At 54.0% G+C, this 69,682-nt stretch overlaps 4 long non-coding RNA genes across 6 annotated transcripts in view; 1 reads left to right on the top strand and 3 right to left on the bottom strand.

Moving 5' to 3' along the window:
- Positions 1-11,193: 11,193 nt before the first annotated feature.
- On the bottom strand, positions 11,194-19,188 carry LOC132522738 (uncharacterized). Its single transcript, XR_009541314.1, has 3 exons — positions 17,478-19,188; positions 12,786-14,079; positions 11,194-11,871 (listed from the first exon to the last, which is right to left on the bottom strand). It is a non-coding gene; the product is annotated as an uncharacterized LOC132522738 (long non-coding RNA).
- A 9,379-nt stretch (positions 19,189-28,567) lies between these two features.
- LOC132523289 (uncharacterized) lies at positions 28,568-32,232 on the bottom strand. Of its 2 annotated transcripts, none has more exons than XR_009541465.1 (3): positions 32,054-32,232; positions 30,344-30,491; positions 28,568-28,864 (listed from the first exon to the last, which is right to left on the bottom strand). It is a non-coding gene; the product is annotated as an uncharacterized LOC132523289 (long non-coding RNA). The 2 variants fall into 2 exon arrangements; XR_009541464.1 differs by having other exon boundaries at positions 32,166-32,230.
- Positions 30,811-66,098, top strand: LOC132523290 (uncharacterized). Of its 2 annotated transcripts, XR_009541467.1 has the most exons (4): positions 30,811-30,944; positions 53,915-54,032; positions 57,758-57,954; positions 65,845-66,098. It is a non-coding gene; the product is annotated as an uncharacterized LOC132523290 (long non-coding RNA). The 2 variants fall into 2 exon arrangements; XR_009541466.1 differs by lacking the exon at positions 65,845-66,098 and having other exon boundaries at positions 57,758-58,029.
- Positions 66,099-68,669: 2,571 nt separating this feature from the next.
- The window catches only part of LOC132523291 (uncharacterized), a 2,978-nt gene continuing 1,965 nt past the window's right edge, over positions 68,670-69,682 (bottom strand). Inside the window, exons 2-3 of the long non-coding RNA XR_009541468.1 lie at positions 69,132-69,278; positions 68,670-68,758 (exon numbers count right to left, since the gene is read on the bottom strand). This is a non-coding gene — a long non-coding RNA (uncharacterized LOC132523291). The remainder of the gene's footprint in view (positions 68,759-69,131; positions 69,279-69,682) is intronic.

Below are 69,682 nucleotides of genomic sequence, written 5' to 3'. Positions count from 1 at the left end.
CCCAGGGCCCACCCTCTCCCCCCCAGGAGTCCTCCCTAACCACCCACTTCTGCCCCTTGCCCTTGCCACCTCCCACATCCCATCTAGTTGCTTGTTTGTTTCATTTTGTCTATATCATCTATCCCACAGGAACGTGAGCCCTGGGGGAACCTAGGACCCCCACGCAGGCCAGGCTCCTTTTTCCAGGCTCAGACCCTCCCTCTCAACCGGTCTCATTCACCCTGAGGCTCACCCTCCGTGTCTGTGGATCCCAACCAGACGCTGACCCCACGTCCCAAGTCCTCCCCCACTCGTCTATATTTTGGGACAGTCCGCCGCCCTTCTTCCAGGCCTCAAGGTGTCATCTTCCCTGAGCTGCCCCAACCACAATCACAGCACCAGTGGTACTAACGGTGATTGTTGCCTGTAGCCTATTTGCATCACCGCATCAAGAAAGTTCTTTCATGGAGAACCATTTGAATGGACCTCAGCGCTGCCCCTCTCTGAATACCACCTCCCCTGGGGCCCTCTGAAGCATCCTGTACAGCATCCCATGGCCTGGGGAAAGGGTGAGCCCTGGGCCTCACTAGGGCCTCCCCCAAACCAGTTGGAGTAGACGGTAGCCGCTGGGCTGTTGAAATAGACAAGGGAGAAGATGCAGGAACCAACGAATGCACGGGCTTTGGCAACACGTCTTACCGGGCGTCCTGCCCCGCGTTCCCCTGGGGGTCCGCACCTTCACTCCCCAACTGGTTGGGGGGCTGCTGTGTGTGGACCGGCTGAGTCAGGCCCTAACCCCGGGCAAGGGGCCACATTGGCTTTCGCTGATCTTGCTGACTGGGCTGAATGTGCGTCTGCATCTCCCTCAGCAACCCGCCATTACTCATGGTTGGCATTTATCCCCAGGCAAGGGGTGACACTTGGAGCAGCCCGCAGCCTCCTGCGTGTTCTGAGGAAGGGGTGGCCGGAGGCTGGGCTGCGAGGAGGCACAGCAGGAACTGTGGGCAGCTGCTCTGAGTTCAGTGACCACGAGCTGAAAAATTAGGGCACAGGATGAAGCTGAGGGTTTTCCCAGATTTGTTCGTGTAATGAGTGGAAAAGTCTTACAAAGGTATGAACGTTAAAGCCTATTTCGTTATGTAGGTAATGGATTGTCTTTGCTGAAAAGAATCTGAGTTTCCCAAGTCAAGGAGATTCTGGAAATTAATAATTCGATTTGATGAACATTTGGGGGGCCCCTGGGTCAACCCTGTCCTTGGTGCTTGCACGATAATGGGGAGCGATTCTGGCCTCACAGAGCTCACTTGGGGAGGCTGACATTCCTCAAATAATTTCACATTTCAGTACTGTGAAGCACTATGCAGGGGTGGGGGGTGGGTACAGAGCTGTGAAGGCCAAGGGTTCCCATGTGGACAAGGGGTGGGGATGTCCAGGAAGGCTTCTTGGAAGAGGTAATGTTTGAAGTGAGACAGAGCCTTTAGGAGTTAACCGTGGGAGGGATGGGCGTGGAGTGGAGTGAAGAAAGCACATTTCAGGCAGGAGGAAAAGCATGTGCAAAGGGCCAGTGGCAGAAAGGAGTGCTGGGTGGTTGAGGGACAGGAGGCAGCCCAGGTGACTGCATTGTGATGAGTGAGGGGAAGAGGAGTTTAGAGATGTCAGCAGGGACCAGTCCAGGCAGTGCCCACCAGTCCGTGAGGGCGTGGTGGATTTTCTCCTGCCGGCAATAGGGAGCCATGGACTGTTTGACACAGGTGGGACCCGATCGTACCTCTGGATGTGGATGACAGTGAGGATGATGATAATGCTGGTCATTAAGGGAAGTGGTTAGTCAGTGCTTACTCTGTGCCAAGCACCGTTTCAGCCATTTTACAGATGAGAAAAGTGAGGGCTGGGAAGGGAAGCGGCTTATCCAAGGTCACATGGCTGGCACACGGCAGAGATGGAACTCAGACTGAGTCTGTCTGGCTCCAAAGTCCCCGACCTTGTCCCACACACAAAGCTGCACTAGACTAGACGTGGAAGGACAAGGGACCTGCAGATGACCACCCCCTCTCCCCCCCTCACCTCCCTGTAATGCTGCCTCCTCTGTGCTCTGTGTCCCCGGCCTGGGTGGGGACTCTAGGTCACAGGATCAGGTGGGGCTGGAAAGGCCGAGCTCAGTTCCTGCTCAGGCCCAGTAGGGGAAGTAGGGGGTTGCAACGCCAGAGGCTGAGGTTCTGGAGAAGTTGGGACCCCAGCTGGGGTGGGCACAGGTCATCAGGGCACACAGTCACACTGTGCCCCAGGAGCACGGCACCACGCACCTGTTTGGGGTTCGAGGACTTTGAGATGTGGCTACGATGTCCCCAGGACTGGAGCAGCACCCCGGCCCCCTGCTTCCTCCTCTGGAAGCAGGTCCAGGGGACCGCACCAGTGGCATTAAAAAAAATCCCATTCCCTCAGTGACCATCAGGAAGTGCAAATCAAAACCACAATAAGATACCACCTAAGACCTGTGAGGATGGCTACTACCAAAACTCAGAAAATAAGTGTTGGTGAGGATGTAGAGAAATTGGAAGCTTGTACACTCTTGGTGGGAATGTAAAATGGTCCAGCCGCCGTGGAAAACAGTATGGTGGGTCCTCAAAAAATTAAAAATAGAATTACCATATGATCTAGCAATTCCACTTTGGGATATATACCTCAAAGAATTGGAAGCAGGGTCTCCAACAGATACATGTACACCCACGTTCCCTGCAGCGTTATCCACAGTAGCCAAAAGGCGGGAACAACCCAAGTGTCCATCAACAGACGAATGGATAAACAAAATGTGGTACATACATATAATGGAATGTCATTCAGCCTTAAAAAGGAAGGACATTCTGACACATGCTTCAATTTGGATGAACCTAGAGGACATTATGCTAACTGAAATAAGCCAGACACTAAAGGACAAATATTGTATGATTGCACGTATATTAGGTATCTAGAATGGGTAAATTCATAGAGAACGGTGGGTGCCAAGGCCTGGGGGGAGGGGTAAATAAGGAGTTCGTGTTTAATAGGTACAAAGTTTCGCAGGATAAAAAGGGTTCTGGGTCTTCCCTTCTGGGTCTTCTGGGTCTTCCCTTCTGGGTCTTCTGGGTGGTCCAGTGGTTAAGACTCCACGCTTCCACTTCAGGGGACAGGGTTCGATCCCTGGTGGGGGAAGTAAGATCCTGCATGCTGCAAGGTGTGGCCAAAAAGAAAGAGTTCTGGAGATGGATGGTGGTGGGGGTTGCACAAGAATGTGAATGGACTTAATGCCACTGAACCGTACACTTAAAAATGGTTAAGGTGCCGCAAGAGGGAAGAGATATGGGAACATATGTATATGTATAACTGATTCACTTTGTTATACAGCAGAAACGAACACACCATTGTAAAGCAATTATACCCCAATAAAGATGTTAAAAAAAAATGGTTAAGGTCGTGAATTTAAAAAAAAAAATCCTTATTCTAAGCTCTCCCAAGTTGTCAACAGTGGGCTTTCTTTTAAGTTGTGTTTATAAGAGAGAAAGTAAAATACCAGGTGGCAGTTGTCGTTAGAGCAGTTAAGAATCACACACGCTGGGGCTTCCGGGCCAGTGACCTTACCTTCTTGAGCCTCAGTTTCCTGCTGGGGAAATGGGGATAATGATAGTGCCTCCCTCCTGGGGCCACTGTGAGGATTCCGTGATATCCCCAAGGTGGCCCAGCCAGCGGCCAGTGTCCAGCAAGCACTCCACATCAGCAGCCCTTAGTATTGGCAGATACTCCTCAGGCCTTTAGGGTTTGGGTACATTAGCAGCACAGGCCCTAGTAAGAGGAGAAAAGCCCCCTCGCCTCACCACACACATGGGGAAACTGAGGCCTGGTGGAGTCAAGGGACCTGTCCAAGCTCTCTGGTACCCCTTGAACAAGAACGTGGTTTTCCAAATGTGTATCAGTTAGCAAGGCTAGGTTGTTCTGCAGTAACAAATAAGCCCCATATTGAACCGTCTCAACACAACAAAAGTCTGCTGTGAGTCCAGGTGATTCTCCAGGGCAACTGTCCTCCATGTGAAAGCTCAGGGGTCCACGCTGCCTCTGTCCTGTGTCACCTCCGTCTCTGGGTCACTGAGACAGGGAAAAGAACAACACATCACTTCTTCCCACAATCCACTGGCCAGCACTGGTCTCATGACCCCACGGCAAGGGTGATGGGTCCTGAGAAGGAGAGGAGAACTGAGGGTGGGTGAGCACCAAAAGTTTCTACTCAGCGTCCTAGTGGGAGGAAGGCCAGCGGATGGCTTTCCTAGGGAGCACGTGCTCACGGTGAAGTGAATCAGAGAAAAGGGTTTAAGGGTAGAACTATTCTCCCTCCTACCCAAGCCCCCAGCTCCCTTCCCAGGGCAACCACAGCTACGTTGACAAGCAAGGTGTGAACCAGGTGTCCTTCCTGAAATACCGACTCGCTCTTTTCACTCCTTGAAGGAGCAGGTATTTGTTACAGCTCTTTGCTCTCCACTGGGCAGTGCCTTCCCATTATGTAATCAGTCCCCCTGGATGGGTGTCTAGGCGCTTTCCAAAGTCCTCCTGTTATAAACAGTGATGCAGTGAATTTCCTGTGCATTTTCCCTTTGTCTCCCATGTGAGGCTTTCTGTGGTCTAAATTCCTAAAAATGGAATCTGTTGGTCAAAGGGCAGGTGCATGGGACCATCTGACAGCTCTTTGGTGACAGGTGCTGCCTCCAGGGTCAGGAGGGGCTTTTAAGAACAGTTGCTAACGGAGCTGAGTTTTCCATCCCAGGGCGTTTCCAAAGAGGACCGCCACCTGGGGTTGGCTTACCTTCCATCTTGCCAGAGAGGCCCCGACAGGTAGAACCACCCCACCCCCCACCCCCCCGCCCCAAGGTGGGGCCTGCTCTGAGCTTAGGAAGAGTCAGTGTTGCCCATGGTGGGTGGGGGATGGGGAGGGAGGCAGGAAGAGGGGATGCCCTTCCCAACTCGGCTCTGCGATGCCAGTCCTAATACTGGCGCTCTTGCCATGCCCATCTTACAGAGAGCAAACACTGCCCGTGGTGCCCAGAGAGCGGCCTCTGAGTCACAGTCCCAGCCTGAGCCGAGTCCTCTTGGGTTCCAGCTCTTTGCTGGAGACCTCATGGATCCGCTCCTTACTGGCTCCTCTCAAAGGCACTCGTGTTCCCCCAAGAGCTTTCTTTCCGCGAGTTTCTGAAACTCGTCTTCTCTTCTTCGGGGCTCAGCGGGTCTGGTTCTTTGGTTCCTCGGGTTGCGGAACAATGAGCCTCTGACGTTTTCCCTTCGTTGTTTTCATATCTGCTGCATCTTTTTGGAAGAGTGTCTTGGTATTTACAGAGTTTAGTCTTGTTGACTTTAAAAATTTTTTTTCTCTTTTGGGGTAACATCACTGTTGTTTCTGGAAAAAAAAAACACCCTTCTTGTAAAATAAATAAATAAATTCAAGCAACACCGAAAGCGACAAACAAGAAGGGAAAAGTCATCAATACCCCTCACCCAGAGATCCAGAGATGACTAACTATGGTTAACGTGTGTGCATGAACGATCTCCCTCTTTCATAGATTCTAAGCGTTTCTAACCACCCCCTTTAATGATAATGATGGTTAAAATCTCTAACTTTCTCGCTAAAGGTGGGGTGTATGAGTCACTGGAGTGGGACTGAAAGTCGGTATTAGTTTCCCCTCCCCTCCCAGTTCCCCCATCCTTCATCCACAGCCATGCCTGGGCCTCCCCTCCCCCCTCTGCTTCCAGTTTGAAGCGGTGGGTCCAGCTCCAGGGAGCAGATCCCACAGGGTTTGGTACCAACTGGGCAGGGGCTGACGACTTCCCCACCTGCAAGGAGAGTTCCATTCACTCCACACACAGGAGCCGGGATTTCATTCCTTTGCTTCCCAGACACCCAGAGGCTGAGACCCGCCCCAATTTGCCCAGTTGTGCCTTCAGCTGGTGGAAAAGTGAGTTTGACCCTCTGCTCTGTTGTTGTCTCCCATCCCCCACCCACCATCGGCAACACTGACTCTTCCTAAGCTCAGAGCAGTCCCCACCTTGGGCCCGGGAGGTTCTACCTGTTGGGGTCTCTCTGGCAAGGTGGAAGGTAGGCCAATCCCAGGCTGTTTCTGTCTCACCTCCCTCCCGAGGGGACCTCCATCTCTAGGGAAGAAGGGAATGCCGCTCAGGACTAACCAGGGCCTGGCCTGATTGGGGGCAGCGTGGTGGCAGCCCCAGAACCTGGTCCAATACAGACGTGAGGGATGCATGGAAAACAGGCTCCTGGAAGACTCGCAGCCCTGCTTTGGGGCCTCTGGGAGGCACAAGGGCTCTGGAACTTTAGGGACAACTCCATCGGGGAGTGGCAAACATGGCTGTCACCTGCAGCGGGGATAGAGGCGCCCTGGCTGAGGGGTGGGTACGTGGAGGGCATGGCAGTGCCCACAGCAGGACCAGCTCTGTCCGGGGCCGTGGCTGTTTTCTTTCCTGAATATATTTGAACAGCTCCTCAGATCTGTTCCTGAGAATCTGTGATTCCTCCTGGGGCCCAAAGAAACGCCTGGGGATGGCTTGACACTGACTGGAGCAGGACGGGGGCAGGAGCCAATGACACGCGCTGGGTGACCGTGCTGCTTCCTCAGGGCACGGCAGTCAGTGTCAGAAGCCCGAGTGGCCTAGTTGAGCCTCGTGCTGGCTGTGTGACCTTGGGCAAATTACTGCAGGTCTGTGAGCCCCAGTTTGCGCGTTCACACCGTGGGTATGACGGCACCCACTGGGTGGGCCTGTCTGAGTGACTGAATGCAGTGACCTCATAAAGGATTCTGGGCCAGAGAGTCCTGGGAGAAGCCTCTTTAGCTGCAGTTTTGTTTGTCTGCTCACCCTTGGGGTGGCAGCCGGGGGAGAGCCAAGTTACGTAAGTGGGGGCTTCAGGAAGCCGCAATTCTCCATCCCAAACGTCTATTCATTATTTACAACAGTGGGTTTCAAACTGGTTCTTCACATGCACCTTCCCACCTCAACCTTGGGCCTTGTTCCTTCTCAAGACAGATCCTGCCCAAGTGATTCATACTGAATGAAGCAGGAGCCCACCCTGGCTATCTTTGCCCCCTTTTCCCAATGCCCCTTAGGGTCTATCAGAGGCTTGAAAGCCACTGTTTTAGGCCAGCAAATGTGTCACCGGTCACAGGATGTGGGATAATTATCCAGAGGGGGATCACTTTCCCAATGCATTTCTCACTGTGCTTATGGAAAAGACGAAGAGAAGTCTTCAGATCAGAGACCGGTGTTTCTGAAGGTCCTGTCGGGCCTGAGGTCACTAGGCTGGGGCAGGCTGGACAACTCTGATCCCAAGGGCCACCTTCCCTCTGGGCAGCACTGACCTGACCTAAGATGTCCCTGGGGGCAGCACAGGGAGCTGGGTGAGGACACCCTTCTGTGTCGCCAAAGCGAGAGCACCCGTCGGCCGCTGTCCAGCCTCTTGATCTGAGGCAAGTCCCCGCTCTGAGCTTCAGCGTCCTCATCTGTAAAATGGGGCAGTAGTCACTGGGCCCTAGATGAGAAGGGTGGGGGAGGCTGAAAGGAGCTGCGAGGCTCCGAGCACTGCTCCTGGCACCTAGTGAGTCATGGACCAGTGGCGCTCATCACTGTCAACAGTAGTAATAAGAATCCTAAACAGGGCTTCCCTGGTGGCGCAGTGGTGGAGAGTCCGCCTGCCGATGCAGGGGACACGGGTTCGTGCCCCGGTCCTGGAAGATCCCACATGCCGCGGAGCGGCTGGGCCCGTGAGCCATGGCCGCTGAGCCTGCGCATCCGGAGCCTGTGCTCCGCAACGGGAGAGGCCACAACAGTGAGAGGCCCGCGTACCGCAAAAAAAAGAAAACAGAATCCTAAACAGGCAGGGGCTGGAAGGAACCTTGGAACTCTTTGCCCCAGAGGGAAAGGTCAAAGGCTAAGGTCAAACAGCAGGGTCACGAATCAAACTCAGGACCTGACACCCGGGCCTCCTGGCCCAGAAAGGGAAGGCCGCCTTCCACCTGCAGCATCACACGGAGGAAAAGGATGCAGATCTCTGAAGAATCCCCAAAGGTTTGCTCCTGACTTCTAGGCTGGTGTCGGTAGCAGGGAAGGCTCTGATCTGCCACCTACCTTGGTTTCTCTGGTGCTGACTGCTCCTTGCTGGGAGAGAAGAGGTTCCAGCCCTCTTTCCTGTTGCTGTTTAGTGCAGGTGACCTGGAGGCTGGGCGGGGAGGGGGATGGCTGGGCACAGGACAACTGCCACTTAGCCGCTGACGTGTGCAGCAGTTCGCAGGGGGAGGGCCCTCGTCCTCTGTCAAGGGGAGGGAGGCATCACGGCTCAGTTTGCAGGTGAGGAAACGGAGCCTGTGCTCCAGGCCACAGACTGAGAGTGATGTGGCCCACTGTGACCGGGTGCTGGGCGGGCTTTTCCCCACTCCTTGCCTGGCTTTAGGAACTCACATCATACCCTGAAGACTCATTCCCCTGTTCCTCCTTTCTGCCTGATCAGCTGTGGGGATTGATCAGAGGGGCCTTGAAAACTTCTAGACTCACAAACAGATTTGAGAGCTGGTGTGGCCCTAGAGAACAGGAAGTTAGTCTTTGGCCCCATCCCACAGAGCAGAAAACTGAGGCTCAGCAAGGTCCCCTGGAAGCAGTGTGGCCTCTGGCTCCAGCCGGGGCCCTCCTGGGACGGCAGCCCCCTCCTGGCCCAGCTTCCACCTTCCCCCCAACTCCAGCGTCCCCAGTCCTCTGGAGGAAGATTTCCGTGGTCCCGGTTGGGGGTGCCAGACTGCCAGCGACGAGTGTTTTTTTAATCCCAGCCCCGCTGACTTAGACGATTATTCTTATTTAAGGCGGGGAGGAAACGTGAGAGCGTGGCAGCCGGTCACCTCCGGGCGGCGGCCCCTCCCCGCCAGCCTCCGGTGCTCAGCTCCAACCGGAGCAGGAAGGGGAGGGGGAGACGGGAAGCGGGAGGAGGGAAGTGGGGAGGAGGGGAGGCGGGAGACGGGAGAGGGGTTAGAGGGGATAGGAAACGGAGTGGGGAGAAGAGGGAGGAGGAGGGAAGGAAGGGGCAGGAAGGAGAGGATTAGGGAGGGGGGAAGGGGATAGACGGAGAGAGGTGGGGGAGGGGGAGGAAGAGGGTGGGGAAGACGGGGCGGGGCGGGGGGGGGACACAGAAGCCACACCCCCCTTGACAGCTCCCTAAGCAGTTAGGAGAGAGGGAGATACACAGATGAATAACTTACTACGGAAATGCAAAAAGAATTTAGAAACTCTCATTTTATAAATATTTATTTTCACAAGTTCGCCCCCTCCCGACTCTCTCCCCCTGGCTGGCCCTAGTCTTTTCTCTTTGGGGGGCCCCGTCCACCGCCCCCCACCCCCCATCTCTATGCTGACCCTGCCTCTCCCAAGATCTCTCTCCCTGTCTCTGTACACGGCTCTGACTGTCTCTCTCCATCTCTCTGCCTCTGTTGCTGTGGCAGGGGCGGGGGTGCGTTTTATTGTCACGGTCTCTTTTTTCTCCGCCTCCATTCTCTCTGCGGCCTGTGTCTCTCCCTGCCAGGGTGCGTCTCTGTCTCTGTCTCCCTGTCTCTCCCTCTCGCTGCGCTGTCTCTCCATCTCTGGGTATCCCTCACCCGTCTCTGTCTCCCCAGTCTCTCATCCAAGGACCCCAGCTCCCGCCCGCAGGAGTGGGAGGAGCCCTTTGAAGGTTCAGAGGGGAGAGGTCGTTTCCCTGACAACCGGCGGGCGACAGGCAGAGCCACAAGGGCTGCAGATTAAGAAGCCGGCTGCTGGCGGGCGGGGGCGGGAAGCCGCGGGAGCCCCGCCCAGGCCCCGCCCCCTTCCACACTGCTTGTTGGGGGCGCACCTGGGGTGCGTGGTCGGAGGAACGTGAGCTGGGCAGTGGGGGTCAGAGGGGGCTCCCTGGAAGGCCCGTCAGGAGGAGGGGCCGTGGCAGGTCATCAGTCAATCAGTTAATCAATCAGTTAATCAGTTGGTGGGGCAATCAGTTACAGGCACGCACAAAGGGAGAGTTTAAAGAGCTCGGGTGTGGAATGAGACGGAGTTGAGTTCTAATCCCTCCTGGGCTTTGTCCTGGCAGTGTGGTCCCGAGGGCTGTAAGTCCCTGCACACCTGGCCGGCCTCGGTCTCCTACCTGTGCAACGGGGCCACAGCAGCCCCTGCCAGCAGGGCAGACGCTCCAATGCCGGTCATCGTTGCCTTTGTCTATCCTTTAATTCACAGATGGAAAAGGGAGGCCCTGAGAGGTGAAGTGCCTGGTGGGCATGGAAGGGACCTGGGGGCGGGGTTACCAGCCATTTAACTAGCTCAACAAAATTGACTTCCGCGGACTCGCTTTTTGTGAGCTGGGACCTAGGCTCAGAGGTGATCCGACCCTTCACAGCACTTGCCTCGGTGCCTGACCCAGAACGGGTCCTCGGTTTGCACTGCCTGCTCCCTCTGTCTCTCCTCCCTGCCTGTCTCTTCTCCTCCAGGAGTGGGGAAACTGAATTCCAGCGAGGCCAGATGGATGGCATGGTTGCCTAGACCCCGGAGTTGAATGCCAGCCCCTCCCCTTAAGCCATTTCTGAGCCTGACACAGACGTGCAAAAGAGCTGGGGAGAGGGAGCATATTCCTTAATAACGGAGGAATCCTCAGGCAGCATCCTCAGGGTCACCAGCTGGGTCTCTTGGCAGACGCTCCCTGCTCCCTGCAACTTCAAACCAGTGTGTCCTTTACTATAGGAACTCTTGTTTGTTTTTTTTTGAGCACAACCCTTCTGACAGGCGCCAGCTCCTCCTTGCCCCACCCGCCCTCCCTGAAGCTGGCTGGCGGCTGGACTGGAAGATGGTGAAGGGGCTGGTGGAACATTCCCCCCGCCCCGGAAGGACTGGGGAGTCACTGGGAAGGTGGCTGTTTATAATTTCAGCGGCCCCTTTAAGCCCGGCCTCCAGGCCTGTCGTCAGGAGGACTCTGTTTGAAGCTCTCAGCTCTAATCCGGCTGCAGCAATGGGCAGTAGCAATGCTCTCAAATCAGGGTCCTGGGGTTGCCCCAGAGGCAGGGACAGGCCTGGCTTGTGGAGCTCTCCTGGGACTGAAGGCAGCTGCAGGACCACCCCCTCCCTGTCCCCAGCTCCCCCGCACCGGGCAGATACCACACACGTGCACACACACACACACACACACACACACACACACACACCCCTCTCTGTGAAACAAACACACAAACTCATCCCCACAAACCCTGGGAGAGAGAATCCCATGGCTCCCACACGGACTGGCATTGGTGTCTGAGGCCTGTGGGACCCTAGCCCGAGGCCTGCCCTGCCCATGCCAGCCACCTTTCCTCTGCAGGAAGGATTTCTCTAGGACCCTATGATCCTCCCCGAAGGTTGTAGACTCTATTCTCCTTGAGCCCCAGGACACCCCAAGTGGGTTTAGAACCGGAACCCACCTAGGAACTGACAGGAAGAAAGGGCGGAGAGGTGGTGGGAGGGGCTGTCAGATCTTGAAGGAGGGGCGTTGGTCTAGATGCCCAACATGGTCCCCCGCTCTCCAAAATGGAGCTCATCCCTGGTGGAAGGGTTCTTATTCCCCCAGTTTACAGATGGGGAAGGTGAGGCTTGGAGCAGTAGCACACCCAAGATCCCCCAGCTAGTGAGAGGAGCGGCTGGGATTTGGGCCACGTGTCAGGCTCTCACACACTGCTGTACTTGCAGGCCGGGGTAGTTGATAGCATCCCCACATCTTTCCGCGAATGCAGGTTTGGGGTTTCCCCATGGCCGTCTGTGGTTGGCAGGACAGCTTGCATCTCTGCCTGGCACGTTATGGGTGCCCAGTTCACATTCCCTGGCTGATCGCATCTATGGAGAGAACAGAGAAAAGGGAGAGTGAGGAGGACCCTCGGTCAGGCTGTGCCCTCCGCAGCCAGTGGGTCTCACCATGGAGCCAGCAATCAGGCTGTGGGGTAACTTGCACCTCAGGAGGCTCCAGGGGCAGGGAGGACACAAGAGGGACTAGAGGAGTCAAAGAGGCCAGTGCCTGAGACTTGGGGACCACCATGTCAGACAAGGCATGGGATGGCATGCTGAGGCCTGGGGTCCAGTTCCAGAACCAGCTGTGTGACCTTGGGTCAGGCCCACTATCTCTCTGGGCCTCAGTAAAAATAAGGGAGCTGTGCTCCCTAATCTCCAAGGATCCTCCCAGGAGGACAGGTCGAGGAGTCTGAGCCTTTCATCCTCCACCAAACCTCCCTTGAGCGCCAGCAGCTTCACGAGGCCGTGCTTGGGTGAGCTACAGACCTGCCCTGCGGAGAGTGAATGCCTGGTCCCGGGGAGCCAGAGTGCAAACGCCCCTCTCCCAGTGTTGGGCCATATGCCAACGGAGGAACTGAGCAGCTAGTAATGGCCACATTTATACAGCACCTACCATAGGCTTTACCCCTGCTGCCTTGTTAAATCTACACAACAGCCTCATGCGGTAATTACCATTATTATCCCCATTTTACAGTTGAAGAAACTGAGGCCCAAACCTGTCCCAGTTCATACGGCTGGCAAGTGCGAGCCCAGGCAGATCCCAGCCTTGGGTTGCTGCAGCTGCCTTGATGGTTGTTAGAAAAGTCTTCCAAGTGGAGGCTTCCTAAGAGCTCCGTCTAGAAAGATCTTCCCAAATAGAAAAGGAGGCAGAGGGCGTGCCCTGAACAAAGGCGTGGTGCAAGGACTGAGGGGTCTGGCATGGTATGATGGACAAGGAGGATGGGGTGAAGGCCTGTCATCACCTGAGGGGGTCTGTAGGGCGCTGTTCCAGTTATCCACTGCTGTGTGATAAACCCCCAGTGCAGTGGTTTCAAGCTTTAGTTTATTAGTCTTCCTGGTGATGCCGGAGTTGATGGGGCTTAGCTGGGCAGGTTCTTGCTTGGAGTCTCTCATGCAGTTGTAGGCAGATAGCAGCTGAGGCCGGGGTCATCTGAAGGCTCCGCTGGGCTGGGTGCCCAGGATGGCCTCATCTTGCTGCTGCATCCTATGCCCTTTCCAGCAACCTAGACTGGATTTCTTGTGTCAAGACTCAAGGCTCCAAGAGGCAAGAGGTGAAGCTGCCAGGCCAGTTCTGGAACTGTTCCAGTGTCGCTTCTGCCGTCCTCACTGGTCAAAGCGGTCGCGTGGCCCACCCAGGCTGAAGGGAAGGGAGAATAGACCCCGCCTCTCGATGACGGGAGTGCCAAAGAATCTGTGGCCATGTTTAATGTGCCACAGATGCTAATATATATTTCATGGAAAAAGTGGAGTTCATGGCTCAGTAAATTGTGGGCAAGGCTGGATTAAGCACAACTGAGTAGGGTTCTTTCTTGCGGGACTTCTCAGTGCCTTCATGGGCTGACGTGGATGGTTTGTTTCCAACACAGGGACAAATTTCCCAAATGATTTTGGTTTGCCTGCCAGGGGGATCCCATCTTGGGGCGGGGGTACCTGGCCTGGGAGGCTGGGGGACTGAGGCTCCTTTGAGCTCCCAGAACATTGCTCTAGAACCTCCAGGTCTGGCTTCCACAGTACCATGCATGGATGCGATGAGATGAAGCTGGCTCTGTCTCTGACTACTCCTACTCTCCTGGGGCATCCTGGGGCAGCTGGGTGTGTGGCGAGCTGCCCGGGTCTGCTGGCCAGGGCCACCTCCCTGGGCAAGCTGAGCCAGGTCTCAGCAGCTCAGGTGATCAGAACCTTGGATCACCCGCCCCTGTCTCTTCTTCTTCCCTTCTGGCCCTGAGAAAGGGGCTTCCTCCCGTGGACCTCCTGGCACTCCCCTCTGTGGGGGTCGGCAGGGAGGCCGATGGGTGGCATGGGGCAGGGGAAGGGGCCTTGCAGCCTGACTGTGTGACCTTGCCCCAGTCTCCACCCAGGCTGAGCCTCAGTTTCCAGCTACTCACGTGGGGTGATGAAGGCCCCCTCACCAGCTGTGTGTGAGGACTCCACTCAAGGAGCTGGGCTTCACTGGTGTGTACTGGGAAGGCAGGCCCTGCACCTTGCAAGTTTCAGGCTCCAGCTCATGTCATTCTCTCTGGGCCTCAGTGTCCTCGTCTGTAAAATGGGGATGGTAATAGTACCCACCCCACAAGGTTCAGTGAGAATTAACTGGGTAACAGCCATGAAATTAAGAGATGGAGACCCAAGTGCTCCCAGCCCAAAGGTCTCAACCTCTGTGGTCCTGGCTGCTGGCTGAGCCGGGCCAGTGGGCACTGCCAGTTTCTGGCTGCATCTGCTGGGTACAGTGCCTGTGTGACACTGTGCAGAGTAGGCTGTCTGCTTCCCAGGAAGCAGGGGAGCGCTGTTAAGGAAGGCTGCAGCTCGGGTTGTCTCCCCTCTCCTCTCTGCAGGCTGCTTCCCCCTCACTCTCCTGTTTCAGGGCCAGCTCCCGCCAAGGCTCCAGGACACCACGCCCCACTACTTGATGTCCCTGGGCAGAGGCTGGCAGGGGAGGGCTAGCTCCCAGAGAGCAGGGGTCACAATGCACTCCCACCCCCTCCTCTGGCCTGGACAAGCAAAGTGCCCAGGGACAGTCTCAGAGCCTCTCCGATGGATCCCATCACCCTCCAGATGTATGTCCTTGAGCACAGGACACCAGGCCTCAGTTTCCCCCCTCTGCAAATTACCCCAAGTATGTTCCTGCTGAGAGAGGCTGGAGGGAGGATTTGATGAGATGCCGCCCCTACCTCAGCTCAAGGCAGCTCCAGCATCATTTAGGCTGGCGCCTTCTACCCCATCAGAGATTCCAGCCAGAGCCCTGTAGTGGAGGCCCGCAGCCAGAGCAACAGGGGCCAGCATTTCCCAGCAGCCCCATGGGAGGACCACAGCTAGGGTGCGGGACATCCAGGGCACCCTGGAGAGCAGTCCTCTACACCTGCCCCTCTCTGCTGCCCACAGAGCGAGTGAGTCCCCCAAACTTCATCACCCCCTCTCTGGGAACCACTGCCCACGGGTGGCACCCAGCCATCCTGCTTCCTCTCCTCCTCACGCCTCCCACAGTGTGCAGCCACTCTGCCTCCCTAGGGCATTGCACATCTGCGCCCCCTCCCAGCCACCGTGCCCCCCTCTACTGCTCCTCTGTCTCCCACCTGGAACACCACACCAGCCTCTTCCAGGACCGCCTCCAGGACGGCCCCCAATGATCCACACTCCACAAAGGGCCCTGCAGTTCTGGTGAAGTGTCACCCCAGCCCACGATGACCCAGTAACGCAAATACCCCCAATCGGCTCCTTCCCTTGGCTTTGAAGGCTCTGGGGACCTGCAGCCTCCCCGCCCCCCACCTCTCCTCCAGCCAGACCAGCTATCTTCTGGCCTCTGTGCCCTTGCACATGCTGTTCGGAGGACTGGAATTCTCTCCTGTGTCATCGGATCAGCTATTCATTCTTTAGGACTCAGCAGGGGCTTTCTCTCCTCCGGGGAGGTGCCCCTGGCCCTCCTGTGCCACGGTCTGTCTACTCGTCTCTCACCTCCACTAGACTGTCCAGGAGGGGCTGCGTCTCGTTTATCTCTAATCCTCTAGCTTGGCTCAAGGCCTGCCTGGGAGATGGGGGTCACTAGTGATGGTCAAAGGATGGCTCCATCCCACCCCATCCCACTCCACCTCCATCCTCACGCCCCACTCCTTCCCTGGGACCCATCTTCCTTTCCCTCTGTTCTCTCTGTGGGGTAGCATTGTGCTAAGGGTACCCACTTTGAAGTCACACGACCTGGGTCCTCATCCCACCTGCACGTCCTCGAGGCACTGAGCCTCAGTTCTTCATCTGCAGAATGGGGAGAACCACAGCACCGTCCTAAGGCTGTTGGAAAGATTAAGTGAAGAGTGTTTATCGTGTCCTTGGACATCATAGGAGTTGAGTAAATGTTAACTAATATGGTCCTTGTTCTGTATTATCCAGCCCAGCCTGTTGTAATCACCTCCTGGCCTGGGTCTGGGTCTCCTGTCACCACAGCTCTCTGCTCCAAGCTGCTCACAACTTGAATCGTTTCGTCTTCACTTAGAACACTCAATGGCTCCCCATTGCCTCCCCCAGGACATAAAAACTCCAGCTAATTTTAAAAGCTCTTCATCACCTGTTTTTCCAGTGAGGCTGCCCTGACTAGTGGCCAAAAGAAGACCTTCAAGGAGGAAGGGGCTTCCTCCTGGCAGGCCCCTCCCCACCCCACCCCCCAGGGAGCTGGGGGACCCTGGATGGGTCCTTCACTTCCCAGCTGGCTCCCTCAGCTGCGAAGTGGAGCCGGTACCAGTGCCTTGTGCTGATCCCCTCCTGGGGGTATGGGAGACGGGGACGCTGGGTGCAGAGGGCTTAGCCTGGCATAGGGACGTGCTGAGCACCAGAGCCTCGTGGCTGGCTCAGGCCAGCCCACAGCCCGGCACACAGGCTCTGGAGCGAGGCCGGAATCCACACTGATCCTCGTCTCCGCAGCGTTCCCATCTTTCCACGCTGAATATCACCCTGACTTGTGTTGTAGGGAAAGGCAGAGAACAGTTGTTCTTTTTCTAAAGAAAATTACATTTTTCTCCATTTACGAAAGTAATACACGTTAACTGTGGATAATTTTGAAATTAAGATAAACCAAAGAGAAAAATCGAAATGATCTATAATTCATCACCCATCCGTAGCACTTTGAGTGCCTGAGCCTCTAGCCTCCAGACTTTGTACTGGGTATGCAGCATGAGCTCTGCTTTGAGCCCAGCAAGGGGATCACAGAACATTCTGGTTGGCAACCTGGTTCTTCCTTTCACCAGCAGAACTCAAACTTCTCCACCACCCAAGGCCTCTACCCGCTGGTACCCAGAGATTGCTCCCCAAGAAGCAGCTGTTAGAAGTGCAGGATCTTGGGGGCAGGGGAGGGGGTAGTTCCTTGGTGGCCTCGTGGTTAGGATTCCAGGCTTTCACTGCCCAGGTGCAATCCCTGGTCAGGTAACTGAGATCCTGCAAGCTGCGCTGCAGGGCAAACAAACAAACAACAAGAAGTGCAGGATCTCAGCCCCGGGCCCCCAGAACTGCATTGCGCCGGGAGTCCCAGGAGACTCTTAGGCACAGAAGCAGGCCCAAAGCCCCCTTTCCAACAGCAGCTGAATGCCCACAGTGTTGGTACGCTCACACTTATTTGAGCCAATCCCCTATTATTGAACACGGAGGTGGTTTCCAAGTGGTGATATCATAAATAAGGCCACAGAGAATAGCATCACGATAGCTAAACCCTGGGCACACCATGGATATTTTCTGGGAGTGAGTATTAAGGAGCTTCCCCTGAAATCTGCTTCGTTCCCCTTCTCCCCAGAACATTCTGGTGGGGTGGGGACCATCTTCATCCCCATTCTGCAGGTGAATAAACTGAGGCTGGAGGCAGGGGTGACAACACTCGCCACGGTCCCATAAACAGTGGCCAAGCCAGGACTTAAGCCGTCCTGGCCGGGTTTCCTTTCCTCCACACGCATCCTACTGACCTTTGCTGGAAGTGAGTTTGGGTCCAGTGTCAGCCTCTGTATGCACAGGGTGGGTCTCACGCCTGCCCCAGGCTGGGCACACAGCTGCTTCCGGGGGCGTCCGTGTCCCTGCCCAGTGGGACCAGTTTGCCCTGGTGACAGACGAGGCTTGGCTGGGTGGATGGGGCCGCCTCACGCCACAGCGGGAACCTGGAGGGGCTGGTGGGGGGGGCTTCAGGGAGGGGACCGGAAATGGTAGAGGAGAAAGTGGGGCTTCCAGGTCAGCGGGGAGGGGGCTCAGGCCCAGAAGAGAGGAGGGAAGGACGACGGCAGGGGACCTTCCAGTGAGGTGGCAGGAGGCACAGCCATGTGACCGTGAATCCTTTTGGGGGAAACCCTTGGCGGGGAACAGAATGCCATGATGGCAGCGGATTCTATTAAAAGCAATTCTCATTACTGTATCGTTAATTATTAATAGGATTGGGCAAATAAAAGATGGGAAGACCCAGCTGGACCTGACTCAGATTCTGCCTCCCGGGCAAATGGCTTTTGGGTCCCATCCAGGAGACCCAGCCATGAACGTGCCTGTTGGAAAGTAATGACAACCCGTGGCTGCCACGGCGGGACGGGCACCACTTATATCTGCTTTGAAAAGATAAAGAAAAGGAGCCCAGAGAAGGCAAACATGGGCCTCTGTCCATTCTCCCCAGCTGAGCTCTGAGGCCTAGGCAACCTGGCCGTCAATTCCTGCAGACCTCATCCTTCTCTGAGCACTGCCCAGACACGGGGCTGTTCGGCCTCTAAGGAGATCCAGAGGGGAACTTTCTCCCTGTCGCAGCAGAAACCACAGTGAGAACTAGGCCAAGAAGGAGGGTCAGGTTTGGGCTGAGGAGACCCCAGAGAGAGAGACTTCGCCCCTCTCTCTTGCTCCCACCCTCCTTATCTACACAGAACTCCTATCCACCCTTCAGAGCCCAGCTCAGATGGCCTGTCCTTCAGGCGGCCCTACCCAGTCCCAGCTGTGCTAACAAACAAGGATACAGACACTGTTCCTGCACTCACGGGGCTGCCAGTCTGACAGGAGTCTAGTGAGGTGATTATTCAAATAATCATCACAAACCATGATGAAAACAGGCACCGTGCTCTACAGCAGGGAAGTGGAAGTTGTGTACCATGAGGGCAGGAATCCTAACGATTTTATCTTCCTCTCCCCTAGGCTACTTCCTTTCCCCTTACTTTTGCCTGGAGCAAAAGAAAGTTCTCAATAAATGTGCCTGATTTCACAGACTGCTAATTTGGGAGCACAAGAACAAGGTCTTCAAGATGGAGAAGTCAGGTTTGCAGAGCGGAGGAAGGAAGAGGCGGGGGCCTGGGCCTTTTCCCTATTCCTCCATCTTTGCAGAACTCTCCTGTATTATTAGCTGATTTATCCTGACATCCACTAGGAAGCCAAGCCGTGAACACACTACTTTTTTTGAATAAATAAATGTGCATGAATGAGTGAGTCTGAGCTTTAAAAAAAAAAAAAAGCACTAAAAACCTGTGGACTTCTATATAAGATGACATGTAACTAGAAACCCTGATAGAGCCATTCTTAGTTTTCCACTAAATACCCATGAACGTAGTGAGAAATATGAAACCTTACGCATTGTGGGGAACAGCTGCCAGCCCCATGCCAGAATCTGGGAGGAGCCCATGCTGATGACAATAGTGGGGGTGGGGGGCCGGTGTTGGAGAGAGACCGGGGACAAAGGCAGGAAGGGGCTCAGAACCTCCTCCATCATTTGCCCCCAGTCAGAGACCCGGAATCTGTGCCACTCTGAAAACTGGATAGCTGTCCCTCTCCCACAGATGCTATTGGAGTAATGTCCCCTAGTCATTGAGAGAAAGTGGGCAAGCAGGGGGCTTTCATGGTGCATGGGATTCTGGGAAGCAAAGATGATCATTGTAGGGGGAGTGCGGGGGGAGAACACTAGGAAACTCCCCAGTAGCAGTGCATGCTGGGACTTTTGCTTATTTTATCTGTTCAGAAAATCCAAGAACCATTTAGCTGGACCAGAGCGGATGCCACCTTCGTTCAGCAGGGCTGCAGTTGGCAGAACCTGCTGGAAACTGGGACATGGATTGAGCAAAGCCCACTTGATCCTGTTGCCCAGACCAAACCCTGAGAATGGGATGGAGCCACCAAACAAGTAATAAGAGGACAGGACCAGAGGCAATCTACACCTCCTGTCTACTTAAAATCCTGGAGTGTGGGTTAATGTTTCTGTGTCTGAGGGACAATACGGAGGCAAAAGCATCAACCGCAAAGGACTGTGAAAGAACACTGCTGAGCATGGAAAGGGAATCAGCATTCTGCAACACGAGAGCAGGCGGCTCACAGCAGTTTCCTAAAGGAACCAGAAGACGTCAGGAAACGGTGTGGCAACCTTAACGGAAAGACGTGCTCTGCAAAACAGGAGCGGGAAAGCACAGGGCAGCCCCGACAGATGGGAAAAGGCAGCATGAGGCTATAAAAAAAGGGACGAGGATGTGGACTGTGTAGTGCCTTGAACTGTGGTCTCCAAAAAGACCTGTCCAAGTCCTACCCCTTGGTAATTGCGAATGTAACCTTACTTGGGAAAAGGGTCTTTGCAGATATAATTAAGAATCTCAAGATGAGATCATCCTGGATGAACTGGGTGGACCCTAAATCCAATGATAAGTGTCCATATTAAAAAAGAAACACAGACAGGAGAGAAACAGGAGGAGGCCGTGTGAAGGTAGCGGCAGAGATTGGAGTGATATAGCTACAAGCCAAGAAATGCCATAAGCCAGGAGAGGGGCATGGAACAGACTCACCCTCAGAGCCTCCAGAAGGAACCAACCCTGCCAACACCTGGATTTCAGACTTCTGGCCTCCAGAACTGTGAGGGAACACACTTCTGTTGTGTTAAAGCCACCCAGTTGCCGTCGTTTCACATAGCTGCCCTAGGAAACTAAGACAGATGGGGTTAGGAAAGATCGCAAGGAGAGAAAAAACATAGTAGCAGAGTTCAAGTCCATACTAGAGACAGTGAAAAGTGGAAATTGAAATGCAGAAAATGCAATCAGTGATGGGGAGAGGCCAACCTTGAGACATTTTCTAAAAAGTGTGGCAGAAATCGAGAGATGAAAACAAAGCATGAGAAAGTCGTGAGGATTAGCAGACAGCAAACGCATAACTGGGATTCTTGAAAAAAAAAGGCTAGAATAAGAGATAACTTAGAATATAATGAGGAAAACTCACCTGTGCCTTAAAACCAAACAAAAAGATCTGAATATGCAGATTGCAAAGGTTCACTGCATTCTGGGGGAAAAAAATAGAGGCCTCTACTGAGACATTCTGGAAAACAATGTGATTTATACAAATAATGACAACTTGTATATGCCTGCAGGAAGGAAAGTGAGTTACTTATAAAAGAACAAACCCAGGCTGGTTTAGATTGTGACATGCTAAGTGATGAGGGAGCCATGTTTATGAGGTTTGGGGGAAATACTGAGCACTTGTTACCGAAAGATATGCTCCCATCAGCTGGGAGTCTAAGAATGATAACCCCTGTGTCTTAAGAAGTCTGAAACCAGCTAAAAAGCAGCAAGTCTAAAGATTTATTGTCAGTATCACTTCCAGACTAAAGACAAGTGTCAAAAATTGCTCTTAAATGACAAATCATAGAATGGAAAAATAATAATCTGACCATCTGAATCTAGAGCTTTAAGTCACATCAATGTGGATCAAAAGGGACCTGAGAGACCTCTTAAATAAGAGGGATTCAGGATGCACTGTTTCTCCTTGAATGATCAGGCAGCTACAAATGAAAGACTTTTATCAATGTAAGATAACTTCGAGTACAATTAGAAATGAAATAGCTACTAACCAAAGTCTGCAAAAGACTAAAGCAAAAAGTCAAAGTCCATAAAACAAAATGCAGGAACAAAAGGAAGTAGCTGAGAGGATGAAGAGAAAAAGGCGGAGACCAGCTTTTCCATAGAAGTGAGATGTGCAGGGTCAATGTTAACAATGAATGTAAATGCATGATGTTTTCCTAGTAAAATACCAAAGACTCTCAGATTGGATAAAACAAAAACTAAGATGGAAATCTAACTATACGGTGCTTGTAAGAAATACACTTAAAACCAAAGGACATGAAACAGTTAAAAATAAAAGATTGCACAAAGCTACATGAGACAAGTTCAAGTCAAAGGAAAGCAAGGGTAGTAATATTCATATCAGACCAAGAATCACAGGCAAAAAGCAGGAGATAGGACAGAGGTCCTCTGAATTGATGAAGAGTACAAGTCACAATAAAGATCTGATTGTCACAATCTTTTATGTCCTACATTGCATTAGACCTGACCAGAGGAAGTGATAACTTAGATACATAGAAAGGTAACAACAACAAAAAGCACTGGAGGAGACTTAACATACTTCTGTCTTTGACATATTTACATAATGTTCTCCCCCTCCTATGTTTGTATAGGACTGGAAAAATATAATTATTAAGGTTGATTTAATAATTGAACTTTGTACCCGACAAATAAAGGATACTCATTTCTTTGCCAGAACCAATCAAACATTTATGAAAATTGATCATATATTAGGCCATAAAGAAAAATTCAATATAATCCCCAAAACACATATAGTGAAAGCCCCATTCTTTTTTTTTAATTAATTAATTTATTTTGTTTATTTATTTTTGGCTGCGTTGGGTCTTCGGTGCTGCGCACGGGCTTTCTCTGGTTGCGGTGAGCAGGGGCTACTCTTCGTTGCCGGTGCGCGGGCTTCTCATTGCGGTGGCTTCTCTTGCTGCGGAGCACGGGCTCTAGGTGCGCGGGCTTCAGCAGTTGCGGCACATGGGCTCAGTAGTTGTGGCTCGCGGGCTCTAGAGCGCAGGCTCAGTAGCTGTGGCGCATAGACTTAGTTGCTCCGCAGCATGTGGGATCTTCCCGGACCAGGGCTTGAACCCACCCGTGTCCCCTGCACTGGCAGGCAGATTCTTAAGCACTGCGCCACCAGGGAAGTCCCCGAAAGCCTCATTCTTTGACCACAATGCAATTAAGCTAGGAATTATTAACAAAAATTTAAATTAAAAAGCCAACCTTTTGAAAACTAATAACCATTTTTGTAAATAACTCTAAATAAAACCTACATGACAAGCTATTTTAAAATAATAATGCTGCAAATACCACATATCTGAACACATGGGAAGGTGGTTAAAATGTAACAGGGAGGAAAATTCATAGCTCTCTGATGTGAATTTTTTAAATAAGAAAGGGCGGAAGGCAAAAAAGATAAAAAGCAGAATTTAAGAAATTAGAGAAGAGAAAAATAGAAATAAAAGATAAATCGATGACTTGTTTTTTTGGGCAGTCTAATAAATTAGGAAAACTTCTAGCAGATCCAATGATAGTAAGCAGAGAGAAATGAACGCACAATAGGAACAAATATTTTTTAAATTAATTATATTAAGTAAAACCTTATGATAATAAATTTGCAAATATGAATAAGCAGATATTTTTGTAGGAAAATACATATTACTAAAACCAATCCAACAAGTAGAAGAAAACCAAAAAAAATCTATTACTACAGAGTAAATTGAAAAGGTAGGTAAAAAGCTACTTCCTAGAGAAGTGTTGGCGCTGACACTTTTACTGGCAAATATTCAAATATTTCAAACATTCTGTTTCAGGATACAGGAAAGATAGAGAACTTCCCCAGCTATCTTAAAAATGTAGCATAGGGGCTTCCCTGGTGGCGCAGTGGTTGGGAGTCTGCCTGCCTATGCAGGGGACACGAGTTCGTGCTCCAGTCCGGGAAGATCCCACATGCCGCCGAGCGGCTGGGCCCGTGAGCCATGGCCACTGGGCCTGCGCGTCCGGAGCCTGTGCTCCGCAACGGGAGAGGACACAACAGTGAGAGGCCCACGTACTGCAAAAAAAAAAAAAAAGTAGCATAACCTTAAAACGAAGAGTTGGCAGATAGCACAAAACTATAGACCAGTCCTGCTTAAGAATATGACAAAAATCCTAAATAAAGCACCAGCAAATTATCCTGGTTGGGACTCTTTGTGGCAGAAGAAACAGAAATCTGCTCAAATGAGCTCAGAAAAGGGGAAGATTCCTTATAAAGATTCAGAGCCCTCATGGAATTAAAGAGGGAGACAGGTATAGCTGAGCTCCATTGGAGACAGTAGCCATCAGGGCCTATGAATGCATGATTTCACCTTTTTCTTTACACTAGCATCCTCTGCTACTGATCAGACGGCCAGTGCCAATTGACTTTTCAAGTTGACTATTAGGGTCTTTCAGGGTCCCAAGTCTAAACTTAGCAATGAAAGGATGCTTCCTTAACATGGTTCTGGTGACATCTGCAATGTTTGCCAATCTTTCCAGTCCTCCTTCTAGGCTGGGATTGCACTTTCCACTGGGGTTAAGCAGGGCCATGTGAGCTACTGTGTGCCACTTCTGGGTAGAAGCACTTAATTGCTGCTACAAGACTCTCCTATTCCATATCCCTTGCTTCAGTAAGCACAGGAGCATTTGGTGATGTGGAGGCGCAAAGCTGAACCAGTCACAGCTGTCCTAGAGAACTGTCTGAACCCACAGCTAACTTAATATGAACAAGAAATAAACTTCTCTCAAGCCATGATATTTTGACATTATTTGTTACTGCAGCATAATCTACTTATCCTGACTAATTCAATGACAAAGAATATCTATCTCAAGCCAAAAGCCAATATCATATTTAATGGTAAAATACTGGAAGCATTCTGAGCCATGTCCAGAATAAGGCAAGGATGCTTAATAATGCCTCTATAATTTTACATGGCTCTGAAAGTTCTAGACAATGCAATAAGACAAGAAACATATACAAAAGGACAACCACTAAAAAGAAGACAAAATTATTATTTGTGGATAATTGTCTACTTGAAAGCACAAAGGAAGCAAGTGAAAAAGTATTAGATATTAGAAGAGTTCTATGAAAGTAGTCAGTTATAAAATAAACATACAAAAAATCAGTAGCTTTCTTCCCTCCCTCCTCTTTTTTGCTCTCTATTGGACTGACTGCATTTTCTTCACTTCCCTTTTCACTCTGTCAGTATAAAAGTTATACATTCCATTTCTGCATTTTAGACGTTATCTTTAAATTTTTATCAGGCATAATTGACTTAGTATAATTTAAATCAAAATTCTCCACCCTCCTCCTAGATAGTACAAAGTCTTATAGTGATTTAACTCCAATTATAGCTTCCAATCACCATGTATGATTTCCTAGTATTTTGGTTCCATCTTGTTTTGAGCCTACATTTGTTATTATTATTAATTTTTACAGCCAACTCTTATTTAGATTTTACCTACATTTTAATATATTTGCTCATTGCTCATCACATACCTGATACAGGGTTTGATTTCCTTCCTCCTTAGATAATCCTTTATTTGTTCTTTCAGCAAAGCTCTGTGAGTGGTAAAGTTTCTCAGTCTTTGTCCAAAATGTCTTTATTTTGCTTTCACTCTTTAAAGGTAGTTTAGCTGAAAGACATTTTCAGTTGACAAATATTTTCTTTCATCATCTTGGATATATTATTACTGTATTTTCTTTTGGCCTTTATTGTTGTTGATGTTTTTTGTTGTTTCTTTGCAGGCTGTGTGGGATTGTGGTCAAAGCGTATGACCTGGAGTTCTTGGTTGCCTAGGTCCACATCCTGGCCCTGCCATTAATAATTGTGTAATTTTGTGCCCAAGTATCTACTGCTCACAATTCTGCTATTTGGGCTGGGATCAGTTGGGAAGTTCTTCTGCTAATCTCCCCTAGAGTCACTCATGTGGCTGTTCTCATCTGGGGTTTGAATGGGGTAAAGGGTTCAGATGGCCTCAGTCAAAAGCCTGACAGTTGGTGCTGGCTGTCAGGTAGGTCATCTCAATTCTCTTCCACCAGTATTCTACACTGGGTTTCTTGACAAGAGGGCAGAAGTGATCTAAGACAGCAAAACTAGAAGCTACAAGGCTCCTTAAGGTCTGGTTTTGGAAATCACACAACATCATCTTGGCTGCATTCTATCAGTCAAAGCAAGTCTCAAGGCCAGACCAGGCTCAAGGGTGGGGAAATAGACTAAGATTCTCCCTTGTGACGAGTGTGTCCTCTTGAAGGCAGGAGCAGCAAAGTCACATCACAAAAGGGTACTGTCAAGGGGAAGTGTGATTCTTCAGGGGCCATTATTGTAACAAGAATTACTAAAGTAACATGAAGTAATAAAGATTAGCTAAACTTTCTGTGCCTCAATTTTCCATTCTTAAAAGGTTTAAGAGTGTTATTTTGAAGACTTAAAGAGCTAGTGTGCAAAGTGCTGAGAGCACAGTTTTTCCTTCTGGTTGCTTTAAGTAATTTTCTTTGTCTTTAGTATTACATATTTAGTATCTATATCTAGGTGTAGATTAACTGTTATTTATCCTTCTTGGAATTAATACACCTCTTAAATCTGAGGAGTTGTGTCTTTCATCACTATTGGAATATTCTCAGACATTACCATGTTGAATACGATCTCTCCTCCATTCTCCTCATAATCTCCCTTCTTCTAGGTCTCCTCTAAGACATATGTCAGACCTCCTCACTCTATCCTGTTTGCTTCTATTTTTGGTCTTTCTATCTTTTTATCTTTGTAGGCTGCATTCTGAGTAATTTTCTCAGTTCTATCTTTAAGTTCATGAACATTTGTTCAGCTGTGTCTAATCTGCTATTTAACACACCCATTGAAATTTTAGTTTCAGTGGCTGTTTTTCATTCTTAGATCTTTGTTTTCCTTCAAATCTACCTCTTTTTTAAGGTATCTTTTTATTTGCTTACGGTGCCTTTTTTCTTTTAATAATTTAACGCACACTTGGTTTATAGTCTCTTTCAGACTGTGCTATGATCTCACTTTCACACTGTGCTAATTCTCCCTTGTGGTAGATCATTTCCTCCTGTTGTTTCTATTTTTTATCTGTCAGCACCTCTTCACTGAGGATCTTGCCCCTTTTGGGGGTTGTATGTTACGGAATAGTTCCTGGCTCTGGTTTTCCCCTCCCAACTTCCAGGACCTAGGAGTTTCCCATTCTTTTTTTCAAGATTAATTATTTCTGTTGCTGTGCTAAGTTTTGTTGATGTTCCTTAGCATAAGGAGTGAGGGGAGTGTCACCATTAGCTCAGTCTGCTAGGTCACTGGAACCAGAAGTCAAATTGAATATATTATAAAGGTATCATTTAAAATCAATAGGGAAAATATGAACTATTTATTAAGTGGTATTAAGACAACTGTTCAATAATGGGGGGGAAAGCAATACACCTTAACATACACCATCACTAAAATAAATTGCAGAGATAACACAAAATTAAATATAAAAGTGAAACTATAAAAGCGCTAGATGAAAATAATGTCAGTGGGAAAAGCCTGATGGTAAAATGCTCTCGAAGCTTTGACTACAAAAAAATGTAAAAGTTATGTACATTGAAGAACTATGAGAAAACCCCCAAAGCAAGTGACCAATTAGGAAGATATTTACAAGATATAATAAAGGTTCAATATCCCTAATCTACAAAGAGCTCTCACACACGCAGAAGAAGACAATTAATACCTAATAAGGAATTGAGCAAAGGACATGAATCAGTAAAACAATAAGAAAAATGACCAACAAGCATGTGAAATAAGAATTGCAAAATAAGAAAAACAAATGACCAGCGAGCAGATGAAAATATGTTTCTCTTCACTGATAGTAAAAGAAAAGAACAGAACAGAATGCACTTTGAAGCAAGAGATCCTTTTTACCTTATCAACTTGGCCAAACATTTCAAAAAGATTAGAATATCCTGTGTGGTGAGGGGAAAAAGGAATTTTACACAACGCTCTTTCCTTGGTAGGAGTGTGTGTGGGTTCAGTGGTAGCCCCCTGAAGCCATGAGCATGTCCTAACCCCACAACTCATGAATGTTACCTCATTTGAAAAAAAGGGTCTTCGCTGATATAATTAAGGATCTTGAGATGAAGAGATCATCCTGGATTATAGGACAATGTCCTTGTAAGAGGCATATGGGGGAAAAATAGACAGAGGAAGAGGTGATATGACCACGGAGGCAGAGACTGGGGTGAGGGGGCTACGAGTCAACTGACAGAAGCTAAGAGAGGAAATCCCCTGGCGGTCCAGTGGTTAGGACTCCACACTTTCACTGCCAAGGGTGTGGCTTCGATTCCTAGTTGGGGAACTAAGATCCCACAAGCCACGCGGTGCGGGCACCCCCCCAAAAAAAACCCAAAAAAGACAAGACAAAACCAAACCAAACCTGACACCCTGATTTTGGACTTCTAGACTCCCGAACTGTGGGGGAATAAATTTCTTTATTTTAAGCCACCAAATTTGTGATAATTTGTCACGGCAGTCCTAGGACACTCACACCGTGTCATCAGAACATTTTCAGGAGGGCAATGTGGGAGTATGCAGACAGACTGGTCCTAAAACGTGCATACCTTTCCTAACATGGAAAACTTTTCTCCTAGAAATCACTCAAAATTAATAATTGAGCGTTTGTTAAAGAATTCTTGGCAAGGATATTCACTAAAGGCTTCTTCGTTAAGGGAATTTGAATAAACAGCCTAAATGTTCAATGACAGAGGGTTGGCTAAGTAAATGATGGTTTTGCCATGTAACCATCAGGATAAAAAATAATAATACCTGAAGTGGATGGAATATTTTTGATGTGCTCCGCAAGGAATGAGTACTTTCTGTCTCTTGCCTCATGTAATTCTCACCACAAGGCTGTAAGGCAGTCAGCAGTAGCCCCACCACACAGAGGAGGACGGCAAGGTCAGAGGGTGGAGGCCACCTGCCCGACGTGATGCAAGCAAGGGGCCAATTCCTGACCCCAAGCCCTGTACTGTGCACATGTCCACCACACAACAAGATGACTCATGGTGCAGCCAGCAGATCACCAGGTAACGGCACAGAAGGATCCTGGCTGCAGAGTGTCGGATGGAAAACAGCAGTTGAGCACATCCTACTTTTGCAAAAATAAAAAGTGCATTCAACTTGCAGAGAAAAAAGGCTGGAAGGATTTATTATGCACGTTAACGGGGAGGCTACCTCTGGGGATGGATTTGGTGATTTTGATTTTCTACACGAACACGCACAGCTTTGGTAATCAGAACAAAATAATGAAAACCAAAACCACACCACCGGGCCTGTGCTGACCACACTGACCTCTGACTTTGCTCTGGGAGATGGGGAACAGCCAGTGCCGCAGCGGAGGGACCCCAGGCGCCTGACTCCCCCCCGCCCTTGGTCTTCTCCCCTCCGCTGCTGTCCACACCTTCCCTGCACCCACTCTTCCGTGGGCATCGATTTTTCCATCCTTCAGAGAAGCGCCTGAGGAAAAGGAAAGAGCATCTCTGGATCAATGAGTAGAGCCCTGCAGCCCCGGTCAGGTGGTGTGTCGCGGTGGTCTGCGGGCTGTCTGTCACTGCCCTGCCCGGGACTCAAGGGGGAGGTTGGCTGGTGGGGGGAGAGTGAGCCTGGCTGGTGGGGGGAGAGTGAGCCTGGCTGGGCTTCCCCAGTGGCCCCGTGAGCGCGCCGTGTGCGCGCGCGCGTAGTGTAGGCGTGGTGGCGGGGGGATGTGTGAGATGTGTAATGGGGTGTGGGGCTGTATGCGGCGCAGTTGTGTGTGTGTGTGTGTGTGTGTGTGTGTGTGTGTGTATGAGATGGGGGTACAGTAGGGTCTGGGATAGGGTGGGGGGTGGTTTTGCCCCCTGCCAGCTGCCAGCGCTGATCTTTGCCTAGAGAAATGGGTAGCAGCCCAAGCCCCCTCTGGCAGGCTCCCATCAACTCACCCTCACGGCTCAGTGAGGAAGGTGCTGGTAGCCACCCACTGCCCAGGCAGAGAAACTGAGGGCTGTGTGTGGTGAGAAAAGGAGAGACAGGGAGGGGAGGGGGAGGGGAGAGAGAGCGTATCACTTGTGGCAGCTCCCAGACTCCCGTGTAAGGCACCAGCACTCACCTGTGCTGGGCGCTGGGAGTGGGGGCACAGACAGGAGACACCCGCCTTGGCCCCGCCCTTCGGGGCTCCCAGTGAGGGGAGGGAGTCGGTCTATGGGCACTCTTGGGCCAGACCTGGCCAGTATGGGTCAGCAGACACCTCCCCCATGCTCTTCAGGCCTGTCCGAGCTTCTCCCACCCACCACGCTAGCCTCTTCCTTCCGGTCAAACCGTCTCCTGACTTGTCACTTGACCAGAGCCTGGTCCCCTCACTCATGCAAACACACCTCCTCTCGGAAGCCCCCATGGACCAACCCCCAGCCCCACAGCTCCCTGTGCTTCTCTTCCAGGGCCCCGGTGACAAACATCCTTGAAGATTTCAGTCCACTGTTTCCCGTCTGTCTTCTCCCAGCCTAGACTGTGAGCTCAGAGAAAGTCAGGCTGAAGCTGTGGGTCCTCTTGGCTGGCTGTGCTGTGCCCACCCCCTGACCAGGCACCGAAAATGGCTCAACATATGCTTGTTGCATGAATGAATGAACCATGATAATTGCTAAGAAAAGAAGTATGCAGATGGTCTATGATGGAGTTCTGTGAGCATGGACTGGGTTTGTGTCCGCGTGCACGTGCGCTGAGGTGTGCTCACGTGTGGGTACGGTGCGTTCACGGACACGTGCACAAGTATGTGCGCGGGCACGGGTGCGTGCACGTGTGCACAGGCACCCAGTGCTTGCGTGTGTGTGTCACGCATGTGTGTGCACGTACTGGGGTCCACGCGTTTCTATATGCCGGTGTGTGCAGGTGTGTGTTTACACCTGTGTCTGTTTATGCTACTTCTTGCTCAGGGTTGGAGGAACATCATGATCCTTCTCTCACGTTTGTTGCTTCTCCATGACCTGCAGCCGACCTTGCCGCTTTTCGCTTTCTGCAGCCTCCAATCCCAGTCCCAGCAAAGACTCTAGCTCCAGCGGGGCTTCAGCGCTAACATTCCAGCCCATTCCACCACTCAAGGCCCAGACGTCCCCTGGAACACAACAAACGTGTAATCTCGGCTGGATGCTTCTGCCTCTTTCGCCTTCGCATCTGTAAAGTGGACACCAAGCTCACAGACACGCATAAAAGGCACGGCCCAGGACCTGGTCTATAGTGAGCGTTCGACAAATGTTTCCCACCACGATGCTTCTGACGGTGATGGTGGTGACGACCTTCCCCTGGTGGCTGCAAACCAGGGTGACCCAGAGGACGCGGGGAAGGGAAGCCAAAGCAGCGCCCTGCCTGGGGCGGATGACTACATCCCGCCCTCCTGGCCACGGGCTCCCAGAACATGCTGCGGTGGAAGGAGTCAGGGGAATGAAGAGCAGACGACGCGCAGCCCAAGTCCTCATCCCAGAGCTGCTTCCCTGGCCCGCTGCGGTCAGGGCGCGTGGGTTCTCCCACAGCGGCTCTTCCGGCTGGCTCCACGCCAATCACACGTGAGGTATGTACTCGAAATCAAACCCCAGCTCCTCTCCGTGGCCTGCATACCCCTCCTTCCCTGTGCTCTAGCCACACAACTGTCTTTCTGCTCTTCTTACACATGTTCCTGCCTCAGGGCCTTTGCATTTGCCATTCCCTCTATCTGGTGTACCGGGTCTCCACATGGTCTTAGGGCTGCCCCGCCCCCATCCTTCAGCTCAGAGGCCCCTTCCTCAGTACCCCTAGTCACGCACCATCACACCACTTATCGACAGCTAACATTATCTTAAAACGTGCATTTATCAGGCTATTGTGTCTTAATCACCACCTGGAAGGTACTCAACAAGGATTTGTAGGAAGGGAGAGAGGGCGGGGCCTGGCTCCTGGGATCCAAACCTCATAGTTCCATTTATTTAGCACGTACTATGCGCCAGGGTGTAGCCCAAAGTCTAGCCAGCTGGGTGACCCGGGGCACCTGCCCTACCTCTCAGGCCTCAGTTTCTCCATCTTTAGAGTGAAAGGCAGCCCCAAGTCTCTGGAGGGATCCTCATCTCCATTTTCATGATGTCTCCAGCTCTCTGCAACCTGGCAGTCTGCAGAGCCTGGGAATGTGAGGCCTCTGCGGTCCGCAGCCTCCTGAGCCTGCCCTGCTCTCCCGCAACTTTTCAGTCCGACTTCACCTCCTCTGGGATGTCTCCCTGCCTCAGGCCTCTTCGGAGCTCTCAGCACACCGTATTTTTTTTTTTTTTTTTTGCGGTACGTGGGCCTCTCACTGCTGTGGCCTCTCCCGTTGCGGAGCACAGGGTCCGGACGCACAGGTTCAGCGGCCATGGCTCACGGGCCCAGCTGCTCCGCGGCATGTGGGATCCTCCCGGACCGGGGCACGAACCCGCGTCCCCTGCATCGGCAGGCGGACTCTCAACCACTGCGCCACCAGGGAAGCCCAGCACACCGTATTTTGATCGTTTACTTCTCTGGCTCCCATTAGGCTATGAGCTCTGGGAGGCCTGGGACAAGTGTTTTCTTTCAGCATCCTAGCTCAGAAGGGGACACCCTGCAGGACCCTGGAACCTTACCCAGCGGAGACAAGGTCTGGGATGGGTCATCCAACTCTGCCACCAATTTGCTCACCCCTGGAAAGAAGCCACGCCCTTCTCTGTGTCTTCAGAAACACTGGTGCTATTTACTGCCCACCAAGAGCTCCAGACTTTGCAGCCCTTGCAATGCTATTCACAGCTTCTACCTGATGTCTGTCCAAAAGGCCCGACTCGACGAGCACCCCAGCATCTGTGCCTTTTTCGTTGAGACGGGGCCTGGTTTCTGAGTTTGTTTCAGCTGTGAGGGTCCCTGGGGCGCCTCTGCAGGAGGGGTGCGGCAATGGCAGAACACTACGTGGGCAACCAGCTTCCCTGTTTTCGCTCTTCCCACCCAAGCCCCAGGGGTGGAAAACAAATCCACACTCGCCAGAAACCTGACTCGGCTGCCGAGCTGGAAAAGCTGGTTCTGGAAGGGAAGGCTGGGGGAGGGGGGCTTCCGAGGCCCCAGGGCCGCTGTCTGGGAGCTGTTCTCACCAGTCAAGTGGCCCTTGGCCTCCCAGGACGCCGTCACTTGGAGGTTCTCTCTCTGGGAGACGGGGGACTGGCTCTCATCCAAGGCCACCTGAGCAACGACCACTGCAGGGTCTTTGGCGTTCCAGGGAGCCACGGGGAAGGGCAGTCAGTGCAGACGGTGGGGAAGGGGAGAGGGCGAAAGGGCTCAAACGCTAAGTAAGGGTCCTTCGGGCTCTGGGCTAAAGCCCGGGCCTAGCAGCAGGACTTGGCCAGCGCCCGTGGCCGCGGGGCTCGGCGGGCACACATCCGAGCACCGCTGGGTGCCTGCCCAGCACAGTGCCGGCCGGGGCGAGAAGAGGCGGAGGCGGCCCGAACCAGGGAAAGGGGAGGGAGCCTGGCCGCCGCTGGGCCTCGGGGACGCGAGCGGCCTCGGGGACGCGAGCAACCCCAGCGACCGCCTGGCCCAGAGTGGCGATTCCTCCGCGGGGCCGCCAAGCACGCGCCCAGCTGCCGGGAACGCGCCGCGTGCGTGCGCCCAGCTCGCCGCCACCGGCATCAATTCCCGAGATGTCTGTGCATGTCTTTTTCTTTCACTAGAGGTTGCTCACTTTCACTTCTTGCTTCCTTTCCGCTCCTCCGCCAGCTCCGTGAGCGCGTGTGCGTTGTGTGTGTGTGGGGGGGGGGGGTGCGCGCGCCTGTCCGCGCGCTCCCGGCGGACGCTTACCCCGCCCGCGGGCAGGGCGCTCGGGGATCGCCGGGTGCCCGCCGCCTGGCGTCAGGCGCGACGTGGCCCAGCCGCCTAGCCCCCTACGGGAGCGTGAGAACCGGTTCCAACAGCCCCCAAAGCCCTGACCACCCTGCGTTGCCCTGGAAGATGGGGGTCCCAGGTGGAGCAGGCCGGAGAAAAGGCCTGGCCTCATCGCTGCGTCCCCCCTCCGCCCTCACCGACTTCTCTCACTTTCTGGGTCTTTAAAAAAAAGGCGAATGCCCCTGAAGCCGCTGCTACTTCTCCTGACTCCAGAAGCATCTCTCTGGGCCTCTCCACTCCAAACAGGAAACCAAGGCCAGGATGGATGGAGCCTTGCTTCACTGAGCAGGAAGCCACATCCCGTGGAGGCCAGAGCCTTTTGCTTGAGAAAGTAGGATTTGGATGGGGCTGAGAAGGGCCTCTTCGGCTTCCTTTCCGGGCCCAGCCAGCTGGTCTCCTTACTGTTCTTTTAGTGCATCTTGTGCGGGGGTCCCGCCTCAGGGCCTTTGCACAGGCTCTGGGCTCCAACCGGCCAGAGACCTCCATTCCTCACTAGCTGTGTGACTTTAGGCAAATGACCTAACCTCTATGAAGCTTCATTTCCTTGCCTGTGAAATGGGCTCATAATAGGATGTTTGAAGGTTCAAAGTGATGTCCAGGGACTGAGCAGTTAGGGCACAGGGAAGGACATTTGGTGGGCCCAGGGCAGATGTGGGGATCGGGCAGAAGCCCAACCCCTTGGCTGGGATACCTCCCCTCACTCTTTCAGGGAACCTCTTTACCACCCATCTCCCCAGTCCCTGCCAGGCCTTCTCAAGGCCTCATCAGCTGATCTTCACCCAAAACAATTCCCTGCCCCAACCCCTGCTGTGAGGACCAGCAGGAGGCAATAGAAAGGGGACCAGGTCAGAAGGCAGGAGAACTGGGTTCAAATTCTAGCAAATTCTGCCTCACTGTGTGATTGTTAGTGAGTTGCTTGGCGTCTCTGTGCCTGAATTTCTTTCTGTGTGAAACTGAGGCAGAAGGCTGTCTGGCCTACATCTCAGGACCCCTGGTAGACAAAGCAGCCTGTGGGTGGGATGTCATTCCAAGAAGTGAAAAGCCTCAGACAGAAGCATGTTGCCGCTGTAATTTACACCCATCCTCAGAGCATCAGCTCGGGCTTGAGGAATCCACTTGTCAGCTGGATCTGAGGGGTCCCTGCCACCCGTGCTAATGGAAGGTGGCTGGAAGGCCACTTCCAAGAAATGTACAGATTGACGGGTTCTGCCACTCACAGCTGGCCTTAGTCATCAGTTCCAACAATGGGGGTGCCTGAGGCACTGTAACAGCCCCTGAAGGGAGTATACTGCGGGGAGAAGCATCATGTAGTTCGCTGATGAGTAAGGCCTTGGCCATGGGCTATGGTCCGTGGCCTTCCTCAGCCCTGCCACTTGGCCCCCACCTTGACTCTCCTTTGCCTCAGTTTCTTCCTCCTAAGTGCCAGCCCCTGAAAGTCCCCATGTGGGCTCCCTAGAAGCCTCCCGTGCCCCAGGTTAAAGCTGCCATCTTTCCCCCCCAGTTCCCTCCTCCTTTATTACTGTGATCATCACATGCTGGGAGTTGCCACCGATTCTTCAAGCCACACGCCCATGGCCAGCTTGTTTGCTCCAGACAGAAACACCAGCATTGACTTTGCTGCATATTCATTGTAAAACTGCAAATGATATAAAACACGTACATTGAAGAATAGAAGTTCCCTCGTTATTTGCCCTCCAAAAATAGCTACTGGCCACATTTGGTGAATTCTGGTATCTGTTTAGACTCTCTGAGTTATAACAGGCAGAAAATCCAATCAAAATAGGAATTATGGGCTCATGTAATAGAATAATGCAGAGGCAGCTGTGGGTTTCAGGCATGGTTTGATCCAGAGGTTCATGATGTTATTGACGCTCCAGCTTGACTTCTCTGCAGTTCTTTTCCCTCTGCCCTCCTCATGGTGTCAGCAGGTCCAGTTAGGGTGGTAGCAGTAGCTGCTGGAGTCCCAGATGTTACACTCACACGGCACCATCAGAGGAGGCAAGACCAGCTCATTCTTGGTTCCCAAGTAAGAATGAGGAATCCTGTTTCTCAGAGGTGTTCTGACCCAGCCTGGAGGGGGTCAAAGAAGACTTCCTGGAGGAGGTGGGGCCTGAACTCATGTTGAAGAGCCCCCTGTCAGGAGAGTTGGGGCCCCTTTCATGTATGAGAAAGCAAAGTGCCCTTTCACCTCTGTTGAAACTCGAGGCTCAGAAAAGTTAAGTCGTGGGACTGAAGAGGCTGAAGTGGTCCAGCAGGACCGCATGAAGCGAGTCAACAGGTCAAGCTCCCATTCTGCAGACAGATCTGGGCCGGAGCCTCGGGTTGTGTGGCCTCAGGCAAGCCGGCCTCATCTCCCTGAACCTCAGCTTGCTGACTCCCTGTGAAATGAAGGCAGCAACAGACCAGCCTTCGGGGTTATTAGGAGGGTTAAGGCCCATCCCTCATGTGCACTCGGGAAACATGACTTGCTATTCATATTGTTGTCATTGGTGCCTTTGTTATTATGGCCACTTTGATAGAGACTCCTTAGCACAGTGCCAGGTACCCAGCAGGTGCCCAGGAAATAATAGCCGGGACCCTGATCATTATCGCCAGCTCCCTGGGGCACAGCAGATGTGGCTGGGCCCACCCGAAGCCCACTTGCCCAGCAGAGTGACACCGCCACCCTCAATGAGCAAAGGTGAGTGGTGGGACAGGCCCAGCCTGGGCCCAAGCTCATGGGGAGCTGATCTCTCCAGCAAGGTCCTTGCTGCACCTGCTCACAACCCGCCCACGCCAGTCTTAGGGAGGTTTCTGGGCTGGGAGGGGTTGCCCCACTCCCTCCATCCATCGGAGCCTCGCTGTGTGTCTGGCTGACCGGCTGTGTGTCTCTCCCTGGCAGGTGAGCTATGAAGCACCAGGCCCCAAAAGCACCGGCCTGCAGTCTCAGCATTAAGTGTATTCGCAGCCATTAGCAGGAGGCCCCAGCCTGGCCAGTCAGGGCGAATCCTCAGCCCACCCCTTGCCCCCGCTCCCTGGGGGCTGCCTGTTAAAGCTCCATCCTTGGAGGGGAGAACAGAGGCTGAGAAGAAAACACGGGGCTTCTAGGGCCCACGTGGACATTTGTGTAGGTTGTTCACTGCACAAAGGTGCTGCTCAGGGGGCAAGTGGAGCTGCAATTCAGCCAGCCCTCCGCTTCCCAGGCTGTGGGACCTGGCTCCGGCTGCATTCCACACAGGAGGTGGTGCCCTTTTCTAATCCGTTCAAAGGAGCCTTAGGGGAGAGCTGTGGCCTGCGTGGGCTGCATAAAGAAGCTATCTGAGAACTCGAAGCCTTATGTAGCCTTTTTTTTAAATTGCATTTTTAGGGACATCTTTTTAGAGTACAGTTCTGTGAATTTTATCATGTGTATAACTTTGTATAACCACCACCACGAGTAGGATACAAAACAGGTCTATCACCCCAAAAAAGTCCCTTGTGCTATGCTTTCGTAGTCACGTCCTCCCCTTGCTCCTAATCCTGGCAGCCCCAGATCCGTTCTCCATCACTGGTCTCTTAGAAAATGGAATCGTGCAGTATGTGATATTTTGAGACTGGCCTTTTGTGCTCAGCATAGTGGCCTTGATCCATGCAAGGTGATGCGTGTGTCAATAGTTTGTTCCTTTTCATTGCTGAATAATAGTCCATGTTCGGGATGTACCATTTTATCCATTCACCCACCGAAGGAATTTGGGTTGTTTCCACTTTGGGGCTTTTACAAATAAAGCTGCTCTGAACATCCATGCCTCTGTGACTATGAACATGCCTGTCTCTGCATGGACCTAAGTTTTCATTTCTCTGGGATAAATGTCCAGGAGTAGTACAGCTGCGTCATAGGACAAGAATATGATTAACTTTTTAAGAAACTGCCAGACTGTTTTCCAGAGTGACCATACCGTTGTGCATCCGTATCTATAATGTATGAGAGTTCCAGTTGCTCTGGACTCGTCAGCACTTGATATTGTCAGTTTTTAAATTTTAGCCATCCCAGTGGGTGTGAAGCAGTACCGCATCACACTTTTAATTTTCACGTGTCCCTGATGGTTAACAGTATTGAGCATTTTTTCATGCATTTATTTGTCATCTGATAGATCTCTGATGAAGTGTCTATACAAGTCTTTTGCCTATTTTTCAATTGGACTGTTATGAAACTATTGAGTTTTGATGGTTCTTTATATATTCTGGATACAAGTCCTTTGTCAAATATGTGATTTGAAATATTTTCTCACAATCTGTGGCTTGTCTTTTCATTCCCTTAACAGTTTCTTTTACAGAACAAGTGTTAAATTTTGATGATTTATCCATTTTTTTCTTTTGTGGGTTGTACTTTATTGTTATGTCTGAGAACTCTGCCTAATCCCAAGTCTCAGAGATTTTTCTCCTATGTTTTCTGAAAGTTTTATGTTAGAGATTTAGGTCTATGATCCATTGTGAGTTGATTTTTTCTTTCTTTTTTAATATGGGGTGAGGTAAGGGTCAAGATTCCTTTTTTTTTTTTTGCATGTGTCCCACAGTATTTATTAAATTAATGAATGAAAGGCACAAAGGATCAGGTAGCAAGGCTAGCAAAATGGGGGAGATCAAGATTGTGTACTAGTCAATGGATAAAGGATTGTTTTTTCAGCAAATGATGTTAAAACCATTGGACATTCATTTTTTTTAAAAAAAAATGAACCTCAACCTAAACCTCATATCTTATACAGAAAAATGACTCTCAGTGGATCATAGATTTAAATGTAAAAGGTAAAGGACTCCAGCAAACCCATCTATGTCGTAGGAGATTCCCAGCCCAGCTCCGCTGTCAGATGACATAGGACTGGTGAGAATTATACGAGCATATAGGGTAAGTCAAGTGAGAACCTTCTATGGCCACCTCTGACCTGTCCAGGGTTTGAGAGAACCAACATTTATCAAACGTGAACCCTGCACCAAGTGTTCCACTGAATGCTTTCTTTGCATCCTCTCATTGAATCCTAAAACAAATCAATAAACTTTTAGAGGTTGGTGTTTTTGTGCCCACTCTATGAATAAGGAAATTGAGCTCAGAGAGGTTAAGAAACTTGCCTAAAGTCACAAAGTAAATGGGGGAGCGAGGTTTTACCCCAGGGTGTTCACCTCTGCTAGAGGCAGGCAGGGCACAGTTGGGACAAGCTGATGTAGAGCTACACTGTTGAGCTATCACGTGGTTATGGGGCCTTGGTTGGGGTGGGTGCGGGGGGGTGGGGCAGGTATGCTTTTCTCCCAGGATTCTGGGGAGATTAGAGGCCCCCATTCTCCGGAGAGCCTTAGCTGAGTCCCCTTCGTGCTGATGCCTCCTCCTGGATGGCTCTTGTTCGAGGCACTCACCAAACCCATTCCCAACAGACGGAACCGTTGCAGGCCTGACGATGGCGGATGCCTCCAGGCAGCGCATGCGCATGACGGCATATGCCAGTCCTGGGCTGATAGGATCTTCTCGCCTGCGCTGGGGCTCCCTGCCTCCTGTGACTGGTCATTCCAGCCCCTCGGCCTTTCCCTCCTTCCTAGTGCATCCCCACCCCCACCCCTTGCCCAGCCTGTAACCCCCTACTTAGGGGGCCCTCTCCACGTCTTCTCACTTGTTTAAACATGGCTGCTGTTTCAGCATTCAGCTCAAGTGGTGCCTTCCCAGCAGCTCCTCCGAGCTCTCCCTCTTCATGCTGCTGATAAATACAGTCTAGTCCCATATGGTCTGAAAAGCTGGCATTTGGCAACATAGCTTTCTAGAGATGCACGGGCCTCTCTAGAGCCTTCTAGATACACCTAGAGATGCATCTGGGGGGAGCAGCCTCAGCCCCAAATAGATTGTGAGGGCAGGGACTGAGTTTTTTTTTTTTGGCTGTGCCACGCACCTTGTGGGATCTCAGTTCCCCAACCAGGGATTGAACCCAGGCCACACGGCAGTGAAAGCCCGGAATCCTAACCACTAGGCCACCGGGGAACTCCCTGGGGGCTGAGTCTTAATCCCCTCTGCTGGGCCCAGAGGAGACTGGCTCCCAGCGCATGACTCAGGGTCCATCAGACCCATCTCTGCCACCTCCTTGCTGTGTGACTCAGTGTCTGGCATGCCATAAACGCTCCATCGATGGGAAGAGTTGCTGCTGTTGCTTTGGGGGCTGTTATTTTTATTCCCAGGATGCCTCCTAGAGCGGTGTAGCCAGGTATGGACGGTGAGAGGGTCCGCTGCTCTCGGAGGGAAGCAAAGTCCTACTGCAGCAGGAAATCTTCCCTCCTCTCACCCCCACCCCCGAACCCCGGCCTGGAACAAGCCCACCACACCCTGCGGGCCGCCACGCAGCTCCCTCCAGCCAGGGCTGCAGGCTCCTAGGGGCAGGGTGGGGGCGGGGAGAGGGCCCAGCTTTTAATTCTTTTCCCCCTTCATAGCCTGGAGTTGACCCTCGGAGTGACACTGAAGGGGCCCCAGGGAGGCTGGGGTCAGGCAGAGGGGAGCAGCCTCTTGCCTAATGAAGTCTGCCCAGAGCCCAGACCTCCTGCAGCCTAATTAGATTTCATGATCCTGAAGGAGGCACCCTGGATCCTTGCTCACCTCCAAACCTCATCAGCACCCGGCCTTGTCCAGTCCAGGCCCTGCATCTCAAACACAGCTCCTGCTGGCAACCTGCCACTGTCCCTGGCCTCCGACCTCTCCCACCTGCTCCTGCCACCTCTCCTGTCTCGCCCACTCTTGATCAATGCTGGGGATATCTTTCTAGAAAGCAAATCAGATCGTGTTCCCCTCCCCCCTCTCCCCACCCCCAGACTCCCACTCCCTTCAACGGGGGCCTCTCCATCTTTTTATTCACAATTATCACCTGGTGATCCTGTTAAAATGTAGAGGTATTGGGACCCATCCCCCAAGAGCTCCTGGGTCTGGAGCAGGGCCCAGGAACCTGCATTTCACAAGTCCCCCTTTAGGGCTGGAGACAGGAGCCCAGGGTGTGGCTCTACTCAAACTCTCACGTTCTGGCTCAAAACCCTGAGGCCACGAGGATACAAATGTGAACCTGGCCTTCTGGAGTACTGTGAAGGTGTGTCTTCAAGGAAGGCGGTTAGAACAGGTTTGCACAGAGCAGTTTTCTAGCCAGGTTACTAACTTGTAAATGTCTAGACAGTTGATACATGGACCTCCATTTGGCCTTGGGTCCCACAAATTTGAGGAGTAGTCCTGCTTGGCTGTCAGCTCTTTATCGCCTCATCTGCAGAATAAGCTCCAGGGGGCTCAGCTTGGCTCAGGTCTGACCCCCTCCCTTCTCCACATTACCCTCCAGCATCTAGCTTATGGTCTTTGAAAACATCAGGCAGCTTATCACCTCTGTGCCTTTGTACATGTTCCCTCTGTCTGGAACGCTCTTCTCCCACTTGTCCCCTTGGAGAACTCCTATTCATCCCTCAAAACCCAATTTAGATTCCATGATTCCCGAGGGCCCCTCTGTGCCCTCGCCCCCTTCTCTGGTTGCACATACCCTGCTTTGCTATAACTATTTTATTTGGTTCCTTTCCTGGAGACAGTTTATCATCTTTGCCGTAATGGTTTTAGATTTGGGAGACTTGGTTTTGCCTCTGGTCCTGATACTTACCAGGGCTCTGAACTTGGATGTTGTCTACCCACCTCTCTGAGACCTTTTCATTACTGATAAAATGGGGATTAAAATATTACCCTCTGCCTCGTGTTGCTTTGATGTTTAAATAAGATCACACGTGTGGGGCTTGGCACGGTGCATGGCACAGAGTTACTGCTTCATTATTTTGACGTCTTTCCTGATGTCGGGCAAGTTCTGTGAGACCAGGGAGTGTATCTCCTCATCTTTGGACCCTTGGGAGTCCAGGATGGGACTTCTCCCAGAGTAGACCCCAGGAGGACAAGTTGCTGGGTAGCTCAGGGCTCTGCTGTTCTGCCCTGTCTCTGGAAACTGTCCCCACTTTGAGTGCCATCTTTGACCGTGCTTAGGGAAAGGGCCCCGTGTCCCTCTAGGGACATTCATTGGAAGTGAGAAAAACCAGCAGGGCCCACGGGGTGAGAGAAGCAGGGATGGGAGCAGATGCTCAGCCCCAGCTTAGGAGAACAGCTGTGTAGTCCGGTGTGTGTTCCAGGGTGCCGGCGCCCTTCCCATCTCCTAGGGTCCTGCCCAGTGTCGGGGGGAAGACAGCGTGCCCGGGAGGCACCAGGACTGGCCCCAGCTGCAGAGCTGGAGCGAGAATCTCTTGATCTCTTGGCTACACCAAGAGGCGGAGGCAGCCGGGGCCCTGGAGATGGTCTCCATGACAACTGCTGCCACTCACTCCCCATCTCGGATGTAAATTAGTTACAATTTTATTAGTGTGCAGAATTTCAAGAGGCCGGATCCTGCCTTGGAAAGGAAAAGGATGGTGGGGGGACAGGGAAGAGTCTCCAAATGCTTCATACTCCCACAAGGACCCCAAACCCCAAGGCAGGTCCACGGAGACTGAATTGGGCCGCACGCCCTCATTTGTCTGGCCTGTCAGCCGGTCTGGACTGGGCGAGTCAGCCTGTCTCTGGAGAGGGAGGGACACACAGGCCCAGAGCACCAGCAGTGGGCCCCGTGCTTTTCAAGCCTTGTCTGGCCTCCTCCTTTTGGCAGCCTGTCCACCTCCCCACTTGTCGGCGGAGGCGGCTGAGGGCCACAGGGGTCATTAGCTGGTCCGAGGGTGCCCGGCTTGTCACGACCAGGCTCTGCTCTCCCCTCTCTGCTCAGCTGCCTCCCGATGGGGGGTCAGAGGTCACTGAGATGCTGCTGGGCACCAAGGCAGGCAGATGAGGACATTGCCAAGAGTTTGGGTTTCTGAGCAAACTTGGGGCCCTGGGCGCCAGGAGTCAGCATGTGGGGCTGCTGCAGATGTGGCCGGATGGTGCCCAAGTCACGGCTTCCTGACGTTCGATGATCTGAATCACACGTGCAGATACACAGGCGTGCACACACACACATTTTTCCCCCCAAGGAGGGAAAAAGGGGACAAATGTGTCTTTCTCCTAAGGCTGTTGTCAAAATTAGTTGCGTCTCCCAAGGCACATCGCACCGTGTGCCCCTCGGGTGGTGCCACTCCCTCCGCTGCTGCGGAGATCAAGCTCTGGAGGGCGGGGCCCAAAGAAGCAGCAGGCCAGCCACGCCCCCTGGGCTCTTAGCCACGCCCCCTGGGCTCCTAATTGCGGCTGGCTTGGTGGTGGGCAAGGGCAGAGGAGTTGGCACTGCAGGGGCAGGGGCGGTGCCGAGGGACAGAGGGCAGGAGGGGATGAGGGAAAGCTCCAGGTAGGTGTGAATGGCCGAGCCAACGAAGAAAAGAAAGCCGAATACAGGTTTGGAGGTGCGCGACAAAGCCTCAGCGAAGGCTCAGGGCATAGGCTATCGGGAGGACGGATGGAAAATGGATGGGGGGCTGGACAGGGCACTAGATGGGGATGAATCAGAAATGGATGGGAGGTTGGATAGGAAACTGGATGGGACATGGTTGGGAAGATGGATAAGCTGGATAGATGATGGACAGGAGGAAGGATGGAAGGGCAGATGGGAGGCTGTTTCACACAGCGGTTAGGCTTGTGGACTACGGCCACACGCGCTGGGATTCAACCCCCAGCTAGTCCATTTAGTAGTGCTGTCACCTTGGACAAGTTTTCATAATCTCTCTGAGCCTCGGTGTTCCAGACGGGAGGGTGGATGCAGGATCAGTGGAAGAAGCAGTGAACTGGGGGCTCATGCATGTAGAGCACACAGTAAGTGCTTAATAAATGTTCACGCTATCATTTCATTCCCGAATCCCGAACTCGGCCTTGGGGACATGGTGGTGAGTAAAGAAATGCTGGGGCTGCCCTCGGGGGCTCGAGTCCATCGGGCGAGGTGATCGATCCTGATGCAGGGCCCCTCGGGGTGGAGAGAGAAGGAGGGGAAGCGGGGAGGAGAGGGGTCAGGGTTATGGGATCTGTGTCCCTGGGGTCTCGGGACAGGGGCAGGGCGCTGGCAGTGTTCAGGTGAAGGAGAAGAGGGCCTGGCTCTGGAGGTGCCAGTGCAAGGCGGGAGGGAAGCCAGAAGCAGGGGTGCGGAGGGCGGCTGTGCTTCACGCAGGCAAGAGGCAGGCTGGACGAGGGGGAGCCGGACCAGGTGCTTTGCAACAGGGGGTGCTACTCCGACCGTCTCTCCCTCGCTCAGTCAGTATCCAGGACCTGGCCCACCCCTGCCTCTGGACCTCAGTTTCCCCAGGTGTACGTGGCCTGGAAGATTCCTAAAGGTGCTTCCAGATCTGGGGACAGTCTGCGCCTCATCCAGGTGGATGGTGGCATGGACCTCTCGCCCCTCCTTGGGAGTGAGCCAGCCATCGTGGCCGGCCCCTCCTAAACGCACTAGCTGGGGTTTGAATCCTAGCCCATGTGGCCGTAGCCCACAAGCCCAACCGCTATATGAAACAGCCCCTCCCGACAGGGATGGAGAGGCACCAGCCAGGCCGCAGGCCTGCCCTCCCGAGGTCCAGCCCACATGTGTGAGACAGATGAAAGTGTTAGGGAAGGATCTATAGGAGGAGAGCATCCTGCTGCTTCGACAGGGCTCTGTGTCTGTGGACTGTCCATCTGTGATTAGATCATGGCCCAGAGGCTGGGCAGACCCCGTGGCAAATAGGCCCCGGTGACCCTGTCCTGGAAACACGCCCTTATGGATAAACCACTGATTCTACAGAGACAGCGAGACCCCTCTCTCACTCCATACTGCTGGTTCCGACATCCGCGTGAGGGTGATGGGATCCCTGAGCTTCACCCGGGTTCAGTGTCTGGCGCCAGGTGCCTGGTAGATTCCCTGTAAGGCAAGGCCACCTGCCCATCTCCCGTCACGTGGAGACAGAAGCCCACGGAGCGAGGTGGCAGCTCCGGCTGGCTCCCCCGCCACCCCGTCTCCTCCATCCCCCGTCTCACAACTCGCCATATTTTGTGGCCCGAGGGCTGAGAATCCTAACAGGCAAGAGCAGGGATGGGACCGCCCACCCTGTTCCAGTCATGTGTCTTCCTAATTATGCCGCACACCGGAAAACTTAATTAAATCGATGCTTGGTGTGTAATTTCAACTAGTTTGGAAGTAGGGGCAAATCAAACAAACAGGCACACGGCCCTGCCGGCCCGCGCCACCTTCGGCAAAATCCGGCTGGGCCCGGGATGCTGAGAGTTGCGGGCACTTGTCCTGTCCGGCTCAGCTGTGGTGAAAACACCTATTTCCCTCTGAGCCCCCAGAGGAAGCTCTGCTCCCTGGACTTCCCAGCCCTAGAGACACACACACACCTTCACACATAAACAAACATGCACAAACACACACGTGCGTGTACACACACACCAGGAACTACAGGAGGGAGCTAGATTGCCAAGGGGACAGGGAAGGTGGGAAAACCCTATGAAGTAAGGGCTGCACTCACGGTTAGCAAGACTGTAGGATAAAAATACAAGGAAAGGCCAGATACATAAAAATGAAGTCCAGTGTCCGATTCTCCTGGGACTCATTTCCAGGTCACTCTAATCCTTCTCCTCCTTCTTTCTGTCCCTCTTTGGGTGACACCCCTGCTCCGTGTTTTGCACATGAGGTCGCCCAGCTGCGGCTGTGTCCCCCTTGGGGACCAGGGTGGTCCGAGAGGGAGGGAGGCCACCCCCAGGAAGGGCTTCCTGGTGCTCAGGTAGGGATGTGGTGGCAGAGGAGGGGGCTACGGATGGGAAGGGGACAGGAAGGGCGGGCAGGGAGGAGCTGGGCACGCTTCTATTTGATCCTGGTGTCAGCGGAGAGAATGTGAAGCAAAACAAGAGAGGCATCCCTCAGCAGTGGGGGGAGCTCCAGGGGTCTCCGTTGACTCAGCTTCTTCAGCCACAGCACTTAGCGGGAGCTGGCGGGGGCCAGGCACCTGGTGCCCTGTGCACGGGTCAGACAGGCCCTGCTCCAGATGACTTGCCGTCCGGGCGGGAGACGCAGAGGGAACGAGGCAGCTGCAGAGACAGAGGGGGCTGCGGGCCAAGGCCTGCTGGAGAGTCCCTGTGCTGGGCGTGGTACCAACAGCTGGCAGAGTTAATTTTATTTCATTTATTTATTTTTTTGCGGTATGCAGGCCTCTCACTGTGTGGCCTCTCCCGTTGCGGAGCACAGATTCCGGACGCGCAGGCTCAGCGGCCATGGCTCACGGGCCCAGCCGCTCCGCGGCATGTGGGATCTTCCCAGACTGGGGCACGAACCCGTGTCCCCTGCATCGGCAGGCGGACTCTCAACCACTGCGCCACCAGGGAAGCCCTGGCAGCGTTACTTCTGACCCCTCATACAACAGCCTCCGGAGGCTGCTGCCATCCCCGTTACAGCCTGGGGAAATAGAGGCACAGACAGTTAAGTCACTGCCCAGGGCTCCCTGCTTGTAGACGTCGCAGCTGGGCTGTAAGCAGTGGCCTCTCACTGGATTATAGTTGCTGTGGACAAACAAGGCTGCAGGGAAGGGTGGTCGAGGAGGCCCTCTCTGGGGAGGCGGCTTTTGAGCTGGGGCTGACTGACTGTGTTTGCTCTGGGCTGGGCACCAGGCATCCCACCAAGACCTCACCGGAGCCCCATTTTAGAGATTAGGAGACTGAGGCACAGAGGTTAAGGGATGGGCCTAGGTTCTCAAGGCCAGGGAGAACAGCTTGGGGCTCTCAGGACCTCAATCTGCCCCCAGCCCACCTGGCCATCCTGCCCCCACAAGGTCGTGGCCTCTTCCTGGCTCAGAATGAAAAAGACGGGTGAATGAGAGAAAAGAGGCCTTGCTTCTCAGAGACATGAGGTGCTTTTCCCAGTGTCACCGGGACCTGAATGGCCTGTCTGTCCAAGATGCTGGCGCATCTGCCCACTGCCACGGGGATGGCCCTGCAGGCGGCAGGTTGCAGTGCGCTGGGACTGCGGGCCCCCATGCTGCTAAGGAACGAAGGAGGGGTGGCTCTCACCCCCACAGCTCCTGGGCCCCGGGGTCCCTCGGCCTCCCTGCCTCCTCCATCCACCCTGCCCTTGCTAACCCTGGCCCAGGAGCCGCAGGAGAGCCCCGGGTACCTGCTCGGACTGGTGTCAGCTGGGCCTGGGTTTGAATCTTGTGCTGCTGCCAATCCTGTTGCCTCAGTTTCCCTCTTGGGAAACACGCCTCAGAGTTTTGGTGGTTCCTCACCACTTGGGTTTTGGGCTCATGTCATCTCCTGGGAGAGGCCCTCGTGACTGCCCTCTCCCAACTCCTACCCCGCTGATTTCTCTCTTCCTTATTTGCTCACAGGTCCAGGAACATCTTTGCTCATGTGGGGCAGGCCCTTTCCTGTCTTGATCTCCCCAGCACAGGCCAGACCAGAGAAGGTGTTCAGTGGATGTTGGTGAATGAATGAGTCAATCTGACTAACGCGGACAGCATGGGTCTCTCCCTCTCCAGGACCTTCTGAGTGTTAAACTAAGCGGGATGTCAAAGCTTAGCTGGGGCTGAGCTCAGGCCCTGGTTACATAACTAGCGGGTCTTCGCCAAGGAGCCAGACCCTAACCTTGGGCCCATCCTTCCTGTGGCCTGACCAAACACTGGGGTGCCACCTGGCACAGGCCTGCTACTCAACCCAGACAACCCCAGCCAGACCCCCCAGTATCCAGGGCCAGAGGTTAGGGCGGAGAGCTGGCGGTCTCTCCCTCAGGGCCCCAGGAACGGTCCTCACCCTCTCCCCCCTACCCTTCCACTCCCTGGTCCTCCCTCCTCCCTCCCTGTCCTCCCCTCCCCCCCTCACGCTCCCCCTTCGTCCCCATCCCTGCCCTTCAGGGCCCAGCTCGCCTAGATTTCCCTCTTTCTCAGGTTTCTCTCACTCCCTGCCTCTCTCCTTTTCTCTCTCCAGTTCTTTCCTCCCCGCCTCACCCCCTCCAAGGGAGGGGCCGCCAGGGGCCGGTGATTTGCAGTTCCCCAAGCAGCCATCTCTGCAGCTGCACATCTGGGTCATTAGGACGCTCTGGAAAACCGGGCTGCCTGAGCCCGGCTCCCGTCCCTCCTCCCTCCAACCTCCTCTCCATCCTCCTTCCACCTCCCACCCTCCTCCTTCCTCTTCCTCCTTCCTCCATCCTCCCCCGCCCCTCCCCAGCTCAAGCCAGTATTTTTAGCTCGCTTCTGTGCATCGGCGTGCACGGCGCTCCTGGTGAAGCCTGCATGAGGCTTTATCTGTTGTGACAGCCCCAAGGGCAGCTGGCAGACTTTTCTCCCTCTTCAGTTCGGAGCGCGCTCCCTCTCGCGCGGGTCAGAGCCTCCGCCGGATGCGGGGGCAGGGTCTCGGCTGGGTTTGGAGCCCCCGCGCCGCGTCCGGGCCGAGAGCTTTCCTCTACCTCCCCCTCCCTGCCGCCTCCCTCCCCAGCTTCCCTCCCCCCCGCCTCCTCCGCGGGCCTCCGGGCCTTTGTCTCTGGAAGACTCCGCCGCTGCCGCGGAGCCTGCCCGCCGCCGCACGTTGGGCTCCCGCGGCCCCGCCGCTCTTCCCTCCCTTCTCTCCTCATTTACTCTTTTCCTTGGGCTGCTTCTCTCAAGGTTCAATCCCTCTCCGTTTGTGCCTCTCCTTGCTTGCCTCCATTTCCACCTCCCCCTTTCTCTCCTCTCCCAAAACCCCTCCTCCCTGTCTTTAGGGAGTGGGACCGATTCCCGGGTTAGAGCACCGACCCCAGCCTCCTTCCCTGTCTCTCTGTTCCCTTCCGCCCTTGGCAGGTCCCTCCTGGACCGCAGCATGGGGGGATTGTGAAGGGACCCTGGGGCTTGGGGGTTCCTGGAGCCCCCTTCTCCAGGGTCAACCTTCAGGGGGGCCCACCTGGGTGCCCAAGCCTTTCCAGGACTCCCTAGTGTCCAGCCTGGCCCCAGTGGGACGTGCTGCTACCGGCTGGGAGCCCCCAAGACAGCCCTGCTCCTCCTGGGACGGCCCCGAGCGTCCCGTCCAGGTGGCAGAGTCATCCTGTGGAGGGGCGGGGCAGGGAACTCTTCTCGGAAACCTAAGCGTACCTTTGTAAATGACCATTTAAGATAAGCAACCCTTTGTGCACAGCACTTTACAGTTTCCATAGCTCTCTGTGCAGTGCCACAGCAACCGTGCATCACAGACCCAATTTGATTATCCCTCCCGATAGAGGAGGCACGGGGCCTCAGAGAGGCCAAGCGCCTGGGGCACAGATACCAGGCCAGTCTGGGTCTGACACCCGCAGCCCAGGCCTTGCATCCCCCGAGCGCTGCCTTCTACGCTAAGCTCAGCACCTTTCAGGGGGGCTCTGAGCCCCAGAGAGGCAAAGTCCCTGCCCAAGGTCACACAGCCCAGGCTGATGCAGGGAGAAGCAGGGTTTGGGGGCTCAAGGGCAGAGAGCCTGAGGCCCTGAGGGGTCCTACCACCAGCCTCCTCGGCTGGACCCCTCACATGCCTGTCCTCTCCCCAGGGCAGCCTGGGGGTGGGGGCTGAGGGAACCACCCTTTGGCCCCCTGCCTCCCCCAATCCCAGGGCTGACAAGGGGTGTCATGTGGAGAAAGCCCTGGCCCATCTAAGACCCCCGGTCTCAGCCCCCATCCCCGCTCAGGGCCCCCAGCTGTACTCCGGGCACGGCTCCCACCCCCCCTCCCTGTTCCCCACCTCCTCTCCCTTATCTTGGTCTCTCCCCATCCAGCCCTTCAGGGCTCTGCTTTCATGATTCTCTGATTCTCGCTGCCAGGCCGGCCCCTCGCTGGTGTCCCTCTTTCCCTTCTGTCACCTCCCCCTCTCTCTGAACTCCTCTCCCCAGCTTTCAAGCGTCCTCCTCTCTGTGTGTTTGCGTTGCTGCCTCTCCCTGTCACCCAGCCCTCTGCTCAGTCTGGATCTCTCTCTCCCTCCCGCCCTCCCTCCCTCCCTCCCTCTCCCATCCGCTGTTTCTGCCTGCCCCAACACACACACACACACACACACACACACACACACACACACACACACACGCCACATGGAGACACACACACAGAGCCCTGCCCATCATCACTGCAGTAGTGATGGGGTGAGGACTGGCCCCAGGAAGAGGCAGTGAGAGGGGACCCCATGTCCCCAACCCCTGGAGCGCCTCCTGGCTCAGCCTAAGCTAAGCCTGGGGTGGGCTGGGGTTCCAGGCTCCAGTGGCTTGGCAGCGGCGTTTTCTGAGGCTCTGGGGCAAGGTTTACCCCTGACCAGGCCGAAGTTTCTGGAAGGCGGGATCCCCAGAGTGCCCTGCCAGTGGTCACCACGTTGCAGGGACCCAGCAGGGGAGGGCAGCTCGGAGGGCAGAGGGTTAGGTCCGGGCCGGGACCCCAGAGATAGTAACAGTGAAGGACAGAGTAGCCAGGTGGCCACCAGGCCTGCCTCAGAGGCGCCTGGTCCTCTAGGCCCTGGGTCTACCCAGGGCATGTGGACACGGCAGGCCTGCACCGAGGGCCTGGCACACCAGAGTTCTCAGGTCCCCTGCTCCCCTTCTCTTCCCCGTGTTCTCCTAGGTACATGGGAGCCTGGGCCCTGGAGTCCAAAAGTCCTGGGCTCGAATCTCACCCCCTCTCACTAGCTGTGCAACTTTGCGGGTAACTGACTCCCTCCCTCAGGGCCTCGGTTTTTTCACCTGTAACGTGGGGCTAATGCAGCTGCCCACCCTCAGGACTGTTGTGAGGACCCGGGGGGGCCCTCCGTGGGAGGCACCTGGCCCACCCTGGGCTTGGGCACCCTCGTGAGCTGCCATTCGCCCGAACCCCGATTTCTCTGCCATCCTGCCAACACCAGCTGAGTGTCGTTAGCCCTGAGTTGGCTCCTTGGCTCTAGCACCTGAGCAAGTCATCAGATCCATGGAGCCTCAGTTTTTTCCTCCATAAAATGGGGCTAATGATAGTCCAACCCTCCCTGGCTGCTCTGAGATCATCTGGGAATACTCTTAGTTCAGTGAGTGTTGAGGGTTCGAAAGGGAGTGGCTGCCGAGAGCTGTTTTGTTATTTTTGTTTTGTTTTTAAATTTTATTTTTATTTTATTTATTTATTTTTGGCCGCGTTGGGTCTTCATTGCTGCGCACGGGCTTCCTCTAGTTGCGGTGGGCGGGGGCTACTCTTCGTTGCGGTGCGCGGGCTTCTCATCGCGGTGGCTTCTCTTGTGGCGGAGCACGGGCTCTAGGCGTGCGGGCTTCAGTAGTTGTGGCACGTGGGCTCAGTAGTTGTGGCGCACGGGCTTAGTTGCTCTGTGGCATGTGGGATCTTCCCCACCCAGGGCTTGAACCCGTGTTCCCTGCATTGGCAGGCAGATTCTTAACCACTGCACCACCAGGGAAGTCCCAGCTGTTTTGTTTTATCTGCTGCTTGTTGTTTTAAATATTCAGCCCTGCCTCCTGCCTTCCAGCCCGCAGGAAGTGTCCACTCTGGGGCCTGGGGCTCAGGGGCCCTGTCCCACACAACCCTTTGTGTGCCGGGCAGAGGTTGCATTGTGGAGGGACAGGGGGATGGGGCCTGTAAGAGCTGAGTCTGCGCCCCTCACCGCAGGGGCTGGTGCTTTGAGCCCCTCCTCAGCTCAGACACAGGTCCCTGGGTACTGGGAGGTTGTTCTGCTTGCGGGTCTGGCTTTGTCCCCAGATTGGCAGCTGACCAAGGAAAGGAGGGCAGAGGTTCGAGGGAGGGCCAAGAGGGGGAGAAGAGGGACGGGGAACAATGGTTCCGGAGCCCAGAAGCCCTGCTCGCTCTTCCCTCTTGATGATGGGGGAGCCATCACATCACTGTGAGCAGGGGAGGGGGTGGGCCGGAGGACTCCCAGACTAAAGGAGCGTCCATCAGGACTTGGTCCCCAAAGTCACCATTCCAGCTCTGACAGTGAGACCCTGCCTTCTCTGGCTGTGCCTCCTTCCTCCCCATCACACCTGTACTTCTACCTGACTTTCCATTTGCTTCTAAACCTTCAGCCTCTGGATGGAAGGCACTTGCTCGTATTCCCTGCTGTGTTCCTGGTACTGGTGAGCTGAGGAGTGACTAATAGTTGTCGAATGAATGAGAGAGCGAGTGAAAGAATGACTCATTGGGTGGCCAGGGGTCAGCCTGGCTCTTTCTAGATGATTAGACTCAGTGGTGCCAGAGGGCGGGTGCTGCTGGGCCCTGGGTCTCCTTGAAGCCCCGCGAGGCATGGAACGGCCTGGTGCTTTAGGGCACAGCTGTGGAGTCAGCCCTGGGCTCAAGTGTTGACACTTAAGGTAGAGAAAGGGGGAAGCGCTGGGGGGCTGTTCCTCACCCTTTGTGGGCCTGGGCCAGCCCTCTCCTGGTGTCCACTGGGGTCACAGCCTCCACTCACCTTTCAGGTTTGCCGGTCATTGCTACCTTGATGTGCTTCTGGGTCCCCAGGGCTGCTCGCCCTGCGAGGCAAGGGCTCTTCACTCCCTCCTTTGGTTTATTTCCCCGTTTCACTTGCCTCCGGCCCAGCTTGCCTCCTCTTTGGGGCTGGTTTCTCTGGGCACTCAGTGCTGCCGGTCTAGCCCTCTCCCCTCCCCACCCTCCCACCACAAGAGCCTTTGCAGCTGCTGTTCCCTCTGCTGGGAATGCCATTCCTCGTGCTATGGCTTGGCTGCTTCTGAGATGTCAGCCCCAACCACTCTTCAGTGTGTGGCCTGATGACTGTCTTGAAAAAGCACACTGCTGCTCCGCTCTGTTGCACTTAGCACCATCTGTGAGCATCTTGTCATGGTGTTTCTCTTTGCTCGTCACCTGCCTGTCTCCTCCTTAGAAAGTCAGCTCCGTGCTGGTTGGGCCAGGGTCTGGCTTGCTTGCCGTTGCCTCCCCAGTGCCTGCACAGTGCGTAGCATGGAAGAATCACTGCATTACCAGACCTTAGAGCGACGTTTCGCATGCAGTGCAGACAACAGTGAATGAATGGACAAACAGATGAGCTTACAATGGGACAAATAAGAGGATGGGCTTTGGAATGAGACGGCCTGGGTTTGTACCCTCATCAGCTCCCACCCTTGGGCAAATCGCCTCTCTGTGCCTTAGTTTCCTCATCTGTAAAATGGGGATAACAGTAGTGATTACCTTGTAGTATGGTTGTGTGGATTTTTTATTGTTTTTTTATTGAAGTATAGTTGATTTGCAATATCTTGTTAGTTTTAGGAGCACAGTGGCTTTGTCCACTGTGAGCAGCACAGTGATTCAGTAATACATATATATATATATTCTTTTTTTAAAATTATTTTTTGGCTGCCTTGGGTCTTCATTGCTGCTCGCGGGCTTTCTCTAGTTGTGGCGAGCGGGAGCTACTCTTCGCTGTGGTGCGCGGGCTTCTCATTGCAGTGGCTTCTCTTGTTGCGGAGCACGGGCTCTAGGTGTGTGGGCTTCAGTAGTTATGGCACACAGGCTTCAGTACTTGTGGCTTGTGGGCTCTAGAGCACATGCTCAGCAGTTGTGGTGCACGGGCTTAGTTGCTTCGTGGCATGTGGGATCTTCCCGGACCAGGGCTCGTACCCGTATCCCCTGCATTGGCAGGCAGATTCTTTACCACTGCGCCACCAGGGAAGCCCTATATATATATATATATATATATATATAAAATATAATATATATATACATTATATATATGTTATATATTATATATATATTCTTTTTCAGATTCTTTTCCCTTATAGTTCATTACAAAATATTGAGTAGAGTTCCCTGTGCTATGCAGTAGGTCCTTGTTGGTTATCTATGTTATGTATAGTAGTGTGTATATGTTAATCCTAACCTCCTAATTTATCCCTCCCCGCCCCTTTCCCCTTTAGTAACCATAAAGTTGTTTTCTATGTCTGTGAGTCTCCTTCTGTTGTGTGGATTAAAAGACAACATCTGATAGCTCTAAGTGTACAATATGTGAGTATCAGACAGGCTTTTCCGACATACCGTGTCCAAATGCCAACTCTTGATTCCACCCCCCGCCACCCCCGCTCCCCCCGCACCTCTCCTATATTCTTCCTCCATCTCAGGAAATGGTACCTCCCACCTTTTGTGACACTGCAGTCGTCCTTGACGTTTTTCTTTCTTCTACGCCCACATCCAGTCCTTTGGCCAATCCTGATGGCTCTACTTGAAATAAACCCTGAATCCAGCCATTTCTCTCTCTCCCACTGTTGCTATCCACAGCCAGGCCATCACCGTCTCTCACCAGGACTCCATCAGCTCCTAACTTCTCCAGGTTCTCTCTGGCTCCTTCAGGCTGTGATCCACTCAAACACCAGAGAGATTCTTTAAAAATGCAAATTAGCCCCTGGCTTGCTCTGCCCGCCATTGCCCCCTCCTCCCCTCATTGACTTCAGGTATACCTAGAGAAAATCTGAGCATCCCCCCTCCCATGAGACCTGCACGTGCTGTGCCCCCCAGCCCTCAGGGCACCAGGATGTACCACCTCAGGACCTTTGCACTTGCTGTTCCTCTGCCCAGGACCACTCCTCCTGGCTTTGCACAGGGCTCACTCCCTCCCTTCACCCAAGTCTCAGTCCACTGTCACCTCCTCACAGCCCTGACCTCCCTTTCCAAATTCCAGCCCTTTTGTTCTCTGTGTAGCCCCTCACCCTGTTTTCTCTCTGACTTGTCTAGCTCTCTGGCTCTTGTATTGCCCTGTTTCTTTGTCTCTTTCTTCCCTAGCACGTGAGCCGCCCAAACTCAGGAACTGTGTCTTTGCTGCCCGCTGCCTCCCGATGCCTGGGACAGTGCCTGACAAGAACATGTGCTTGCCGATTGCCATGATGGGACAAATGAATGAGTGGGTGCTATTATGATCATTCTTGCTCTGCAAAAGCTGGAGAGAGAGAAGTTGAGGAGGGAGTTAATGTGATTGTGTCTCATAAGAGAAAATCCAGTGGCCTGACCCTGCCTGTCTCCTGCCAGAGACCAGTGGGCTTTCTGTGGTCTGGGCTCAGTCTGCCTGCTGCTATGGTTACCAGGCGCCACGGGCTCCGGAAGAAAGGCAAGGCCAGTCTGACTCTGCTATTCTACTCAGCTTGTCACACATGTTCCTTGAGTGGCCCAGGTGGCCGCCCCCACCTTGTCCTGGCTCCATTGTGCCCACGGGAGAGAGGAGGGAGAGGCTGGGGGTCCTGTAAAACTGTCCCTGCTCAATCCGCACGTGTTGCGGACCAACTCACGGTCAGCAGCCCACGGTCCCTGCCCTCAGGGAGGTTTCTGGCAGCTGGGAGTGGCCAGGAGACGGCACCCGCTTAGCTGTGTATAAAAATAGCACGCGCTCTACCGCGGGAGGGAGGGCGCAGACCCCCAGGGAGCCAGTGGGAGTTCGCTCCTCCTTCCTGCTGCACACTCGCCCGGATGCAACCCCCTGGCCTGAGGCGCTGGGCTCCTACTTCCGCAGCGCTGGAATCCCAGATGCTTAGCACCCTGGAGCGAAGCAGCGGCTTCTATAACAGCCCAACCCGAGGCCGAGGCCAAGAGGTTAAAGGGTTTGCTGGAGGCCTCGCAGCAGGTACGGCAGCGCTTCCAGAAGGGTGTCTGGCTCTTCCCACGGCGCTAACTTGGCAGTGATGTCCTGGAATCATCTTTCTCATTTCTCTGCTCCTTCAGCTGGACACTCCAACCCAGCTCTTCACTGCAGAGAAGAGACTCCTGAGCTCCAGAAAGCCTTGGGAACTGACCACAGCTCCCTAAGGAGCTCCCGCAGACTTTGGGGGTCCGGGGCTGAGGCCTGTTACCTTCACCATCACTATCACTCTCATCTCCATCACCACCATCAACTCCATCGCGACCACTGGTAGGGGGTGAACTGTGTCCCCCCAGAAGATATGTTGAAGTCCCAACTCCCCAGTACCTAAGAATGGGGGCTTATTTGGAGATAGGGTCTTTTCAGAGGTAATCAAATTAGGATGAGGTCAGTAGGGTGGGACCTAATCCAATAAGACTGCTGTCCTTATAAAAAGGGGAAATGTCAACACAGAGACAGATACACACAGAGGGAAGACAATGTGAAGGGAGAATGCCATGTGAAGACAGAGGATTGGAGGACTGGGGTGATGCGTCCACAAGCCAAGGGATGCCTGAGCTACCAGAAGCCAGGAGAGAGGCCGGGAATGGTTCCTTCCCTAGAACCCAGTTTGTGATACTTGGTTAGGCGCTCACTACCAGCATCACCCTCACCCCCTAACGTTAGCATCGCTGTGGCATCGAAGCCAGCATTACCACTGCATTCGTTTCCTGTGGCTGCATAACAAGTCACCACAAACCTGGTGGCTTAAAACAAGATTATTCTGAGTTCTGCAGCCAGAAAGCCAAAATCGAGGTGCCAGCAGGGCTGTGTTCCCTCCCGAGACTCTGGGAAGAACCCTTCCTTTCTACTCCAGCTTCTGGCGGCTCCAGGCGTTCCTCGGCTTGTGGCTGCATCAGTCGCATCTCCGCCTCAGCCTGCACGTGGCCTTTTCCTCTTCTGTGTCCTTGCCTTCTGTCTCCTATAAGGACACTTGTGATGACATTGAGGCCCACCTGGGTAACCTAGGATGATCAGATCTCAATATCCTTAACATCTACAAAGAACCTTTCTCCAAATAAGGTCACATTCACAGGCTCCAGGGATGAGGATGGGGACATATGTTTTGCGGGGGCCACCATTCAACCCACTGCAACCACCAGCATCACCACTGCCAACAGCATCACTGCCAACATCAGTGAAGTACTAACTAGTATGTACCAGGCCCTAGTCCAGGTGCTTTTCCTGTACCATCTCTTTTATTCCTTAAGACAAAGGTAGGGCAGGTACTGTTATTATCCCCATTTAACACATGAGGAAACTGAGGCTCAGAGAGAAGAATTCACTTGTCTAAGGTCTCCCATAAAACCCAGGCAGTCTGACTTCAGTGCCTCCTGCCTCACCGTAGTTGTCCTGCCCCACCCCCACCCTGTTCCTGAACTTCTGATCGTACAGATAATTCCACAGAAGAATCAGAGTGGGGCAATGAGCACCGGAATGGGAGGCAAGGCCCCTGGGTTCTGGTCTAGGTTCTGCCACTAGTTAGTAGTAGTCAGGTCTCTTCCCCTCTCTGGGCCTCAGTTTGCCCATCTGTAAAACAGGAAAGCAGTTGGTGTGGATAATCTCCAAGATCCTCCCAGCTCTGAAGTTCTGTGATGCTGGGTGTCATCTGACAACTCAGTCCTATTCAAATGCTGCCCATGGGTACGACTCTCACACCAGCTCAACTCCCTAAACCTGCTACCTACTGCCAGAGATGGGTTTGCTTGGAAGGCCGGCAGCAAGAGCTGGGGATAGAGATGGGAAGGGCAGTGCTGTTTTCCCACCTTTCCCTCTGCCTTCCCATACCACCAGGCTGGCACAAGCTGCTGAGGAAGGACTAGGCGGCGTGGGTCCAGTTGGAGCTCAGGACTTCTGGTTCATACGTTCAGGGAGGGCTCCGAAGCTCAGAGCTCTGCGTGGATGCTGGGAACAGAGCTGAAGATAACTTGATTTTGCTGCCACACCCCAGAGGCCTTAGTGGGGAACTGGCCCTCACGCTAGACTCCAGAGAGTATGCAGAAACCATCCAGGGGCCAAAAAAGCCCTTGTTGATCATCTAAGGCCAAGAGACTGGGAGAGGCTGCAGTGACCAAACCCCAAGCCTCCTGCCCTTGGAAGGGGAAAAAACACACAAAACAGCCTGAGGAGAGTCTCTGAAAGTTCAGTTTCCAAAACCTGGTCTGTTCATTAGTCGTTTGTTGATAAGTATAAACACTTTTTTAAAGTCCTTTTTATAGTGTGAACTCAGGCCTTTCTCCTCTGGCTTTTTCCTCTGCTTCTCTGTCCAGAGCACAACTGTGCATTTCAGCTAATAATTATTCAAGAGTGGGGAGTTAAGTTAGGGACAGAATTGCAAACTTTAATTAGCAGGTGAGATTAACATCCCAGCAGGGACTTCGGGGGTGGGGCATCCTTCAGGCCCATCTGATCCCCTTGGACACACCCCAGACAAACCCCCCAAGTTGAGGGCTCCCGGTGGGGTAAGCCGGAGTCAGATCGGCCAGGGTTTACACCCGCCGAGTTAATCTCCCCTCGCTGGGCCTCCAGCTGAGCCTCACCCTCTTCCAAGGCCCTGAGTCCAAGCACTGGCTCTGCTCCCCTGCCTCTGCTGGTTTTGTCCCCGCAGGTGTTTGAGCAGAATGAAAACTGGCTGTGTGACCTTGGGCCAGTTCTCACCCTCTCGGGGTACAGGAGTCTAAATGGGGCGGTTTGTTGCAAGACAAGCCCCAGGCCGGTGGACGAGTTCGGCCCTCCTCCCGGGCACACCCAGGGCTCACGCGCCGCCAGCCTGCTCTTGCTGGGTTCAGACAAGGCTGAGAATTTTCTGGTCTTTATCTGGTTTAGTTTTGAGTGTTTCCAGCGGCAGCGGGGCCGTTCCACCACAGTCCCCAGGAAATTGGTCCACGTAGGACGGAGCCTTCCCGAGAATGAAGTCATCTGTTCCTTTTTTATTTTTTGTTGCCTTTCTCCTTCAGCACGAGTTACCCGGCCTCTGCAGTCTCTCCTCGCGAAAACACGGGCCGCGAGGGGGTCAGCCGGGCTGGCTGGGGGAAGGAGCGGGGAGAGAACCCCACGGGCCGGGGCTGCCCGGGGCGCCCCCTCGCCGCCCCCGATCTTTGCCCAGCGCCCGCCTCCCGTTCCCACCCGCGACTTCCCCGGGACCGCCCGAAAGGTGAGCTCCCGGTAGGCTGCCCGCGCCCCGGCGCGGCCAGCTCTGCAAACAATAACAGTAAATAACGCTCCCTTGTCAACGTAATAAAAACGGAAACGGTTACAATGTTTCTTAATAGGCGTCCCCCATCAACCTCCCTCCCTCTCTAGCTCCCCGGCCGCGGGCACCGGCAGGGCGGGGCGGGGCTGGGAGGAGGGGAAACCGGGGCGCGCGGGAGGGGGCCCCGTGCCGGAGGGGGAGAACGCCGTGGGGAGAGCGGGAGCACAGCAAGTGAGAGACGAGGGGGCGCGGGCGACCGGGGTCACGCGCGCCAGCCGAGCCGGGAAGCGGCCGCGGTGAGTAACACCGTTGCCATGGCGACGTGGCCGCGAGGAACAGGAAGCGGCAGAAATAGCAGCCGCCGCGGCCAGTGCGCCCGGCCCCTCCCCCCGCGAGCCCGTTGCCACGGAGACCGGCCGGAGCGAGGCTGCGCGGGCGGCGGCGGCCTCCTGCGCCCCGGCCTGCGCATGCGCCCTGGGCCGGCCCCGCGCGACGGACGCGGGAGCAACCGCCACAGTCCCGGCGCCGCCCGGACCCCAAACCTGCCTGACCGCCGACTTGGGTGGAAAAAAAAAAAAGAAAGCAAAAGTATTTGCTGTTTGCCTTTGTAAAGCAGCCCCGCTTTTGTTCCTGGCGGATTCGCTGGTTTCCAGGCGTTGAAGGCGGGGTGCCGAGGGGGAGGGACACGTCAGCCTGCGGTCCCAAATGTTTTCTGAGCGCTAGGCGCTGGGTCGCGTGCGGGATGCCTAGGGGACGCGGTACACCGGACCTGCCCTCCCGGAGGCCGGGCTTGGGATGGTCTAACTAGGCCCCGGGGCTGACCTTGGCTGCCTGAAGCCCTCTCTGAGCCAGACCTCCCCATCGGGAGAGGGGGGACTTCTTCCAGGTGATGCCCAGAGGTCCCCCCACCTCTGTGTTGCCTGCTCCCTTTCCCCTCATATCACCTTCCCCAGATTCTAACCCGCAGAGATCACAGAGGGAGAAATAAAATCCTGCCAAACCCCAGGCTCCCTCTCCACTCTGTTCACCAGAAAACTATGAAACAGCCCACCCCCTGCCCTTCACCCCACCAAAAAAAAAAAAGTTGAGGGAAACCTAAATGTTTCATAAACAAAAGCCACTCGGCAACAACTTGTTTATGTGGAAGCCTGGCTGCAGCCTTGCACGTCTGAGGCAGTGTGTGTGTGTGTGTGTGTGTGTGTGTGTGTGTGTGTGTGTGTGTGTGTGTGTGTGTGTGTGTGTGTGTGTGTGTGTGTGTGTGTGTGTGTGTGTGTGTGTGTGTGTGTGTGTGTTGGGGGGAGGGAGGGGACATGAACATCTCTGAGGCTGTTTGTGCAGGATTTTTTTCTCTCCAGATTTTGTTTGTTTTTAATAAGGGTCAGAGGTCTGGGCTTCTGCGGGGAAGGAGGAAGGGTCATCTCGGATGGACAGGCCAGGAGGTCCCAGGAGGACAAGTCAGGGGGCCTGTGCGCCGGGGCGGAGGCCAGAAGCCAGAGCCTCCCCATCTGGCACAGCTCCTGGCAGGCAGGGGGGTGTCAGTGGGTGCCGGGCTCTCTGGGCTGCTCCCCAGGGTATGGCCCCAATGAGGGCCCAGGCCAAGGACTCGAACCTGTTTCCCCTGGCCGGGACCTCTGTCATTTCTCCAGCCCCTGCCCTGGCCACATTGGCCAAAAGAGAAGGCAAGCAGAGCAGCCCCGGTCTCTGAGGTTTTCTGTAATGGAAATGAGAAGCTTATGTTTTTTGTATGGGGCTGACTTAGATTTTCAGCATCCAGGCTGACCAGATGGGAGTGTAGGGAGCGCGTGTGCACGCAGAGGGGGACTTGCTGCTTCAAATCTCCTCCCCACCCCACCACCATCCAGCCTCCTTCCCCATGTGGCCTTGTGCAGGCTGATGGGTTTCTGGCCACTCAGCGTGGGCAGAGCTAAGGAGAGTGGGAGGGGCTGGAGTGATGTTCCTTGCCCCCTCTTCTCTCCCTCTTTTGATATGCGGGAGAGAGGCCCCAACCCTGAAGGGGAGGCTTGATTGATGGTCAAAACACTTCAGGTCCACCATGGTCGACTTACCATCATATTTATCCCTCTTCTTCTTGGAGGAGGAAAGAAATACACAGAAGGGAGCTAGGAGCAGTTGGTACAATAAAGACAAGCTGCCGCCTCTGTTCAGAGGGCAGTAGCTTGTGCTGAGAACCAGGGCTTCAGAACCAGTCCTGGTGGTGAACTGCCTTGGCCCCCCACAAAGCTTGTAGCTCTGGACAATAAGGACAATGCAGTGCCTACCTTGAAAGTTGTGATGGTTCCATTAAGTTAAGCATAAAAGCTCTTAGCACGGCGCCAGGCACAGAGTAGATGCTCAGGACATGGCAGCTCTTATTGGAGCTGGAAGAGATTTACCAGTCTCCCTGGTATGACTCAGGATTGCCGCCTTGGGCCCTGACGTCCATCTTTGGCACAAGCTCTGCCACCAACCAACTATACAATCTGAGGCAAGTCACTTACCTTCTTGAGGCCTCAGTCTTCCCATCTGGCAAATGGGAAGATAATAATCGCAACAACCACTGACGGGGAACTTACTCTGTGCCAGGCACTACCCCAAGGTCTGTGCATTTCCTTATCTAATTTAGCCTTCAGACAACCCTAAGAGGTTAGTACCATGTTGGTCCCAGTTTCACAGGGGAGCGGACAGAGCCTTAGAGAGGTGAAATCACTTGCTGGGGATTACCCAGCTAGAAGGTGGTCCGGAACGCAAAGTTGGTCAGATTGTCCTGCACCCCGAGATCAAGCTTCGGGTTGTTTGTATTATTACTGTTCTCCCCACCTTCCTGCTCATCCTCTGACCTTTTCTGTGGCTCGGACCACAGCCGTCCTTCTGCATCTGCACCCTGGGCTTCAGCCATCCTGGCTCTCCTGAGACTGGTAGGGACCCAGCCCTTTCGGTGGGAGATACCGTCAGGGGTACATCTGCTTTAGGAGAGCCAGGTGGGCCCCACACAGGCCCTGCGGTCAACCTGGCAGCTCACACCAGTTCTCCCACTGTTTTTGTCTCTCCCTGCTATATTTATACGAAAGTGTTGGGGTCCCTTATACTTCCAGGTGGACGTGTGGCATCCAGATGGTGCAGTTAATCGAGCTGGAAGCCATAAATCTCCGTTATTGTCCCAGCTCCTCCTCCCCTCTGCTGTGCTGTCACTTCAAGGCACTGGTGGGAGAGGCACCCCACCGGCCCCGCCCACCCACCCCAGGCTTTGTTCCCACTCTGTAGCCAGGCAGGAAATGGCCCAGTTGTGGCGTCCACTGCCTCCATTTGAATCCTGGCCCCGTCCCTTCCAGGCAGTGAGGCTTTGGCCAAGCACTTAATCATCCCGGTACCCTCAGTTTCCTATTCCATAAATTCAGGATGGTCACAGCACCTGCCTGTCCCACCAGATGGCCGATGCGTAATGAGCGCTCCTCCCCTCGCAGCTCCCAGAGGGTCCTCAGGATGTCACTGGTTGTAGCGAGCACTTACTCCGTGCTGGGTGATGTCATGCGTTAGCTCAATGAATTTTCAAACAAGCACATTATTACCCCATTTTACAGGTGAGAAAGCTTCCACGCACCCAGGAGAAGGGAAGTGAGTTGCCCAAGGCCACATAGCCAATTAGCAGAGGAACTGGGATTAAACCAGGCAGGTCTGTGCGGCTCTGAAACCCTTGATGTAACCCCAGGTTCCTGGCCCTCCCCACTGGAGCCCCTGTGGGGCTCTCCACCAAGGTCTGCAGTGACAGCATCGTTAGCCCTGCTCAGAGCTGCTTCTATAACCCAGGCATGAGAGACACTGGGTTAATAGGTCCTTAATGAGGCCAGCAGAGGCATCTGTATCTTCCCGGGGCAGGGACCAAGGAGCCAGGTGCAGTAGACGGGTCCTAATGAAAATGCTGGGGACGGGGAGGGGCCATGGGCGAACTGCCTGCTCTTGTGTCAAAGTCAGTCCTCTCACCCTGAGTCACTGGGTGCCTCCCATGGAGGGAACAGTCACCCATCACTCATTCCACCCTTTCTTTCTTCCTTTTATCCATCCAGTCACCCACCCACCCATCCACCTGCCCTTCCATCCGTCCATCCACATATCCTTCCTCCCTCCCATCCTTCTCTCCATCCTTCCACCAACCCATCCATCCACCTACTCATTCACTCACTTCCTTCCTCCCTCCCACTCTCCCTCCCACTCTTCGTTCGTTTGTTCCTTCCTTTCCTCCTTCCTTACATCCATTGTTTATTTTTAAATTTTATTTATTTATTTATTTATTTGCGGTACGCGGGCCTCTCACTGTTGTGGCCTCTCCCGTTGCAGAGCACAGGCTCCGGACGCACAGGCTCAGCGGCCATGGCTCACGGGCCCAGCCGCTCCGCGACATGTGGGATCTTCCCAGACCGGGGCATGAACCCGTGTCCCCTGCATCGGCAGGCGGACTCTCAACCACTGCGCCACCAGGGAAGCCCGTCATCCATCGTTTATTGAGCACCCGTCTTAAGCCAAACCTCAAATTAGGTGCCTAGGGTCCCTCCCTCCAAGGGCCTCAAATTCTAAAAAAGACATAAAATAAACAACTAACTATGCACGCACAGGATGCCAGGAGATGAGAGGGCATCGTGGGGACTCTGACACTGGGCTCTGCAGACCCACCTCAGCCAAACTCTCTGGGTGACCTTGGGCAGGTCACCCCCCCAAGAGGGCCACTCTCTCCCAACCTGTACAGATAAGGGCCCTGTGATCTCCCCTATTCTGCAATTCTAAAATTCCAAGCAGGATGAGGAAATTCCTAATTAACTTGTTCCCACCCTAGTCCCTAGGACCTGCCCTCAACACCCTTCCAGTCCCCAGATGGAGGCCCAGGTCTAGTTTAACTGACCCAGAGAATGAAAGACAAGCTGGGGCTGGGGGGCTGGGGGCCTGGGGCAGAGTGGTGGACCAGGAGGCAGGAGACCAGGTGACGTGTGGCCAAGGGAGATGACTTCCCAGGTGGTCCCTCACCTCAGTTGAAGAGGCTTAGAGGACTCAGGGAACCTCAGATGTTGGGGTCATTGCTATTATTGTTAAGGTCATGTTGTTACAATGAAGGGAGCTGGTCTAGGGGGACTGGCTTTGGGAGGTGTTATTCATTCAACAGTCACCATTTATTCACTCACTCACTCAACAAATGTTTATCACTGTGACCTGTGCCGTGTACTGGGCCCCAGGCCAGGTCCTGGGACAGATACAAGATCAGACTAGACCTAAAATCTGGGAAGAGTGGTGAACAGGTGTCACCTTGGTTGCCAACTCCACACTTGGTAAAGCCTGTGTTGAGAAGCCTGTGTTGAGAAGGATTCTGAGGCTTATAGGGAAAGAGTGCTGTGATCAATTAGTCATGTCTGCCGTGAGCACAGAAAGGGAAGCAAGACCAGTGTCTTTGCCAGTCTTAACACCGAAGAACAGGAAGAACCTCAGACAGGAGACCCTTTTGACTGTGACTAGCCTGGTACACAAAATTGGGCAAGTCATTGACCTACTGCCTGCCTCTTTTTAACAGATGCTGATAGGAGACTCTGCATTTTTAGAGACAGAAGGAGCTAGAGCAGGACAGCCCAGTCTTCCTGTTTGATCTCCTCCTGCTCTGGGTGGACGTGAGGATCAAATGTGAGATTCCCCTACGTGAAAACACAGGGCTGTCAGTAAATGCGTGGCGGGGTGGGAGACCAGGAGCCCAGCAAAGCCGGTCCCCAGCTGCTCTGCTCACTGACCTTGTCTGGAACTCAGCTTCTCCACGTGCACAATAAGGAGGACAGGCAGGGGAAATCCTGAAGCGTTTCCCAAATCTGCTGTCGTCTGATGCCTGTAATGCTGAGGTCCTTGGCCGGGGTGGGGTGAGGGAGAGAATGAAAGAGAACCTCTGGAGGCAAGATGGTGGAAAGGAACTCTCCAGTACTCTTGGCAGTGTACGACACCCTACCCCTCCGACGGCAGCTGGAGGCTGGGAAGGAAGTGGGGAAGGGGCGTGGGGCTGCTACAGCACCCGAGGGGAGGCCACCTCTGCTGGGTTCATTCTGAGGGCTGTTCAGCTCCACTGTGGGTCACTTCCCAGGTGTACCCTATAGATGCCATCCCTGAGCGAGGAAGGAAAGAGGGAAGAGAGTGGGCAATGTGGGGACCCAGGAAGGGTTGGAGGGGCTGAGACCCCTGACTGGTGAGAGTCCGTGTCCCTGGCAGTGATGGCCCCCAGCCCCAGGGATAGTGAGCTGGGGCAGAAGACTCAGGCCAAACCCCGGTGTTTAGCAAAGTGCAGAAGGAAGACAGGGGCAGATCCCTGGAAGGCCTGTAACCACCAGTGGACCTCGAAAACAGACCTGCCAAGTCTCCACAAGCCTGACTCGGGGGTTTGGAGCATCTAGACTCTATGACCCACCCAATCCCCTTTAAAATCCCTCGTGGTTCCAAGCTGCGTTAAGGTGAAGTACGAACTCCTTAGAGGTCGCACATGCTGCCGGGTTAGAACTGGGAGCCTGGATCCAAGTCCCAGACCAGCCGCTATCAGATGTGTGACCACCAGCCACTTACCTAACCTCTCTGGGTCTCAGTTACCTCATCTGTCAATGGGGATGAGACTAGTATTCACGTAATGGGATTGTTGGAGGAGCCGGTGAGCCTCAGTGCTTGCGATGGGCTTAGCGTGGTGCTGGACACATTATAACTGCTCGATAGCAGATGGCATCGTTATCACTGTCGACTCGAAGACTTGGCAGAGCACGACACAGAAGGCCTTGACCGCGTGAAGCCAGGTCTGCCTCTCGTGTCTCATCAGCTCCAGCCATTGGACTCCACTCTGACTACACCGAGCTGCTCTGTCCTCCCAGCACGCCACGTTCTTTCATGTCAGGCCGCTGGGCCTTTGCTCATGCTGCGCCCTCTGTCAGGAGCGCCCTTTCCTCTCCACGCTGCTTTCAGACCCCAGTCAGTTGTCAGTTGCTCTGCGAACCACCCTCCCGGCGAGTTGCTCGGCATCCTCTAGGCATTCAGAGTTTTGTGCACACGCGGCCCCGTGGCCATTGCCCATGTGGCGTCCGTGTTTCCCTCCCTCCTGACTCTCCTGCTGCAGCCCATCCCCAAGCTGTGAGCACTCACAGCACACGCAGACCCCTCCCCACTCCTGCACCTCTTCTCCCTTATCAAAGAGAAGCAGGATGCCTGAGCGCCTCTCTGATGATTCCCATGGGAGAAGTTTCTATGAAATGCTGGGGCCTCCAAGTTAGAGCTCAGCACAAGGGGGAGGGTCAGAGGGCCCCCCCCCGCCCTCCCACCCCAGCCCCTGCACCTCTCCTAGCCCCCCCGCCCCTGCTTATCTCCACTGCCTTCTACTCCTGGCCTGGGCAGAGCGACTGATCTCCGGGACTGAGTGGGGAATGGAGGACAGCGGGTAGATGGGCGACAGATACCCACCCAGGTCCTACTGGAGCTGCTGGGGTCAGAGAGGATGCCCCCTCACTGCCCCGTGAGCTGTCTGCAGTGTGGGGGCAGCCGGGCGGGGGGTGCTCTGTGGCCAGCCCTGGCTGGGCTCTTGTCCCCCCTGTTCTCACTGTGTCCCTGTCTGGCCACTAGGCCTCTTTCTGCCACTCACTGCAAGGCAGCCAGGTCTCCCTATCCTGGCAGAGGGACGGCTGTTTCTCCCGTCTGGCTGGCTGCTCTACTCCCAGCCACCTGCCCCGGACCGAGGGCCTCTGCAGGATGCTCAAATTGAACGAAGTCCATTTGGCAGATGAGAGAGCTGAGGCCCAGGGAGGGAAAGGGGTGTGTCTGAGGTGACAGGGTGAACCCAGTGTTTTTTTTTTTCTGTAGCTCACTGCCCTGCCAGGAGAGGAGAAGACCTACAGACCTTGGCTTTGACCTTGAGGAAATGGAAAAACTTGGACCTTAAAGACAGATTTCCATGGCTAAGACATGGGCAGGCTGTGTGACCTTGGGCACATTACCTAACCTCTCTGAACCTCACGTGCTAGTGAGGATTCAGTGAGCTGACAACTGTACAGGGCCTAAACGGCCTCCTGGCATGGACTAAACTCTCAGTAAACCGGTGCTTTCTTATGATTCAGGAGCAGGTAAGCCTCACCTTGAACACATGCAGCCGATGAAATTTGTTTTTTTGCGGACGTGGTCATTCCCCCGCCCTTTTTTATGTTATGGGAAAATCCTCAATGTTGTAAAAGGAACCACTGCAGGTTTGTCTGGGTATAGTCATGGGGGACCTGACAGATATCCTGCTCTGCCTCTAGAAGCTGTGACCTCAGGAGAGGGACTTGCTGACTCTAGACCTCAACTTGCTCATCTTCAAAATGGGGACAATGGCACCTCCCTCCAAGGACTGCTGTGGGGCTCAGTGAGGTAACTTAGAGCTACAGGGCCTGGTGACCACAAGCCTTCCAGATCCCATGGTTTTCACAAATTAAGGATGCCCATTATGGAGAAAGTGCTTGCCTTTGGTTGTGGGCTTGGGAGACTTGGTCTTAGGGATTATGTTTCCTGGGGAGGGATGGTGTCCAAAGCTCCGGGGCTAGGTGAGCGGGGTCCCTGCAGGACAGGGAAGCCCCACCTGGCAGCCCCTCCTGCTGCCTGGTCCACAGCTGGCCATCCCTTCCTTCCCACCCTCGCTGGAGGCCCGTGATGCCCGGCCTCCTCCCCTTGCTGCCGGCGCTGCGCAGCTGCCCTTTGCTGAGGGGGCGGGGGTGCACGTTTTCCAGGCGATGTTTCCCTGGCAGCTCTGAAAATTAATTGGCCTCTAATGTGGTACCGTATTTGTTTTAATTAGCAGGAAACTGACCAATTTCTTAATAAGGGACTCTGTGGAGGCTCCATATTTGGGGGGTGTGTAAGGGGGTTTGGTGATCAAGCAAGAATGACACCCACAGTCCAAGAGGGGACTTTCAGGTACCACGGAACTTGGCCTTCCTGGCTGCAATTCCTCCTTTCAGGGAATGAGGGGGCCTGTCGTGAGGGTCAGGGAGGTGAGAAGGACAGAGGTGACAGGCCAGCCAGACTGGGAGCAGAGTCTGGAGACAGGGGGAGGGGAGGGCTCTGGGCCCGGGGACACCCAGAGGGCCAGGTGGCTTGGCCACAGGCCTCTCGGGGTCTGACAGCCTCAAATTCTGCCTCTGACCTTGGTCTAGTGGGTACAGGTCACTGATCCTCCTGGCCTGAGCAATGCTCCCTCCCCATCTGAGGAATTAACAGAGTAGATCAGTAGGGCTTTCTTTTTTATTTTTTTAATTAATTAGTTAATTTTTATTTTTGGCCACATTGGGACTTTATTGCTGCAGGGCTTTCTCTAGTTGCGGCGAGCGGGGGCTACTCTTCGTTGGGGTGCAGGGGCTTCTCATTGCATTGGCTTCTCTTGTTGCAGAGCACGGGCTCTAGGTGCGCGGGCTCAGTAGTTGTGGCTCGCGGGCTCTAGAGCGCAGGCTCAGTAGTTGTGGCGCACGGGCTTAGTTGCTCCGCGGCATGTAGGATCTTCCCGGACCAGGGCTCGAACTCCTGTCCCCTGCATTGGCAGGCGGATTCTTAACCACTGTGCCGCCAGGGTAAGCCCACTAGGGCTTTCTTAAAGGATAAATTCCTTTTCTTTCATCTGGTAGAATCAGGTTCCCTGAGCTGTGTAGTGCCCCGGCTATGACAAGACACCCCCTTTACAAAATGTGGAGACAGAGGCTCGGAGAGGTGCGGTGTTGTACCGAAGCCTCACAGACAGTTTTGCAGAACTGAAAAGCGAAAGCCTTGCGAGCTGTCGCCATCCCTCTGCCTCGGCGTGTCTTTATGATTTTATATTTTAATTGTGATGGATGCTGACGGGGGACGTGCCCCGCTCCCTGACCAGATAACTCATCTCCAGGGCACTGTCTCACCTCTCCGTTCCTTGGGGTGTGACCCAGGAGCCTGTGTGTTCATGTGCCCATTTGGATGAAGGAGAGAAGAACGCTTATTCCGTCTCCTGGCCTGGATCCAGAAGGGCGCCGTGCTGGGCAGCCTTCCTGCCACTCAGCCTCCAAGGTCCAGGGGAGGGGGCTGCCCATGGACCTCAGATCTCGTGGCCTCACTGAGCCCTCCCAGGGCTGTCCAAGGATCTGCCTTGACCTGTGGCTGGGGAAAGTAAAGCCATGACCCCTCACCCCAGCCCTAGCACAGCATCCCTGCCTCCTGATGCCCCAGGGTCCGTGGGCCCTCCCGGTCCAGAGACATCCCGGGGGCTTCTCTGCCCCTCTGCCCCTCTGCCTGGACTCAGACCTACCACGTTCCCTATTTATTTATTTAAAACCATTTACACGATGCTTTCTCTGCGCCAGGCACTGTTCTGAGCACTTTAGAGACGTTTATCCTCAGTATGAAGCAGGTGCCGTTATGTCCCCATTTTACAGACAAGAAAACTGAGGCACAGAGGGGACAAGTGACTGACCCACCTTCCCTCTGGCTTTCACTGCAGACCTCTGGGGTGGGGGAATTGGTGCTCATAGGCTTCTTAGGTAATTGCTGCCCCCATGACTCCATCCAGCTGCCTGGCGTTTGCTCACGCAGGTTACCTGTCCCCAGACGCAGGCACGATGGGTGGACAGTCGTCCCTGGCACACTAGGTGGAGCAAGGACATGGCCCCTGGAACCAGCCACACCAGCTTTGAATCTGGATTTGCTGCATGTAGCTGTGTGATCCTGGGCAAGTGGCTTCAGGTCTCTTTGGCCACCTGTTATCTGAAGACTGGGGGCAAAACTGTTTATCCAAAAGGTCGTAACACGGAAAAAGCAGGGGAACCCATCTAAAGCCCTGGTGTCCGGCTTGCAATTTTTCATTAGTAAAAGTCATGTTCTCCCCTTTTCTGCCCCAACCCGTCCTCCTGTACTTCAAAGCATAGTTATCCCAGAAGGCTTTGCCCCCTTTCCAGGGAAGAGTCCCTAGTTACAGGGTCCCCAGAGCACTTTCCGTCTGTGTCGCTCAGCCTGGTTATGTCCACTCTGGCCCCGGGACCCTCAGAGCCCCAGGCAGAGGGGAGATCAGGCCAGAGGAAGGCAGGGGCTGTGCTGGGGATAGAGCCAGCATTCTGGGCTCATTCACCTGTGAAGACCAACATTTATTGAGCACCTACTGTGTGCCAGGCACTGTGAGTGAGCCTCCAGGAAGCCCACCATGCAGTGGGAGAGGCAGACAAGTGAACTGGCCACACTGCCTCGATGGTCATCCAGGCTCAGATCAGCCCAGGGGCGGAGACTGATGCAGCTGCAGAGTCAGGAGCCTTCGAGAAGAAATGACATCCACGCCGAGGCTGGAAGTGGGGGTGGAAGCTGGCGGCTGAGGGGCGTTTCTGGCAGAGGGGTGGAGGGTGAGGCAAGTGTGGTCTTCGGAAAACAGCCGGTCATTGGCTGTGGCCCTGCCCAGCATCCCTGCCGGGTGACAGGTGCTGACAAAGGTGAACAAAAGGGAGCTGGTCTCTGTCCCCCTGAATTACATTCAACTGGGAGATGGATGGGAGCAAACATCAACCCAGTAACCAAATAAATAAACAAGATCGTGGCTGAGGGTGAAGAGTGAATGAGGCCAACAGAGCAGGGAGGTGGGGAAACCCGGCCTGAGGGTGCATCCGGGAGCTGGCCTCTCTCCCAGGGGTGCTGGGAGCCGGGAGGCCTGACGCAGGGAGAG

The sequence above is a fragment of the Lagenorhynchus albirostris genome, chromosome 7 (assembly GCF_949774975.1).
Source record: "Lagenorhynchus albirostris chromosome 7, mLagAlb1.1, whole genome shotgun sequence".
Classification (NCBI taxonomy): Eukaryota; Metazoa; Chordata; class Mammalia; order Artiodactyla; family Delphinidae; genus Lagenorhynchus; species Lagenorhynchus albirostris.
This window is presented reverse-complemented; position numbering and strand designations above follow the sequence as displayed.